The sequence below is a fragment of the Amblyomma maculatum genome, unplaced genomic scaffold (genome assembly GCF_055883805.1).
Source record: "Amblyomma maculatum isolate TAMU_Amacu unplaced genomic scaffold, ASM5588380v1 scaffold_13, whole genome shotgun sequence".
NCBI lineage: Eukaryota > Metazoa > Arthropoda > Arachnida > Ixodida > Ixodidae > Amblyomma > Amblyomma maculatum.
Window position 1 is genome coordinate 20,409,827 of NW_028146738.1, and position 72,089 is coordinate 20,481,915.

The 72,089-nt window shown below is 45.8% G+C and overlaps 10 non-coding genes across 10 annotated transcripts; all 10 read right to left on the bottom strand.

The window, feature by feature from the left end:
• Nucleotides 1-18,768: 18,768 nt before the first annotated feature.
• Nucleotides 18,769-18,841, bottom strand: TRNAR-ACG (transfer RNA arginine (anticodon ACG)). Its single transcript has one exon. It is a non-coding gene; the product is annotated as a tRNA-Arg (tRNA).
• A 5,599-nt stretch (nucleotides 18,842-24,440) lies between these two features.
• Nucleotides 24,441-24,513, bottom strand: TRNAR-ACG (transfer RNA arginine (anticodon ACG)). The gene has a single exon. It is a non-coding gene; the product is annotated as a tRNA-Arg (tRNA).
• Nucleotides 24,514-24,776: 263 nt separating this feature from the next.
• Nucleotides 24,777-24,849, bottom strand: TRNAR-ACG (transfer RNA arginine (anticodon ACG)). Its single transcript has one exon. It is a non-coding gene; the product is annotated as a tRNA-Arg (tRNA).
• Nucleotides 24,850-32,136: 7,287 nt separating this feature from the next.
• Nucleotides 32,137-32,209, bottom strand: TRNAR-ACG (transfer RNA arginine (anticodon ACG)). The gene has a single exon. It is a non-coding gene; the product is annotated as a tRNA-Arg (tRNA).
• A 263-nt stretch (nucleotides 32,210-32,472) lies between these two features.
• On the bottom strand, nucleotides 32,473-32,545 carry TRNAR-ACG (transfer RNA arginine (anticodon ACG)). Its single transcript has one exon. It is a non-coding gene; the product is annotated as a tRNA-Arg (tRNA).
• Nucleotides 32,546-32,781: 236 nt separating this feature from the next.
• TRNAR-ACG (transfer RNA arginine (anticodon ACG)) lies at nucleotides 32,782-32,854 on the bottom strand. The gene has a single exon. It is a non-coding gene; the product is annotated as a tRNA-Arg (tRNA).
• Nucleotides 32,855-37,951: 5,097 nt separating this feature from the next.
• On the bottom strand, nucleotides 37,952-38,024 carry TRNAR-ACG (transfer RNA arginine (anticodon ACG)). Its single transcript has one exon. It is a non-coding gene; the product is annotated as a tRNA-Arg (tRNA).
• Nucleotides 38,025-38,287: 263 nt separating this feature from the next.
• On the bottom strand, nucleotides 38,288-38,360 carry TRNAR-ACG (transfer RNA arginine (anticodon ACG)). The gene has a single exon. It is a non-coding gene; the product is annotated as a tRNA-Arg (tRNA).
• Nucleotides 38,361-38,625: 265 nt separating this feature from the next.
• On the bottom strand, nucleotides 38,626-38,698 carry TRNAR-ACG (transfer RNA arginine (anticodon ACG)). The gene has a single exon. It is a non-coding gene; the product is annotated as a tRNA-Arg (tRNA).
• A 5,520-nt stretch (nucleotides 38,699-44,218) lies between these two features.
• On the bottom strand, nucleotides 44,219-44,291 carry TRNAR-ACG (transfer RNA arginine (anticodon ACG)). Its single transcript has one exon. It is a non-coding gene; the product is annotated as a tRNA-Arg (tRNA).
• Between the last annotated feature and the right edge of the window lie 27,798 nt (nucleotides 44,292-72,089).

The window sequence follows — 72,089 nt, forward strand, 5'->3', positions numbered from 1 at the left end:
CTCACAGAGAACACGCATGGCGTGCAGGCGCTGAGATATTCGCCGCCCCTTGATTACATATGTCTGTTACGGAATGTTACGGAACCAAAAGCAAGGCCAAGCCTCTAAGCGATAACTTTCGCGAGGATTTGTAGTCAGTTGTTAGGAGGCTAATAGAACGAAAATCGCTTTCAGACGGGACATTGCTTGCGCGTTTCTTGGGTAGCAGGACTTTGAGGCCTTGTCGCATAGGAGGAGGAAGCAGGTCCTGGCGTGGCACTTTTCTCGGCTTAAGTTTACGTATAGCCCATTCTATCTCACTCTCCGTGATCTGTTTGTCTGCTCGCTCCCTAAGTTCATCACTTATCTTATTTAGTAATGCGGCGTATTCCGAGATCTTTTCTGCACTGCGATTTTTTTTTTTCAAACAGCTCTTGATAGGCTTTTGTGACGGCGTTTATAATATCAGTTTTCATATTAAGAAGCTGTTGCCATCTTGACCGTTGTCTTTCTTTCGTTTTTAATATTTTAAGGTGCTCTTCGTCTCGCTGATGGAGTTCTGTTATACACCTTATCATAGCACCTTCATATTCCTTTTTCCAAATTGATGAGAGCTGTCCTTTGCATTCTTTTATTTCTTCACAGAACAATCCTGGCTGCTAGGTTTCCACTTCGATAAGGCTCCGAAGCGTGCGCATCAACCCAAGGTTTTGCCTCTTTTTACTTGCAGTTTTCCTGTCCATTCGTGAACAGAAAAATTTTGCACTCTTCTTTTAACTCTTCCCATGCTACCGAATGCTACCGCTTTTTGCTTTGTTCTCAATGATATTCTGAATACTCAAGCTAACTTCATCGTCGTCAAGCTTCATTGAGCTTCCACAGATTCGATGAATTGCGTTTTTTTTTTTCAGTTTCCCATTTAAGTTAAAAACCACCGTGATAAAGCCATGATCTGAAAACGCGACGGGTGTCACGGTGTAGCGTACACCCGGTCAATGCTTTAACAGTACCGCGCGAGCGCCGACTGCCCGGCGTTGCTAAGCCGGAAGATGCAGTAGATGACAAAAAGCAAGCGAGGGCGAGGGCATGCCCGAAATTCCAGCTGCAGTGAACCTCGTCTGTTACGCTGCTTTGATTACTGCGAAGCAACCCCTGCCACAATCGTCTGGTACGCATATCGGCTGACAGGCATATCGGTGCCCGAAGAAGCTGTCACTGATTGTTTTTATGCGCAATACTGCACATCGTGCGAATAATACATTCAAAGTAAACGCATTGGCAATAAGAAATATGACATGCCCAATAACTCTTTGACATCTTACTTTTGAAAAAGATTATTGTCGAGAACATTAAATATCGGCACATTCATTAGTTCAAAACAAACAAAAAAACTCCTCGAGACAGTGCCCCGCAAATGGAGCTGGGGACAAGTGTAATATTTGGAACGTTAGAAGTTTGCACCTATTGAAGCCACAAGCCCACAGCAGATACAACATGCGCTTTCTGAACTCGGACATAAAACTTGGTTCAAGGGTCTGCTCCCAAACAACCAAGCAGATGACACTCACTAAGGCAGCACGATTACGCCCTCCAACTCGTTCCCTCTCCGGATTTTCGCTTCGATCCTTCTGATCGGCGCCGCGCTGCACCGGGCAGTCGACGCTCGCGCGGTACTGTTAAAGAATTGGTAGGGTGTACATCATAAGCTGAAAGCTCACTACATACATAGAACCAGCTGTCTAGCCTCGCGTGGCAGTCCCCTTGCCAATGCGCGTGGATCATCGGTCTGCCGCTGACGAAAGCTGATTACGTCTTGCAAATCATAATTCTGTACGAGCTTTCGCAGCTCAACTAGGCTAGAATCTGTTGGCCTTTGACTTTTTTTTAGTTTTTTTTTTAGCAGTGTTTCGTCGCCATCACGCAGTTAAAACCGCCCACAAAGATTGCTCGACAAGGTGTATCTATAGAAACTGCCTGAATTTCGAAAAAAAAATTATTTCGGTCAACCATATCATTTGGTGCATGAATAGCAACTAGCTTATATTGCTCGTTATGAAAGAACACGTCAACACTACACACGCATCCGCTGTGGTCGGCGTCCCACTCTGAAAATACAAAGAAAGCATTACACTTTTTAACCAGAACCGCTGTATGTATCAGCGCTATCCCCGCACCCTGGAGAGAAATGAAAGAGAAAATGGTGTCTGAGAAAGTAATTTATCTCCTCTAACTGCATGCTTGAAGAGAGCTTTGTTTCCTGTAGAAAGACTGCACCTATGTTTTCCTGTAGCAAAAGGTTCACAAGCCATTGCTCCCTATTCCCCGTAATCAAGCTTACGAAGGTAAAAATAGTAAGTTTTAGGAAAGCCATTTTGGAAGAAGACGCGACCTTTCAGGCGACTTTTCGTATCGAAGTGTGCTCAAAGGGAACGCTTCCGTCGCCGATCCTCTAATGGAATCCTCGGCGTTGGGTTGAGCATTTACCTTTTTTTCATCACTGAATTCCGTGTCACCTTTCTCGGTGTGTTCCCAGCGATCGCTGCTCGTGGGCGATGCCTTCAACTTCATTCGAGGGCTGTTCTAGCTCCGTCCGAACTTCTAGATTGTCATCCACGTCCTAGTCTGAACTCGACGCCGTAGGCTTCGGCGCTTTTAAAACTTCAGCTGACTGCTTTTTATTTTGCCTCTTTTTGCATTCCCGATGCAGTAGAAGGCATACCCCCTCAGCAGGTACAGGCACCACTTCAGGAGCTATTCCTAGGGGGCTTGGTCTCTCTTCACTCCTTCAGTGACGTCGCTGGTTTCTGTAGAACGGGACCGTCTGGCGTTTTTTTTTTTTTCGATGTTTACTTCAGGTTTACATTGGCGTTGGACGATTTCTCGGCTTCATGCTCGTTCATAGTTGACTGTGTGAAACCTTTCTCTCCCACATTTCGAGTGACTGCAGCGAATGCCTTCGTGCAATCTTCTGCTTCGTGCCCGAACCTCCGGCACTGCGCACATTTTGGTACACGGCAATCCTTTTCTTAAGTGACCAGGCCTCTTGCATCTTAGACACAGCGGCGACCTCCAGGAACTAATACAAGAGCGTTACTACTCTGAATCCGTAACTGATACGGCAGGGATTCGACAGTAACATTGTCTTTCATGATCAACACTACTGACCTGGTCGACGTCTGTGCGCCCTTGAACTTGCTTGCAGGCCAGGTTTCCCTCGCCACACTTTCATCTTTCCCAAACGGCTCCAACGCCTTGCGCATAGCTTCGTCGCTGATATAATAAAGAATCAAGTCAAGCTTGATTCGATTTTCAGTGCCGTTAGAGTCACTAATAATGCATCGTTTATCCGGAGCGTTTATGCAGCAGCTAGCACTTGTTTTGATGTCATTGAAAGCGTCGTAACCGCCAAGGCGTGGTTCATTTGGTAGGCGTCTATCAGCAATCCTTGACCATTTTAAGTAGCTCCATTTCTTCTTCGAAGTCGTCAATGCGACACCGTCGCCCAGTCACGTCACAATGCAAGAACACCGTATTCATTGATGCATTTTCAGTCGGCAGTTGAGGTGAAGTAATCTTATAGACTTCATCTGTACCAGGATAACCCCGACCAGAGGCCGCTATCGTCGCTCCAATGAAGCTCACGCTTCCTACGTCTCCACAGCTTGCCTGCCGGAAGGAGAATGCGTTGCGCCACAGGCCCCAATTAAGGGGAGTGCTGCTGGTAACGCACACAAGAATTCATTTTATAGCACCTCAAGAATAGGCAAAAAAAACGAGCCTGCCAGAATTCGAACTTGGAATCTTCTGATCCGTAGTGAGACGCGTTATATGATGCTTCTTTTTTCTTTATTGTCAATTTCCGAACCTAATTTTACCCACAGAAAATAGTACGCGACAAACACACAGCATGGGTTAAAAAACCACGCCACCTCAGGCTGCGTGCTCCATTAAAATTCTTGCATGTGTGGCAGCGCTTTCATTCTCGGAAGCCACCCAGGCACTACCAGCCGGAGTGGTGCAGTGGTTAGGGCGTTCGACTAGTTTCCCAAGAATAGAATGCGGGATTGAATCCCGGCCGCGGTGACCGCTTTTCGGTGCCGCCAAAAAGCAAAGCTCCCGCGTGTTGTGCGAAGTAAGCGCACATTAAATAATCCCAGGTAGTCAAAATTTCCGGAGCCCTCTACTACTTCGTTTCTCATAGTCTGAGTCGCTTTGGGACGTTAAACTCCACACCAAACCAAACAACTCAAACAAACCAAACCAAACAACACAGGTACAGGGTCTTATTGTGTCTTGAAACCAGCAAAAACACTACCAACGGATTCTCTAAAATACTGTCTTAGTTTCGTCACATCAATGTCTGCAGGCCTGAAAGCCACTCTGGATTGGCAAATTCTCTGCAGACCCAATAACATGATCATCTCGCTTAGACTATCATCATATTCAACTGAAAAAACTTTTCTGAATACATCCACGAGTATGTCTTCTTTCATCTTTCATTTTGTAATGTTCTAGAAGGAAAATGATTCCAAAAAGTCTAAGAAAGCGTATCCGATAGTTGCCGGCTTGCGGAATATCAAGCAGGGGTTTCCCCATGGTCTTCATTACCTTTCCCCCCAAAATACTTAGGGTAACGCACTCAAAAGTTTAATTTAAAGCCCCTCAGAAATTGTAAAAAAAAAAAAGGAAGCAAGCCTGCCAGGATTTGAACCAGGAATCTTTGGATCCGTAGTCAGACCCGTTAACCGTTGCGCCACAGGCCCTTTCTTTATCATTTAATGGTGATATAGACGTTCAAATCAATAGGTTACAAGAAATAAAACATGCTGGCCACGCTTTGGCTAACACGATTTTAAAATGTTTTGAGTGGCATCAGTTCATCAAGTGCAGATAACCATTGTGGTGGATCAGGCAGTGCGCTGTACACGTTTCTCAAGCGCACAACGCCCTCAATGAAATGTTCGCGAACCGGGCGAACAACCAAATCCGCGTGTTCAAACTGCATTCGAGTTTTCCACACAGCGTGGAGGTCCAGGAGCATAATCAGGTCATACGGTATTTCCTCTGAGTTATTAACAGGCAAGAAACGGATGCCGTTTGGATCAAGGGGTAACTGTTGTTTGATGTTCATTGAAGGACATCCCAAAAAAGATTGGGTCCTAGCAGTCTAGGAATACGTGTTCTATTGTTTCCGGTTTCTTGCATAAAGGGCAGTCGGTGTTCCAGGGAATGAAGAATCCTTCATCTTGAAGCCACTTCTTAACTGGGATTAACTGGGAGGGTGTCGCTATGGATTGAGCTTGAAAAACAACGATTTGGCTGATGGTAGTATAGGCATTTTCTTCACTCTCTTTAGGACGTCCTCTCCGGGGCCTCCGCGATGTGTGGAACGGTACAAAGGTACAGGCAACATGGCGTCTACAAGGTCCCTATGTACTTCTTTGCTTGTAACAGTGAACCGGTACTGCTGGGAAAAACGTACATTCAAAAGCCTGTACGACAAAACTACTTCACGCAGGTAACAAGTCACACCTCCGCACATATTCTAAACAGTCGAAACGACGTATCCAGGGAAAAATCTACCCATCCTTACTTGCATAACTGGTTATGTGCGGAGAAAGGTATCATTTTGATCGCGTAAAAAAAACAGAGCGTGACAAGATTTGTCGCAAAAACAAGTGAGCTAAGCCAAGGCCACCTTTCTTCACAGGCAAAAACAAGTTAGTTCGACTGGACCGCTCCCAAGTTGAGACCCAGATAAAGATAGCAAAAGCCCGGTATATCTTTTGAATGCTCACCTTTGCAGCACACAACACATTCATGACGTACCAAATTTTTGATACCAGAAAAAGGTTTCAGACAGTGGCTCTTGAAAACATGAAAAGTTGCTTGCCTTGCCAACCGTCAGCCTATGCCTTTGCTCTCAATGCCTGATCTGCCCGGTATGGTTCAGGCTCGTGGTAATGTCCGAGAGGCACCCCTAGGCACTGTGTTGGTAAGGTTGACCAGGTCCGCCGGCAAAACGTTTCTGGTGTGTCTACCCAATCACCGTGCCAGAAGCCGTGACTCTTATCCCAGTTTATCTGGGCTCCAGTCGTATCCGAAAACTTTTCGATCACATTACTTGTCTCTGTTATACTCGCTTTGTCTGCGCAAAACACCGCGATGTCATCCGCATACGCCAGAATTTTAACTTCTGCTTCCTGCAGCTTATATCCTGTAATGCACGCATTATGTTCAATGACCAAACAGAGTGGTTCATGATAAGCGGCAAGCAGCAGTGGTGATAGCGGGCATCCCCGTCTCACCGACGACAGCACACACAAGCTATCAGTGAGCTCGCCTTTAGCAATAATTCGCATTGTGCATTTTTTGTAAGCCATCTTGACACCTTCCGTAATGACACTGCCCACGTTCGTGTGTTCAAGTATGCAGAGCAATGCCTTGTGCGAGACACGATCAAAGTCTTTTGCAAGGTCAAGCTGTATCATCGCGACGTGACCGCCAAGCGCGTCACAACACTCGAGCACGCTTCGAGCCACGTGAACATTTGTCGTGATACTGCGGCCTTTAATGCCACAAGTCTGGTATGGTCCAACCAACTTTTTAATAACGCTTTGCAGTGTCCTTGAAATAACTTTGGCGAATATTTAATAATCGACATTAGCAAGAGTTATTGGGCGATATGACCCTGGCAACAAACGTTTCTGAGCATCATCGCTCTTTGGGATTAGCACAATATGTAAAGTTGTGAAGGACAAATTCAGTCTTTTCCGGTCATACGCTTCGTTAATGACATGAGAAAGAAATTGGGCTAGCCCAGAGCAGAATGTTTTATAAAAAGGACCCCTAAGCCATGAGGCCCAGATGCTTTCCCGGCAGCTAGGTCATTTATTGCACATTCTATCTCACTTGGTGTAATTGATTGTTCTAGTTGTGTCTTCACTTCGTCAAGCTTTGGCATCAGTGGGAGGAATTCTTTCATTTCATTTCTGTCCGTCGTAATGTTGTCAACTATACGTAGCTGTCGGATTTCCTTTTGACAAGCGTATGTCTTTTCGTCTGAAAGAGCGCGTTTGATTGGCATTTCATCCACCCAAAGCTTCTCTGACCTTGATCTCACTACTACCGCCTTGTATTTCTTCGTATCTATCCTTTCAAGCTCAGTTTTCACTTCCTTTATTTCGTTAACATACAGACCAGGTTCGGCATTATCCATGTTAACAAAAAACTTCAGTTGATGGCGAAGCTTTGTCTCTGCTTCTTGCTGCTCGCGTCGGATGGCACTACTTCTCTCAATAGCCCTTTTTTTAATTTCTGCTTTAGCTCTTCCCAACGAATGGCGTAGCTTACTGGCTCGCCTGTTGTCACATTTTTCAGTTCATTCGTTACTGTGCCGACGAAAGCTTCATCATCCAACAGCTACTCATTCATTTTCCTCAAGTCCCAGCTAAAGGTTCGTTTGCTCTGCGTCTTACCAAAGGTGGCAGTTACCAAGCAGTGATCGCTATATGCGACGGGTTTCACTTCGTACTCACTACACCAGGGCACCAATTCCGCAGATGCATACAATCTTTATAGCTTTGCGTGGCTGTCTCGCTGGAAGTGGGTAAACTGCGGACGAATACCGCTGGCAAAAACGCTACCAATGTCTTCAAGGTCATATTCATGCCCCAACGTGTTCAACAATTCTGCACTCTTGTCACGAACACGCGAACACTTTGCGCGGTCGTCGACATTGCGCACACAGTTAAAATCGCCCAGCAGTATAATCACTTTCTCACAGTTTATATACGCCTCATAGCGTTCAAAGAGGGATCGGTGCTCCATGTCAATATTCGGCGCATATACACAGATAACGCGGCACTCCAATTCGCCAAAGACTACATCAGCCACTAAAAGACGCCCACTGTAACATGAAAACATTGACTGCACGGTGATGCCAAAGCTTTTCCGTATAAATATGGCGCAACCACCCGATCCACCAATCGCGTGAGAAATACACACATCAAAATGAGCTTGCAAATTGGACACCATTCGGTCTGTGAGCTCCTGGCTCTCAATTTTTGTCTCTTAAACTCCCACTATATGCAAGTCATTATCTAACAGAAGGCGACTCAGCTGACGTTGCCGTCTTCTTGCTCCGAGGCCCCGTATGTTTAACATCGCTACCCGTAGCGCTCTTTCGATACTAACCGCCGTGGCTACACGATAGAATGGTGCCCGTTACAACAGCCCGAGGGTGTGTGCTCATGATACTGTAGTGATGAGCACGTCGATGGGCAGCCAAAAAAAAATACATTTTTTTATTTACAAAATACTGCGGACACTGAGTCCAAGCAGGGTGCGTGAACAAGTCAATCAAGGCATGAAAGAAAACGCAACACTTCAAGAAAGACAACACAGTATAGCAACAATTGGTTAAAACTCATGGGACAATGGATAAACTAGCTGATTCCAATCTGTTACTGTGCGTGGAAAGAACGAAAATTTGTGTCTGTTCTAGCGAATATAGGGGTTAGGGAACTGGGATGGTGTTGACGAGTTTGTCTGGTTGGTGCCGGCGTTAACTATGATGACGGATCCAAACCGAGTTTGTTATGCAATAACTGATAAATAAATTCCAATCTAAGCTTTCTTCTTCGATGTTCAAGTAGTTCAATTTTATTTGTCTCCATTAAAGTGGTTGGGGAGTCAGACCTTGCATATTTATTGAAGATAAACCTGACAGCTCTTCTCTGTATTGTTTCCAGATTTTTTACGTTAGATTTAGTATACGGGTCCCACACTATGCATGCATATTCGAGTTTAGGTCTAAATAATGAAGTATAACAAAGTAGCTTAATGTTAGAAGGAGCATTTTTTAGTTTATGTCTTAAGCAGCACAATTTTCTAAATGCAGCAGAGCAGATATTGTTTATGTGCAAGTTCCACGATAGATTGCTACTTATGGTTACTCCTAGGTATTTGTAGTTGGATACTTGTTGAAGAGGGAGAGAGCCTAATTTATATGTGTAGCTATGACGTATGGTTTTTCGGGTTATCGGCATATAAACACTTTTATCAGCATTCACAATCATGCCCCATCGGTCGCACCATTCGAAAACGTTGTTCAAGGCACTGTCCAGGTCACATTGATCTTCTCTATTTGTAACTTCTCTGTATAGAATACAATCGTCAGCAAACAATCGAATTTGCACTGGTGGGTTAACAACTTCAACAATATCATTGACATACAAAAGGAAAAGCAGAGGGCCCAGAACGCTTCCTTGGGGAACACCGGATGAAACTGGGAGAGAGCCCGAACGTTGTCCCCCCACTTCAACAAACTGTTTGCGGTCTTTTAAGTATGCATTATTCCATGCTACTAAAATATCAGGAATGGCAATTTCTTTCATTTTAAAAATTAGTTTATCACGAAGAACTTTGTCAAATTATTATCTATATTATCTGTTATTATCTATATAGGAAGCAAATGAATTTATTACTGTAATTAGCTGTGTTACCGTCGATGGTCCTTTTCTGAACCCGTGCTGGAATTTAGTTAGCACGCGATTTGTTTTTAAAACTTCGTTCATACAATGTGCAACTATATGTTCTAATAGTTTACAGCATGGGGACGTAAATGATATGGGACGGTAGTTCTGCAAGAGAAGATGGTCTTCTTTTTTATAAACGGGAACAATTCGGGCTGTCTTCCAGTCATCGGGTATTTTACCTAATGACATTGAAGCGCGAAAAATTATTACAAGCAATTGAGCCAGAGTTTCGGCATAGCGTCGCAGAAATGCGTTTGGAATGTTGTCAGGGCCACATGACGTTTTGGTTTTCAAGTTCAGCAACATGGAAAGGACACCAGGATAAGTAATAAAATTCACTTCGGCGGGATAATACACTCGGCTATTGTTGGTACCTGTGCTCGGGGCAGAAAATACACTTTGAAAATAACTATTAAAACGTTCAGTAATAGCCTTTGGATCACATAACGTAGTGTTTCCACCAAAATTTGTGTGACTGCTTTCTTTTTTTCACTAAAGTAATTCCAAAACTTACTTGGCTCGGTTTTTATAAAGTTTTGAAGAGATGTGTTGAAGAAATTATCTTTTGAATCACGTAAGGCACGTGCTAGATTGTCCAGTAATTCCTTTAGCACATCAGGATCTGCGCGTTTTTTCTTGTGCCGTTTTACCCTTCGCCTGATTTGAATTATACTGCGTGTCGTCCATGGGGTTTCCTTTCTTTCTTTTTTGTGCCTGTTAGGTACGAAAGTATTGATACAATACAAACAGATTTTTTTGAAACTGTCCCAGAGTGCGCAGACATCGGCGTCATCGAAATCAACAAGGGAAGTTTCGAGATGTTCAATGATAGACGCGTCATTGGCACGCGAATAATCTTTAAAGTAACGTGCAGATAAGTGTTTAATAAGTGTTAGGAGATAAGTGTTAAACAAACCCGACCGTAGAAAAACGACAATCAAAGTAACCTTGGCGCCTCTTTCCTAGTCCAAATACAAACAACGAACCGCTTAGGGTGACGGCCATGGCGTTTACAGAAGCCCCCCAACCACCTAAACTATACAGAACACGTTTACGGAGGCGGTTTGCCCGCCTGCCGAGCATCGACCGGTATGTGCGGTCGCGGCTCCAAGGTACGCCACCGCATCCCTGTGGTTTTGGTCGGTGACTCGTCTTCGCTCCCACCGTCCTCCTGCGTCTCCACGCTGAGGGTCTTGTCGTGTGGTCGTTTCCTCACAGGCCGGCAGGCTGAACTGGTAAGGGTTTCCATAACCTCAGGTTCTGTGCCGGGAGGCGGCTCAGAATCAACTGAGGTTTTCAACTCGGCACTCGGAACGGTCGAAGAGTCCTGTGAAGGAGATCGTTGGTGCTCTGCCGCGACCGCTTCAGCTCCGGGCGGCTCCTGCTGCGGCAGTGGTACCGCCGCCTTTACGGCGACCCCTGCTGTTACACTTGCCGCCGATGCTGCCTGCTCCATGTCCACCTCGTCCATGAGCAGGTTTGAGGCGTCTTCGCTGGTTGTCGCTTCTGTTACATGGGCATATGTCAGCTCGCACTGGCTGCTCTCATGACCAAATCGTCGGCACGCAGAATGCAACAGTCACAACGAATGTGGCCCGTGCCATGGCACCGAAAGCAAAGCGGAGCCCTGCCTGGCACTGCCACGAGGGCCAACTCGCCGGCGACGCTCACCTGCTTTGCAGGTCGTCGAGCTTTACGCCCGGCTTCAACTTCAAGGTGACCAGTCTTGTAGTCGAACCCCTGTCAACCAGGCCATGCACACGCCAACACTCTCGGCCGACGTCTGTGACCTTCTCCAATGGCGCGAAGGCAAGCCGTACATAGTCGTCGGGAATGCTGTGCAGCAGCCAATGCCCTTTCATGCGAACGTCCTGGTTGTTAGGATCAACTACAATACATCGGCACTTTTTCACTAGAAGCTCACCCTTGCCGACTATCTTTTTCACCGCTTCTTCGTCCTTGAAAGTCAACGTCCACACATGGCTCATGCGGTAGGCTCCGAGGGTAATCACATCCGACAGAAGCGATAACTCGGCGAGCGCGTCGCAGAATTCTTGCGCCCTGTACGGGCGGGCCCCAACATCGCAGTGTAGAAAAACTGTATTCAAAACTATACGCCCTGTTGACAAACTAGGCAAAGCAACTTGGTACTCGTTGTCCGAGGCAATATTCCTGTTACCACGGCCCTGCTAGACCGCTGAAGCCGCTAGTGAGGAGCCCTACATCCTGCGTCCGTTCACTAGCGTGGCCGGAAGCAGAATGCCGTTGCACCACAGGCCCGAGACAGTGGGAGTGCTTTTGGTAACGCATCCAACCATTGATTTTATAGCCCCTCAGAAACGCACAGAAAATAAAGTGATCCTCTCAGGATGTGAACCTGGAATGTTCAGATTCGTAGTCAGACCGGTTAATCTTTCCGTCACATGAGTCAGACGAAGGGAGTGCTTTTTTGGTGTCTTCATTACCTTTTTCTCACAAACACTTACCGCAACGCACTGAAACGTTTAATTTAAAGCCCTTCAGAAATGGTAAAAAAGAAAATAGCGAGCCTGCCAAGATTCGAACCTGGAATCTTCTGATCCGTAGTGAGACGCGTTATCCGTTGCGCCACAGACCTTTTTTTTTTTTTTTTTTCTTTATTCCCTGGCGTTGACACAATACACCGCACTGGAACTCAAAACAACAGGAAAAAAGGAATAATATATGTACACAAAGGTAGCTAGCGTTGCCTAACGCCCACTGAGGGGCAGGCATTGTCATGTTAAAATTCCTTGAGCACCGTCAAAGGTTCCAGCTTTGACAGCCACTCGGGAGCACATGGTTGCAATTTAAGCACGTCGAGCCATCGCTGCACACTTTCACGGAAATACATGCGGGCTGGCCGTGCACCTGGATCGCAGTGATAACCAGCCATTCGTGCGCGCCATATACTGTGGAGGCACATTAACATAACCTGGTCTAACGGCATATCATCGTGGTTATCCAATGGCAAATACCTAATGCCATGGGAATCAAGTGGCAACTGTTTTTTTATTGTCCTTTGCAGAACATCCCACAAATATACCCCCTCCCAGCAATGCAAAAACACGTGATCTATTGTCTCTGGCTGTTTGCAGATGAGACATTGGGCCCCCCACGGTAGGAACATACCCTTCTCCTCCATAAATGATTTTACACTCAAAGTACCGGTATGTAGCATAAAGAAAAACGTTTTAGCTCCCGGAGCAACTTGCATTTTCTTTATGCGTTTTAATACATTACTTCCTGTGCCTCCATAGTATAAAGCTCGGTACAAGGGCACCGGGAACACCACTTCACAAACATCCTTGTATAATGTTCTCCTGTTAGCATTACTTAAATACTCTTTCGAAAAACGTGCACTTAAGAATTTCACGCTCAAAACAATTTCCCTAAAGAATCCAAACAGAGAACCAGGCATACATTGAGTATAAACTACGAAAACAGGCAACGCTCGACCAAGTCTTTGTTGACACACTGTGCGCAGGAATGGATCGCTGGCATCCCTAAAAAACATAAATCGGTTGACAATCTGTCGCACAAACAAATGACCCAGACCAAGCCCCCCATGCTTCACCTGCCGGAACAAATTTGTCCGACTGCACCTCTCCCAACTCGAGGCCCAAACAAACACCGCAAAAACTCGATGCAATTTTTGCACATTTACACGGGAGCAATGCAACACTTGCATTACATACCATAGCTTACTAATTAAAAACAGGTTGCAAACTGCGGCTCTTGCAAATATTGATAATTGAGCGCTTTTCCATTTCTCCGCTTTTTCACGGGTTTCTTTGACCTTCTCTAGCCAGTATGGCTCACTTTCCTTGTAAAATTTCAAGGGCACACCCAAGTACTTTGCAGGCGTTGTAACCCACGACACATTAGCGAAAGTGTCGGGGGTCAGCTGCCATTCACCGTGCCAAAATCCCAAGCACTTACCCCAGTTAACTTTACTCCCTGTGACTTTGCTAAAATGTTTTACCACATCCACTGTCCTCTTTATGCTCTCTTTATTCACACAAAAAACCGCAACGTCATCTGCGTAAGCCAACAGTTTGACTTCTGACTCCTGCAGTCGAAAGCCATCAATGTCATTGTTTTGTAGGATGCTTAAACACAATGTTTCAATATAAATGCCGAACAAAAGAGGGCTGAGGGGGCAACCTTGGCGCACCGAACGTCGTACGTTGATGGGGGCCCCCAGTGACTTATTGGCAATTAATCTCGTAGTGCAGTTACGGTACGCCAAGGCCACTCCCTCTCGAATAACAGAGCCGACATTAACATAGTCTAATATACTGAACAGAATAGTATGTGCCACACAATCAAAAGCTTTCTCCAAGTCCAACTGCAGTAACGCAACACATGCATGAGTTGCATCGCAGCATTCGAGCACACTCCGCGCTTTGTGAATGTTCTGAAAGATAGATCACCCTTTGATACCGCACGTTTGGTGAGGGCCCACTAGTTCGCATATAACCGTTTGTAGTCTGCCAGCAAGCACCTTCATATAAATCTTGTAATCAACGTTTGTCAGAGCAATGGGCCTGTAAGACGACAACTGCCTAAGCTTATCTGGTTGGTCAGTTTTCGGAATAAGTACTGTGTGCGACGATCCGAAAGACGCAGGCAGTGCCTTCAGTTCATACGCTTCATTAAATAAGGCACACAACAAAGGAGATAGCTGTTCCTTGAACCCTTTATAAAAAGCCGCACTCAGGCCATCAGGCCCGGGTGATTTCCCTGGGTTTAAATTTTCTATTGCCTGCTGCACTTCTTTTTCGCTTATTGGCCGCTCCAGTCTTTCTTTTTGTTCCTCGTCAATTTTTGGCATCGCGCCAAGAAAGGATTCTTTAAAACGGTCCAAATAAACCTCTCGGGACGAAAATAGATCTTCATAATACTCCCGGAAAGCTTTCGCGACTCCTTCGTTATCGGTTTCTGTGCGTCCTGCCCAATCTACCTCTGCCACGTGATTTCGCCTTGCATTTGCTTTTTCTATTCCCAACGATCTTTTTGTCGGCGTCTCATCCATGGCCAATTTTTCCGCTCTTGCACGCACTAACGCTCTTTGGTATCTGTCTTCTTCTATCAAGTTAATTTGTTCTTTTATTTTTCGAATATCCTCTATCCATCTGCCGGGTGCCTTACATTCCTGTTCGTGTAGTTTTGCAAGCAAAGCCTTAAGCTGGGTTTCTGTAATTTTCTTCTCGTACACCAGGCAACTTGATCTGTCAATGGCTTTAATTTTAATCTGTTCCTTGCACAACTCCCACTGTTTCCAGATTTCGAGCAAAGTCCCTGGCCTCACTTTAATCAATTCATTCAATACCACGTGTCTAAAGGCATCATCATTAAGCAATTTATTGTTCAATTTCCATAACTCCCAGCTAAATGCATTGCTTCGTTTTTTGGTGCCGAATAAGCATTGCACCAAACAGTGATCCGTGAATGTCATAGGCACAACTCGGTATTCATTGCATGAAGGAATCAAATCCAGCGACGCGTAAATTCTGTCCAGACGCGCGTGGCTAGAACCTTGGAAGTGCGTGTACTGAACGGCACGCGGTCCTTCCAAGCAATCAGCCACATCCTCCATATTCCATTCGCTTGTTAACTGGCATAGCATTTCAGTGCTCTTGTCTCTGAATCCGCGTGTGCTGGTTTTGTCTCGAGCATTCAGCACACAGTTAAAATCGCCCAGCAATACTACCTGCCTTTCCGTACTTAACTGCTGCATAACATTCTCGAAAAACACTGTTCTTTCCTCCACACAGTTAGGAGCGTACACACAAATAATGCGCCACTCAACACCGCTGTATCCACAATCAGCCACAACCCACCGTCCAGAAGAGCATGAGGAGTAGCCCTTTACAATCAGACCAGGCAGCTTTTTGGCAAACAATACACACCCGGCCGATGTCCCAACTGCGTGGCTAACAATGGCGTAAAATCTAGCCCTGAAACGTCGCACCATGCTCCCGGTCTCTTCATCCCCATCAACCTTAGTTTCTTGCACGGCAAGCACGTCAATATCGTGGTCAGTTAAGAGCCGGTGCACCTGCCTCTGCTTCTTTTTGCCTGCCAATCCTCTGACATTTAACGTGGCTACTCTTAAGGTGGTTTCAGGCGCCATTTTCATCAAGGGTGAAGAGACCGAAAGCATGGTGCTTACCTTTCCCGTCTAGCGCGTTGCTAGACGCCGTCATTGGATCCATCCCCGTCCGGTGCGAGTGGCTGACCCGGCAGCGGGGGCACTTTATCCGCTGCCCGTCTCTCTGATGAAATGTTTGGCCTCGGACGTAGCGTGGACCGCCGGGATTGCCCCGTTTTTGCTGGTGGCTCGTCGACGCTGGGGGCTGACGCCTGGTTACCTTCGGGTTCGGACTGCGTGTGGGATCGCTTGGCTGGGGCTGGTACGCCTGGCTTACGAACACCGCTGGTGTCCGAGTGCTCATCCGCATTATCCTGTTCCATACCGTTCGCCGGCTCCAGTGACGTGCCTTCCTCATTGCTAGGGAGCTCAGGTTTCGAGTCTGCTCTCCCCACCTCTCTCGCAGCATTGCGGTTTTCTGCCGAGTCCACCGACGAATCTGTCTCCCGTGTCTGCGTTCTCACTTCTCCAGCACCTTTCGCCGCCTCCTCCGCCTCGACTACGTCCATGGTGAGCTCCGCCGACCGTTCCGTAGTTCCATGTCCCGCGGCCGAAGCGTACGAAAGCACACAGGCAGCCTCGTCATGTCCGTAGCGTCTACACTTTGGACAACGCGGTACCTTACATTCTCGTCGAACATGACCGGTACCGCGGCAGCGCAGGCACTGCATCGCTCGCCCAGGCACCACGACAAGGGCTAGCTCTCCGGCTACTCGCAGATGGTGAGGTAAGTCGTCGACCTTAATGCCGGGTTTCAATTTCAGGAGCACAGTCCTCGTGGTGGACCCCTTCTCCTTGACGCCTTGAACTCTCCACCTCTCCCGGGTCACCTCGGTCACATTCCCAAAAGCAGCAAAAGCCGTCCGGATGTCGTCGTCTGCCACACCGTGCAACATCCAGTGAAGTCGCAGCTTCACCTGTTGGTCTTCGGGATCAATAATAAGGCAACGGCGTCCCTTAACTTCGAGTTCCTTGAAAGCCGCCAATTTCTTCGTTGCTTCTGTGCTGCTTAACGTGACCGCCCAAACATGGTTGATCTGATACGCCCCCAACGCCACAACGTCGGAGAGCGCACCAGCCTTGACCAGGGCGTCGCGGAAATCCTCGACCCTGTATGGCCTGACTCGCACATCACCGTGCAAAAAAAGCGTGTTAAAAACAAAGCGTCCGGTAGGCAAAGTTGGCAGAATAATCTGATACTCGCTATCTTCCATGTCGTCGATCCTGTTTCCGCGGCTGGAAAGGGCCGCTATCGCCGCTCCGCTGGAGCACATGACTCTGCGACCGTTCACTACGGTGGCCGGAAGTAGAATGCCACAGACCTTTTTTTTTTATTATCTTTATTGCCGACTTTGACATTTGATAGTGAAATCAGCAATACAGTGCATAAAACGCGTAAGCCAGGCTTCGGCAAACACGGATTAAAATTCTCTCAGCGACACCAAAACATCAAGCAAAGTAATCCATTCTGGTGGATCAGGGAGTGCTCGGCAACAATCTCTTAGTGCAACGACACTTTCAACAAAATGCTCGCGAACAGGACGCACTACAAGATCAGCATGTTCAAATTGCATCCTCGTTTTCCATATTGAGTGCAGGCCCTGAAGCATAATCAAATCATATGGTATATCCTGTGATGTTTCTATCGGCAAGAACCTTATTCCATATGGATCGAGTGGTAACTGTTTCCTAAGCGTGCGCTGTAAAACATCCCAGTGAAATATTGGGTCCCAGCAGTCAAGAAAAACATGCTCTATTGTTTCAGGCTTTTTGCATAAAAAACAATTGGTAGTCCAGGGTACGAAGATGCCTTTGCTATGAAGCCATGTCTTAACGGGTAGCGTGTTAGTGTGCAATTTAAAGAAAAAAAGTTTTGACTGAAGATATTACCGGCATTCTTTTCACTGTTTTAAGGACGTCTTGTCCGGGGCCTCCACGGTATGGCAAACGGTACAATGGCTGGGGAAGCATGATGTCAGTGAGGTCTCTATAGAGTTTCTTCTTGGTGACATTGCACAGATATTCATGAGAGAAACGCACATTTAACAACCTATAAGCAAGCATAACTTCACGCAGATATCCAGTCACGGCACCGCACATATTTTGACATGACGACACCACGAACCCTGGAAGGAGTCTGCTGAGCCTGACTTGAATCACTGTCCGGAGAAATGGATTGTTTTGGTCGCGTATATAAATAAAGCGCGATACAACCTGGCGCAGAAATAAATGCACAAGCCCTAGTCCTCCCTTATTGGCAAAAAGGAAAAGATTGGTTCGACTTGTTCTCTCCCATGTCGAAGCCCAAATGAACACAGCCAAAACACGATGAATTATTGTACACTGGTCCTCATGGCACCCAACACATTCATTGCATACCAGATCTTAGATACAAGGAAGAGATTGCAGATTGTGGCTCGGGACAACATCGACAATTGCCTTCCTTGCCACGCGTCAGCCTTTTCTTTTGCAGACAACGCTTGGTTAGCCAAATATGGCTCTGGGTCGCGATAGGCGTCAAGCGGTACACGAAGATAACGTTTTTGAACAGGTGCCCAATTGAGCCGACAAAAATTGTCCGACGTGGCTTCCCAATCTCCATGCCAAAAGCCATGACTCTTTTCGCAGTTTATCTGGGCCCCGGTGCACTCACAAAATTGTTGTACAACAGTTGTGGCATGCTGAATACTGTCTCTGTCGGAGCAAAAAATGGCGATATCATCGGCGTGAGCCAAGATTTTAACATGGGCCTCCTGCAGTCTATAACCTGTTATAAGTTGGCTATTTGCAATGGCGCCACAGGCCCCAGACAGCGGGAATGCTTTTGGTAACGTGTCCAACCGTTGATTTTATAGCCCCTCAGGAACGGACAACAAAAAAAGTGATCCTCTCAGGATGTGAACCTGGAATGTTCAGATTCGTAGTCAGACCGGGTATTCTTTGCGTCACATGCATGAGTCAGACGAAGGGAGTGCTTTTTTGGTGTCTTCATTACCTTTTTTGTCACAAACACTTACCTCAACGCACTGAAACGTTCAATTTAAAGCCCCTCCGAAATGGTAAAAAAGCAGAAAGCGAGCCTGCCAGGATTCGAACCTGGAATCTTCTGATCCGTAGACAGACGCGTTATCCGCTGTGCCACAGGCCCGAGACACGAGGAGTGCTTTTGGTAACCCATCCAAGCGTTGATTTTATAGCACCTCACGAACGAACAGAAAAAAAGTGATCCTCTCAGGATGTGAACCTCGAATGTTCAAATTCGTAGTCAGACCGGTTATTCTTTGCGTCACATGAGTCAGACGAAGGGAGTGCAATTTTAGTGTCTTCATTACCTTTTTGTCACAAACACTTGCCGCAACGCACTGAAACGTTAAATTTAAAGCCCCTCCGAAATGGTAAAAAAGCAGAAAGCGAGCCTGCCAGGATTCGAACCTGGAATCTTCTGATCCGTAGTCAGACGCGTTATCCGTTGCGCCACTTTTTTTTTTTTTTTTTATTGCAGTGAAACAGAAAACAAAAATACACATGATAAAACACGTCAACTACACTTGAGCTAACGCGTACGCGGCTAAAATCTTTTCAGGTTCACCAACTCATCAAATAGACATTGCCAATGTGGTGGATCCTGCTGCATCCTGAAAGTTTCGCGTATATACCCCGCACTTTCAATGAAGTTTTCACGCGCAGATCGTGTATTTATATCTGCGTGACGCACCTGCATTCGTGTTTTCCACAAACTATGGAGACCAAGAAGCATAATTAAATCATAAGGTGCATCATCGTTCTGCACTGGTAGGAATCTGATTCCGTACGGAGTTAGGGGAAGTTCCTTTTTAATTGTCCTTTGGAGGACGTCCCACAGAAAAACAGCATCCCAACACTGTAAGAAGACGTGTTCAATTGTCTCCGGTTTTTTGCACAACAGGCAATTTATTGTCCATGGGACGAAGATACCTTTTTCATTCAGCCAGGTTTTAACAGGGAGCGTATTAGAGTGAAGTTTGAAAAGGAACGTTTTGGCAGATGGCCTCACGGGCATCTTCTTTACTCTTTTCAAAACATCCTGCCCTGGGCCTCCACAGTGTATTTCCCTGTAAAAAGTCACCGGCAGCATCACGTCAATGAGATCTTTATACAGTTTTTTTCTGGGAACATTGAAAAGGTAATCAAAAGAAAACCGCACTTCCAGCAACTTGCACGAAAAAACAACTTCGCGCAGGTAGCCAGTCACAGTACCAGGCATGCTTTCACATGACACAATCCATTCAGGGAGCAGCCTCTGCAATCGCACTTGCATCACAGTTCTTAGAAAGGTATCTTTTTGATCACGCAGGAATATAAATCGCGAAACCACTTGTCGCAAGAACAAATGAGCAAGGCCAAGCCCGCCCCTTTTAACAGAAATAAACAAGTTCGTCCGGGCGGTTTTTTCCCATGTGGATGCCCAAATAAAAACAGCAAAAACGCGGTGCATTTTCTGAATTGAGGTTCGTGAGACACACAACACATTCATGAGGTACCACAGCCTTGAAATAAGAAAAATATTGCAAATGGAAGCGCGCGAAAACATTGAGAGTTGCCTTCCTTGCCACGCATCCGCTTTTTCTTTCGCTCTGGATGTTTCTTCCATCCAGTGCATGTTGGCATCTCGATAACAATCTAAAGGCACGCCTAGATATCGCGTTGGGAGAGCAGACCATCGCAGCTTACAGAAGAAATCAGGTGTCACGTCCCAATCACCGTGCCAAAACCCAGAGCTTTTCTCCCAGTTGATCTTACATCCGGTTTGATCACAAAATGTTTGGACGACACCCGTAACTTCACAGATGCTCTTTCTAGTTGCACAAAACACTGCTATGTCATCAGCATATGCCAGCATTTTCACGTGTGCTGATTGCAGCTTGAACCCTAAAATGCGATCGCTATCAATGATAGCCAAGCAAAGTGGCTCTAAATACAGTGCAAAAAGCAGGGGTGAGAGTGGGCAGCCCTGCCTTACCGATGAACGTACTGCGATGCTATCAGTCAGTTCACCATTCACTATAATACGGGTCGTGCAGTTCGCGTAAACCATTTTAACACCCTCCACTATGACTTTTCCAAGGTTAGAATGCTCCAAAATGGAAAAAAGAATTTCGTGAGAAACACGGTCAAAGGCTTTCGCCAAATCTAACTGCATCATGGCTATCTGACCACCGAGTGCATCAACACATTCTAGTACGGTTCTTGCGACATGTATATTCGTGGCAATGGATCGACCCTTGATGCCGCACGTTTGATGAGACCCAACCAGTTTTTTTATTGCGCTTTGCAGTCTTTTTGCTAAAACCTTCATATACACCTTGTAGTCAACATTGGTGAGGCTAATCGGTCGATATGACCCCACCAGCAGTCGTTTTTCCGGATCATCTGTCTTGGGTATTAGCACAATGTGCGATGTAGCGAAAGACAATGGAACAGTATTACGTTCATAAGCTTCAGTGATTACATCGAGCATAAACTGAGCCGCATACTGCTGAAAAGTTTTAAAGAAGGCAGCGCTTAGACCGTCCGGCCCAGGGGCCTTCCCAGGTGTCAGGTCATCTATTGCAGATTCTATCTCCTGCAACGTTATCGGTGTTTCTAGGCGCGCTTTACTTTCGTCATCCAGTGCAGGCATCAGTCTTAGAAAGTCTGTTTGAAAGCCGCCTACAGTCTCAAGCTTAGCGCTAAGCAGTTCTTCGAAGTGCTCTGCTACCGCATGCTGAATATCTTTAGCATCTTCTGTGATATGGCCGCCATACCTTATACTCCTAATTTCTTTCTGGCAGGCGTATCTTTTCTCGTCTGCTAGGGCTCGTTTTGTCGGCACTTCTCCAGCCCAAAGTTTTTCAGCCCTTGCACGTATGACAGCCGCTGTTTATCTTTCGCTGTCGATTGTTTCCAGCTCACTTTTAAGCTCTCGTATTTTACTGGCGAAATGCATTGGCACAGTACTTTCCATGCTCAAAAAAAGAGCAAGTTGTTCATTCAGTTCTTTTTCTTTTTCTTTCTCTTTGTATCGCAGCTTACTACTCTTTTCTATTGCTTTCAATTTGACCCACTCTTTGAAGCTGTCCCATTCCGCTGCAAAACTTACTGGTCGCATAGCAAGACGATTTTCAAACTCTGTCTTAACTTCAGTAAGGAACTCTTCATCGGCAAGAAGTTTGGCATTCAGTTTCCATAGGTACCAGTTAAAGCGCGATTTCTTTCCTTTGCGACCAAACACTGCACTCACGAGACAATGATCGCTGAAAGACACAGGTTTGACATCATATGCAGTACATAGGGAAACAAGATCTACCAAGGCATACACCCTGTCCAATCTGGCATGGCTATCTCGCTGAAAGTGCGTGAACTCTGGCTGGTTTCCAGTGGAGAACACACTACCAACATCCTCAAGGCTATACTCATGCACAAGTGCATTCAACAGCTCGGAGCTTCTTTCTCTTCGAGGTTTACACTTGGCCGCTCGGTCCACAGCTGCGCACACACAGTTGTAGTCACCAAGTACAAGCAAGATTTTGTCGACCTTCAACCACAACTCAATAGACTGAAAAAACAATTCACGCTCACGCCCTGAATTGGGAGCATACACACACACAACACGCCAGCATAAATTAGAGTAGGTAAAATCGGTAACCAAAAGCCGACCACTTGGACAGGCAAAAACGGACTCTACGCTTACTCCCAGCGTGTTACGTATAAATAAAAGGCATCCACCCGATACACCAACAGAATGGCATACACACACATAAAAGTTTGTTTGAAAAGAAGCCACCATACGGTCAGTGCTTTCTTGGCTCTCAATCTTTGACTCTTGCACAGCTGCTATATCTATATCATTATCCGCAAGGAGGCGACTGAGCTGGCATTGTCGCCTTCTCGCTCCCAGTCCTCTAACATTCAAAGTAGCTACGTGTAACGGCGAATTAAGCTTGAGAGTCATGTACTAGAGAGAGACGCCAGTACCGGCATGGTGCCTACCTTCATGTTTGCGTGGCCTCCGCTTCTGACAAACAGCGGCGTATGCATGCATGTAATGTCCTGCCAGCAGAATGTCGGGATGCATTCAAACGAAGTCCAAGCCCATTGTTTCATTTTTGCTAACACACGCACCACTTGGCTGTAGAAGGTTCGTGACGCTGGTCGGTAGGCAGCCGACCCACAAATCGTTCAGGTCTCCACAAAAACTACGGAGGCGGTTTCCCCGCCTGCCGCGTGTCAGCCGAGAAGTTCGGCTTCGGTCTTAACGTGGCTCTTCGGATGCCAGAAGTTTTCGGCGGCGGCTCACCACAAACACCGCCTGGCAGCTGAGTCTCCTCGACGCTTTCCTCATGCGGACGTTTCGCGGCAATTAAGGCTGCTGTTTCCGGCCCAACCTCCATGGCATCAGTACAGGAAGGCTCAGTACTGAGATGATCCTCAGCGTCAGAAAATTTGGTTAAGTCTTCTGACCCTTCCTTTGACTCGCTTTCATGGTCCTGGGATGGAACGTTCAAGACATGCCGAGGTTCATTCTTTTCATTTGAGACCGTCACCTTATCCTTTGTTAAAACCGTCATGGAAGGCGCGTCCTGTTTCGTTGACTGACCTCTAATGTCAGCAGCCTCCTCCGCATCCGCCTCGTCCATAATTAACTCGGACGAGTCTTCGCTGGTCGCAGGTCCGGCAATGCTAGCGTAGGTTCGTGCACACTGGTTGTCTTCATGCCCGAACCGTCGGCAGGTTCCGCAGCGAGGAACCCGGCACTCTTTGCGGATGTGACCCGTACTCCGGCAGCGTAGGCACAACGGGGGTCTGCCTGGCACAATGACGAGCGCGAGCTCACCGCTAACATTGAGCTGATGCGGCAGGTCGTCGAGCTTCATGCCAGCTTTCAGCTTCAGCGTGACGAGTCTAGTTGTAGAGCCCTTTTCCAGCATACCTTTAACACGCCAGCGCTCCCGGGAAACGTCTGACACCTTTCCGTACGGCGCAAATGCAGCACGAACATCTTCATCTGGCACGTTGTGAAGTAGCCAGTGAAGCTTGAGTCGCACGTCCTGGTTCGCCGGGTCAATCACCAAGCAGCGACCGTTTTTCACAGACAGCTCACCTACGCTGACAATCTTGTTGACGGCTTCAGTATCCTTGAGAGTGACGGCCCAGACGTGGCTCATCCGATACGCCCCCATAGCGATAACATCGGGGATTAGCGAGTGTTGTGCTAAAGCATCCCGGAAATCTTCCACCCGGTACGGGCGGGCCCTGATATCGGCGTGCAAAAAAACGGTATTCAAAACAAACCGACCTGTTGGAAGTGCAGGCAAAACGACCTGGTAAGTGTTGTCCTTTTCAGCAGTCCTGTTACCGCGGCCTGACATGGCCGCTGAAGCCGCTCCTGAGGAGCCCTGCATCCTGCATCCTGCGTCCGTTCACTGGCGTGGCCGGAAGCAGAATCTCCGTTGCGCCACAGGCCCGAGACACGAGGAGTGCTTTTGGTAACCCATCCAAGCGTTGATTTTATAGCACCTCAGGAACGGACAGGAAAAAAAAGTGATCCTCTAAGGATGTGAACCTGAAATGTTGAGATTAATAGTCACAACGGTTATTCTTTGCGTCACATGAGTCAGACGAAGGGAGTGCAATTTTGGTGTCTTCATTACATTTTGTCACAAACACTTGCCGCAACGCACTGAAACGTTCAATTTAAAGCCCCTCCGAAATGGTAAAAAAGCAGAAAGCGAGCCTGCCAGGATTCGAACCTGGAATCTTCTGATCCGTAGTCAGACGCGTTATCCGTTGCGCCACAGGCCCGAGACACGAGGAGTGCTTTTGGTAACCCATCCAAGCGTTGATTTTATAGCACCTCAGGAACGGACAGAAAAAAAGTGATCCTCTCAGGATGTGAACCTGGAATGTTCAAATTCGTAGTCAGACCGGTTATTCTTTGCGTCACATGAGTCAGACGAAGGGAGTGCAATTTTGGTGTCTTCATTACCTTTTTGTCACAAACACTTGCCGCAACGCACTGAAACGTTCAATTTAAAGCCCCTCCGAAATGGTAAAAAAGCAGAAAGCGAGCCTGCCAGGATTCGAACCTGGAATCTTCTGATCCGTAGTCAGACGCGTTATCCGTTGCGCCACAGGCCCGAGACACGAGGAGTGCTTTTGGTAACCCATCCAAGCGTTGATTTTATAGCACCTCAGGAACGGACCGAAAAAAAGTGATCCTCTCAGGATGTGAACCTGGAATGTTCAAATTCGTAGTCAGACCGGTTATTCTTTGCGTCACATGAGTCAGACGAAGGGAGTGCTTTTTTGGTGTCTTCATTACCTTTTTTGTCACAAACACTTACCTCAACGCACTGAAACGTTCAATTTAAAGCCCCTCCGAAATGGTAAAAAAGCAGAAAGCGAGCCTGCCAGGATTCGAGCCTGGAATCTTCTGATCCGTAGTCAGGCGCGTTATCCGCTGTGCCACAGGCCCGAGACACGAGGAGCGCTTTTGGTAACCCATCCAAGCGTTGATTTTATAGCACCTCACGAACGGACAGAAAAAAAGTGATCCTCTCAGGATGTGAACCTGGAATGTTCAAATTCGTAGTCAGACCGATTATTCTTTGCGTCACATGAGTCAGACGAAGGGAGTGCAATTTTGGTGTCTTCATTACCTTTTTGTCACAAACACCGCAACGCACTGAAACGTTAAATTTAAAGCCCTTCAGAAATGGTAAAAAATAAAATAGCGAGCCTGCCAAGATTCGAACCTGGAATCTTCTGATCCGTAGTGAGACGCGTTATCCGTTGCGCCACAGACCTTTTTTTTTTTTTTTTTCTTTATTCCCTGGCGTTGACACAATACACCGCACTGGAACTCAAAACAACAGGAAAAAAGGAATAATATATGTACACAAAGGTAGCTAGCGTTGCCTAACGCCCACTGAGGGGCAGGCATTGTCATGTTAAAATTCCTTGAGCACCGTCAAAGGTTCCAGCTTTGACAGCCACTCGGGAGCACATGGTTGCAATTTAAGCACGTCGAGCCATCGCTGCACACTTTCACGGAAATACATGCGGGCTGGCCGTGCATCTGGATCGCAGTGATAACCAGCCATTCGTGCGCGCCATATACTGTGGAGGCACATTAACATAACCTGGTCTAACGGCATATCATCGTGGTTATCCAATGGCAAATACCTAATGCCATGGGAATCAAGTGGCAACTGTTTTTTTATTGTCCTTTGCAGCACATCCCACAAATATACCCCCTCTCAGCAATGCAAAAACACGTGATCTATTGTCTCTGGCTGTTTGCAGATGAGACATTGGGCCCCCCACGGTAGGAACATACCCTTCTCCTCCATAAATGATTTTACACTCAAAGTACCGGTATGTAGCATAAAGAAAAACGTTTTAGCTCCCGGGGCAACTTGCATTTTCTTTACGCGTTTTAATACATTACTTCCTGTGCCTCCATAGTATAAAGCTCGGTACAAGGGCACCGGGAACACCACTTCACAAACATCCTTGTATAATGTTCTCCTGTTAGCATTACTTAAATACTCTTTCGAAAAACGTGCACTTAAGAATTTCACGCTCAAAACAATTTCCCTAAAGAATCCAAACAGAGAACCAGGCATACATTGAGTATAAACTACGAAAACAGGCAACGCTCGACCAAGTCTTTGTTGACACACTGTGCGCAGGAATGGATCGCTGGCATCCCTAAAAAACATAAATCGGTTGACAATCTGTCGCACAAACAAATGACCCAGACCAAGCCCCCCATGCTTCACCTGCCGGAACAAATTTGTCCGACTGCACCTCTCCCAACTCGAGGCCCAAACAAACACCGCAAAAACTCGATGCAATTTTTGCACATTTACACGGGAGCAATGCAACACTTGCATTACATACCATAGCTTACTAATTAAAAACAGGTTGCAAACTGCGGCTCTTGCAAATATTGATAATTGAGCGCTTTTCCATTTCTCCGCTTTTTCACGGGTTTCTTTGACCTTCTCTAGCCAGTATGACTCACTTTCCTTGTAAAATTTCAAGGGCACACCCAAGTACTTTGCAGGCGTTGTAACCCACGACACATTAGCGAAAGTGTCGGGGGTCAGCTGCCATTCACCATGCCAAAATCCCAAGCACTTACCCCAGTTAACTTTACTCCCTGTGACTTTGCTAAAATGTTTTACCACATCCACTGTCCTCTGTATACTCTCTTTATTCACACAAAAAACCGCAACGTCATCTGCGTAAGCCAGCAATTTGACTTCTGACTCCTGCAGTCGAAAACCATCAATTTCATTGTTTTGTAGGATGCTTAAACACAATGTTTCAATATAAATGCCGAACAAAAGAGGGCTGAGGGGGCAACCTTGGCGCACCGAACGTCGTACGTTGATGGGGGCCCCCAGTGACTTATTGACAATTAATCTCGTAGTGCAGTTACGGTACGCCAAGGCCACTCCCTCTCGAATAACAGAGCCGACATTAACATAGTCTAATATACTGAACATAATAGTATGTGCCACACAATCAAAAGCTTTCTCCAAGTCCAACTGCAGTAACGCAACACATGCATGAGTTGCATCGCAGCATTCGAGCACACACCGCGCTTTGTGAATGTTCTGAAAGATAGATCGCCCTTTGATACCGCACGTTTGGTGAGGGCCCACTAGTTCGCATATAACGTTTGTAGTCTGCCAGCAAGCACCTTCATATAAATCTTGTAATCAACGTTTGTCAGAGCAATGGGCCTGTAAGACGACAACTGCCTAAGCTTATCTGGTTGGTCAGTTTTCGGAATAAGTACTGTGTGCGACGATCCGAAAGACGCAGGCAGTGCCTTCAGTTCATACGCTTCATTAAATAAGGCACACAACAAAGGAGATAGCTGTTCCTTGAACGCTTTATAGAAAGCCGCACTCAGGCCATCAGGCCCGGGGGATTTCCCTGGGTTTAAATTTTCTATTGCCTGCTGCACTTCTTTTTCGCTTATTGGCCGCTCCAGTCTTTCTTTTTGTTCCTCGTCAATTTTTGGCATCGCGTCAAGAAAGGATTCTTTAAAACGGTCCAAATAAACCTCTCGGGACGAAAATAGATCTTCATAATACTCCCGGAAAGCTTTCGCGATTCCTTCGTTATCGGTTTCTGTGCGTCCTGCCCAATCTACCTCTGCCACGTGATTTCGCCTTGCATTTGCTTTTTCTATACCCAACGATCTTTTTGTCAGCGTCTCATCCATGGCCAATTTTTCCGCTCTTGCACGCACTAATGCTCCTTAGTATCTGTCTTCTTCTATCAAGTTAATTTGTTCTTTTATTTTTCGAATATCCTCTATCCATCTGCCGGGTGCCTTACATTCCTGTTCGTGTAGTTTTGCAAGCAAAGCCTTAAGCTGGGTTTCTGTAATTTTCTTCTCGTACACCAGGCAACTTGATCTGTTTTAATCTGTTCCTTGCACAACTCCCACTGTTTCCAGATTTCGAGCAAAGTCCCTGGCCTCACTTTAATCAATTCATTCAATACCACGCGTCTAAAGGCATCATCATTAAGCAATTTATTGTTCAATTTCCATAACTCCCAGCTAAATGCATTGCATCGTTTTTTGGTGCCGAATAAGCATTGCACCAAACAGTGATCCGTGAATGTGATAGGCACAACTCGGTATTCATTGCATGAATGAATCAAATCCAGCGACGCGTAAATTCTGTCCAGACGCGCGTGGCTAGAACCTTGGAAGTGCGTGTACTGAACGGCACGCGGTCCTTCCAAGCAATCAGCCACATCCTCCATATTCCATTCGCTTGTTAACTGGCATAACATTTCAGTGCTCTTGTCTCTGAATCCGCGTGTGCTGATTTTGTCTCGAGCATTCAGCACACAGTTAAAATCGCCCAGCAATACTACCTGCCTTTCCGTACTTAACTGCTGCATAAGATTCTCGAAAAACACTGTTCTTTCTTCCACACAGTTAGGAGCGTACACACAAATAATGCGCCACGTAACACCGCTGTATCTACAATCAGCCACAACCCACCGTCCAGAAGAGCATGAGGAGTAGCCTTTTACAACCAGACCAGGCAGCTTTTTGACAAACAATACACACCCGGCCGATGTCCCAACTGCGTGGCTAACAATGGCGTAAAATCTAGCCGTGAAACGTCGCACCATGCTCCCGGTCTCTTCATCCCCATCAACCTTAGTTTCTTGCACGGCAAGCACGTCAATATCGTGGTCAGTTTAGAGCCGGTGCACCTGGCTCTGCTTCTTTTTGCCTGCCAATCCTCTGACATTTAACGTGGCTACTCTTAAGGTGGTTTCAGGCGCCATTTTCATCAAGGGTGAAGAGACCGAAAGCATGGTGCTTACCTTTCCCGTCTAGCGCGTTGCTAGACGCCGTCATTGGATCCATCCCCGTCCGGTGCGAGTGGCTGACCCGGCAGCGGGGGCTCTTTATCCGCTGCCCGTCTCTCTGATGATATGTTTGGTCGCGGACGTAGCGTGGACCGCCGGGATTGCCCCGTTTTTGCTGGTGGCTCGTCGACGCTGGGGGCTGACGCCTGGTTACCTTCGGGTTCGGACTGTGTGTGGGATCGCTTGGCTGGGGCTGGGACGCCTGGCTTACGAACACCGCTGGTGTCCGACTGCTCCTCCCCATCATCCTGTTCCATAACGTTTCCCGGCTCAGGTGACGTGCCTTCCTCATTGCTAGGGAGCTCAGGTGCAGAGACCGCTCTCCCCACATCCCTCGCAGCATTGCCGCTTTCTGCCGAGTCCACCGACGAATCCGTCTCCCGTGTCTGCGTTCGCACCTCTCCGGAACCCTTCGCCGCCTCCTCCGCCTCGACCACGTCCATGGTGAGCTCCGCCGACCGTTCCGCAGTTCCATGTCCCGCGGCCGAAGCGTACGAAAGCACACAGGCAGCCTCGTCATGACCGTAGCGTCTACACTTTGGACAACGCGGCACCTTACATTCTCGTCGAACGTGACCGGTACCGCGGCAGCGCAGGCACTGCATCGCTCGTCCAGGCACCACGACAAGGGCCAGCTCTCCGGCCACTCGCAGCTGGTGAGGTAAGTCATCGACCTTAATGCCGGGTTTCAATTTCAGGCGCACAGTCCTCGTAGTGGACCCCTTCTCCCTGACGCCTTGAACTCTCCACCTCTCCCGGGTCACCTCGGTCACCTTCCCAAAAGCCGCAAAAGCCGTCCGGATGTCGTCGTCTGCCACACCGTACAACATCCAGTGAAGTCGCAGCTTCACCTGTTGGTCCTCGGGATCGATAATTAGGCAACGGCGTCCCTTAACCTCGAGCTCCTTGAAAGCCGCCAATTTCTTCGTTGCTTCTGTGCTGCTTAACGTGACCGCCCAAACATGGTTGATCTGATACGCCCCCAACGCCACAACGTCGGGGAGCGCACCAGCGTTGGCAAGGGCGTCGCGGAAATCCTCGACCCTGTATGGCCTGACTCGCACATCACCGTGCAAAAAAAGCGTGTTAAAAACAAAGCGTCCGGTAGGCAAAGTTGGCAGAATAATCTGATACTCGCTATCTTCCATGTCGTCGATCCTGTTTCCGCGGCTGGAAAGGGCCGCTATCGCCGCTCCGCTGGAGCACATGACTCTGCGACCGTTCACTACGGTGGCCGGAAGTAGAATGCCACAGACCTTTTTTTTTTATTATCTTTATTGCCGACTTTGACATTTGATAGTGAAATCAGCAATACAGTGCATAAAACGCGTAAGCCAGGCTTCGGCAAACACGGATTAAAATTCTCTCAGCGACACCAAAACATCAAGCAAAGTAATCCATTCTGGTGGATCAGGGAGTGCTCGGCAACAATCTCTTAGTGCAACGACACTTTCAACAAAATGCTCGCGAACAGGACGCACTACAAGATCAGCATGTTCAAATTGCATCCTCGTTTTCCATATTGAGTGCAGGCCCTGAAGCATAATCAAATCATATGGTATATCCTGTGATGTTTCTATCGGCAAGAACCTTATTCCATATGGATCGAGTGGTAACTGTTTCCTAAGCGTGCGCTGTAAAACATCCCAGTGAAATATTGGGTCCCAGCAGTCAAGAAAAACATGCTCTATTGTTTCAGGCTTTTTGCATAAAAAACAATTGGTAGTCCAGGGTACGAAGATGCCTTTGCTATGAAGCCATGTCTTAACGGGTAGCGTGTTAGTGTGCAATTTAAAGAAAAAAAGTTTTGACTGAAGATATTACCGGCATTCTTTTCACTGTTTTAAGGACGTCTTGTCCGGGGCCTCCACGGTATGGCAAACGGTACAATGGCTGGGGAAGCATGATGTCAGTGAGGTCTCTATAGAGTTTCTTCTTGGTGACATTGCACAGATATTCATGAGAGAAACGCACATTTAACAACCTATAAGCAAGCATAACTTCACGCAGATATCCAGTCACGGCACCGCACATATTTTGACATGACGACACCACGAACCCTGGAAGGAGTCTGCTGAGCCTGACTTGAATCACTGTCCGGAGAAATGGATTGTTTTGGTCGCGTATATAAATAAAGCGCGATACAACCTGGCGCAGAAATAAATGCACAAGCCCTAGTCCTCCCTTATTGGCAAAAAGGAAAAGATTGGTTCGACTTGTTCTCTCCCATGTCGAAGCCCAAATGAACACAGCCAAAACACGATGAATTATTGTACACTGGTCCTCATGGCACCCAACACATTCATTGCATACCAGATCTTAGATACAAGGAAGAGATTGCAGATTGTGGCTCGGGACAACATCGACAATTGCCTTCCTTGCCACGCGTCAGCCTTTTCTTTTGCAGACAACGCTTGGTTAGCCAAATATGGCTCTGGGTCGCGATAGGCGTCAAGCGGTACACGAAGATAACGTTTTTGAACAGGTGCCCAATTGAGCCGACAAAAATTGTCCGACGTGGCTTCCCAATCTCCATGCCAAAAGCCATGACTCTTTTCGCAGTTTATCTGGGCCCCGGTGCACTCACAAAATTGTTGTACAACAGTTGTGGCATGCTGAATACTGTCTCTGTCGGAGCAAAAAATGGCGATATCATCGGCGTGAGCCAAGATTTTAACATGGGCCTCCTGCAGTCTATAACCTGTTATAAGTTGGCTATTTGCAATGGCGCCACAGGCCCCAGACAGCGGGAATGCTTTTGGTAACGTGTCCAACCGTTGATTTTATAGCCCCTCAGGAACGGACAACAAAAAAAGTGATCCTCTCAGGATGTGAACCTGGAATGTTCAGATTCGTAGTCAGACCGGGTATTCTTTGCGTCACATGCATGAGTCAGACGAAGGGAGTGCTTTTTTGGTGTCTTCATTACCTTTTTTGTCACAAACACTTACCTCAACGCACTGAAACGTTCAATTTAAAGCCCCTCCGAAATGGTAAAAAAGCAGAAAGCGAGCCTGCCAGGATTCGAACCTGGAATCTTCTGATCCGTAGACAGACGCGTTATCCGCTGTGCCACAGGCCCGAGACACGAGGAGCGCTTTTGGTAACCCATCCAAGTGTTGATTTTATAGCACCTCACGAACGAACAGAAAAAAAGTGATCCTCTCAGGATGTGAACCTGGAATGTTCAAATTCGTAGTCAGACCGGTTATTCTTTGCGTCACATGAGTCAGACGAAGGGAGTGCAATTTTAGTGTCTTCATTACCTTTTTGTCACAAACACTTGCCGCAACGCACTGAAACGTTAAATTTAAAGCCCCTCCGAAATGGTAAAAAAGCAGAAAGCGAGCCTGCCAGGATTCGAACCTGGAATCTTCTGATCCGTAGTCAGACGCGTTATCCGTTGCGCCACAGACCCGAGACACGAGGAGTGCTTTTGGTAACCCATCTAAGCGTTGATTTTATAGCACCTCAGGAACGGACAGAAAAAAAGTGATCCTCTCAGGATGTGAACCTGGAAGGTTCAAATTCGTAGTCAAACCGGTTATTCTTTGCGTCACATGAGTCAGACGAAGGGAGTGCAATTTTGGTGTCTTCATTACCTTTTTGTAACAAACACTTACCGCAACGCACTAATGGTAAAAAAGCAGAAAGCGAGCCTGCCAGGATTCGAACCTGGAATCTTCTGATCCGTAGTCAGACGCGTTATCCGTTGCGCCACAGGCTTTTTTTTTTCTTTATTGCCGTGAAACACAAAACAAAAATAAACATGATAAAACACGTCAACTACACTTGAGCTAACGCGTACGCGGCTAAAATCTTTTCAAGTTCACCAACTCATCAAATAGACATTGCCAATGTGGTGGATCCTGCTGCATCCTGGAAGTTTCGCGTATATACACCGCACTTTCAATAAAGTTTTCACGCGCAGATCGTGTATTTATATCTGCGTGACGCACCTGCATTCGTGTTTTCCACAAACTATGGAGGCCAAGAAGCATAATTAAATCATAAGGTGCATCATCGTTCTGCACTGGAAGGAATCTGATACCGTACGGAGTTAGGGGAAGTTCCTTTTTAATTGTCCTTTGGAGGACGTCCCATAGAAAGACAGCATCCCAACACTGTAAGAAGACGTGTTCAATTGTCTCCGGTTTTTTGCACAACAGGCAATTTGTTGTCCATGGGACGAAGATACCTTTTTCATTCAGCCAGGTTTTAACAGGGAGCGTATTAGAGTGAAGTTTGAAAAGGAACGTTTTAGCAGATGGCCTCACGGGCATCATCTTAACTCTTTTCAAAACGTCCTGCCCTGGGCCTCCACAGTGTAATGCCCGGTAAAAAGGCACCGGCAGCATCACGTCAATGAGATCTTTATACAGTTTTTTTCAGGTAACATTGAAAAGGTAATCAAAAGAAAACCGCACTTCCAGCAACTTGCACGAAAAAACCACCTCGCGCAGGTAGCCAGTCACAGTACCAGGCATGCTTTCACATGACACAATCCATTCATGGAGCAGCCTCTGCAATCGCACTTGCATCACAGTTCTCAGGAAGGTATCTTTTTGATCACGCAGGAATATAAATCGCGAAACCACTTGACGCAAGAACAAATGGGCAAGGCCAAGCCCGCCCCTTTTAACAGAAATAAACAAATTCGTCCGGGCGGTTTTTTCCTATGTGGATGCCCAAATAAAAACAGCAAAAACGCGGTGCATTTTCTGAATTGAGGTTCGTGAGACACACAACACATTCATGAGGTACCACAGCCTCGAAATAAGAAAAACATTGCAAATAGAAGCGCGCGAAAACATTGAGAGTTGCCTTCCTTGCCACGCATCCGCTTTTTCTTTCGCTCTGGATGTTTCTTCCATCCAGTCCACGTTGGGATCTCGATAACAATCTAAAGGCACGCCTAGATATCGCGTTGGGAGAGCAGACCATCGCAGCTTACAGAAGAAATCAGGTGTCACGTCCCAATCACCGTGCCAAAACCCAGAGCTTTTCTCCCAATTGATCTTACATCCGGTTTGATCACAAAATGTTTGGACGACACCCGTAACTTCACAGATGCTCTTTCTAGTTGCACAAAACACTGCTATGTCATCAGCATATGCTAGCATTTTCACGTGTGCTGATTGCAGCTTGAACCCTAAAATGCGATCGCTATCAATAGCCAAGCAAAGTGGCTCTAAATACAGTGCAAAAAGCAGGGATGAGAGCGGGCAGCCCTGCCTTACCGATGAACGTACTGCGATGCTGTCAGTCAGTTCACCATTCAATATAATACGGGTCGTGCAGTTCGCGTAAGCCATTTTAACACTCTCCACTATGACTTTTCCAAGGTTAGAATGCTCCAAAATGGAAAAAAGAATTTCGTGAGAAACACGGTCAAAGGCTTTCGCCAAATCTAACTGCATCATGGCTATCTGACCACCGAGTGCATCAACACATTCTAGTACGGTTCTTGCGACATGTATATTCGTGGCAATGGATCGACCCTTGATGCCGCACGTTTGATGAGACCCAACCAGTTTTTTTTTATTACGCTTTGCAGTCTTTTTGCTAAAACCTTCATATACACCTTGTAGTCAACATTGGTGAGGCTAATCGGTCGATATGACCCCACCAACAGTCGTTTCTCTGGATCATCTGTCTTGGGTATTAGCACAATGTGCGATGTAGCGAAAGACAATGGAACAGTATTACGTTCATAAGCTTTAGTGATTACATCGAGCATAAACTGAGCCGCATGCTGCTGAAAGGTTTTAAAGAAGGCAGCGCTTAGACCATCCGGCCCAGGTGCTTTCCCAGGTGTCAGGTCATCTATTGCAGATTCTATCTCCTGCAACGTTATCGGTGTTTCTAGGCGCGCTTTACTTTCGTCATCCAGTGCAGGCATCAGTCTTAGAAAATCTGTTTGAAAGCCGCCTACAGTCTGAAACTTAGCGCTAAGCAGTTCTTCGAAGTGCTCTGCTACCGCACGCTGAATATCTTTAGCATCTTCAGTGATATGGCCGGCATACCTTATACTCCTTATTTCTTTCTGGCAGGCGTATCTTTTCTCGTCTGCTAGCGCTCGTTTTGTCGGTACTTCTCCAGCACAAAGTTTTTCAGCCCTTGCACGTATAACAGCCGCTGTGTATCTTTCACTGTCGATTGTTTCCAACTCACATTTTATCTCTCGTATTTTACTGGCGAAATGCCCCGGCACAGAATTTCCATGCTAAAAAAAAACTGGAGTTGTTCATTCAGTTCTCTTTCTTTTTCTTTCTCTTTATGCCGCACCTTACTGCTCTTTTCTATGGATTTCAATTTGACCCACTATTTGAAGCTGTCCCATTCCTCTGCAAAACTTACTGGTCGCATAGCAAGACGATTTTCAAACTCAGTCTTAACTTCCGTAAGGAACTCTTCATCGGCAAGAAGCTTGGCATTCAGTTTCCATAGGTGCCAGTTAAAGCGCGATTTCTTTCCTTTGCGACCAAACACTGCACTCACGAGACAATGATCGCCGAAAGACACAGGTTTGACCTCATATGCAGTACATAGGGAAACAAGATCAACCGAGGCATACACCCTGTCCAATCTAGCATGGCTATCTCGCTGAAAGTGCGTGAACTCTGGCTGGTTTCCAGTGGAGAACACACTACCAACATCCTCAAGGCCATACTCATGCACAAGTGCATTCAACAGCTCGGAGCTTCTGTCTCTTCGAGGTTTACACTTCGCCGCTCGGTCCACAGCTGCGCACACACAGTTGTAGTCACCAAGTACAAGCAAGATTTTGTCGACCTTGAACCACACCTCAATAGACTCAAAAAACAATTCACGCTCACATCCTGAATTGGGAGCATACACACACACAACACGCCAGCATAAATTAGAGTAGGTAAAATCGGTAACCAAAAGCCGACCGCTTGGACAGGCAAAAACGGACTCTACGCTTACTCCCAGCGTGTTACGTATAAATAAAAGGCATCCACCCGATACACCAACAGAATGGCATACACACACATGAAAGTTTGCTTGAAAAGAAGCCACCATACGTTCAGTGCTTTCTTGGCTCTCAATCTTTGACTCTTGTACAGCTGCTATATCTATATCATTATCCAAAAGGAGGCGACTGAGCTGGCATTGTCGCCTTCTCGCTCCCAGCCCTCTGGCATTCAAAGTAGCTACATGTAACGGCGAATTAAGAGTCATGTATTAGAAAGAGACGCCCGTACCCGCATGGTGCCTACCTTCATGGTTACGTGGCCTCCGCTTCTGAAGAACAGCGGCGTATGTGTGCATGTAATGTCCTCCCAGCAAAATATCGGGCTGCTTTCAAACGAAGTCCAAGCACAGCCTTTCATTTTTTTTTTTTTTTCCACACGCACTTCTTGATTGCAGAATGTTCCTGACGCTGGTCGGTAGGCAGCCGACCCACAAATCGTTCACGACACCACAAAACTACGGAGGCGGTTTCCCCGCCTGCCGCGTGTCGGCCGAGAAGTTCGGCTTCGGTCGCAAAGTTGCTCTTCGGATGCCCGCAGTTTTCGGCGGCGGCTCACCACAAACACCGCCTGGCAGCTGAGTCTCCTCGACGCTATCCTAGTGCGGACGTTTCGCGGCAATTAAGGCTGCTGTCTCCGGCCCAACCTCCATGGCATCAGTACAGGGAGGCTCAGTACTGAGCTGCTCCTGAGCGTCAGAAAAATCGTTTACAACTTCTGAAGCTTTCTTTGACGCGCCTTCATGGTCCTGTGATGAAAATTGCAAGGCTCGAGCTTCATTCTCTTGACTGAGGACCGTCACCTTTTTCTTTGTTAAAAGAGTCATGGAAGGCGCGTCCAGTTTTTTTGACTGACCTCTAATGTCAGCAGCCTTCTTCGCATCCGCCTCGTCCATAATTAACTCGGACGAGTCTTCGCTGGTCCCAGGCCCGGCAATGCTAGCGTAGGTTCGTGCACATTGGCTGTCTTCATGCCCGAACCGTCGACAGGTTCCGCAGCGAGGAACCCGGCACTCTTTGTGAATGTGACCCGTACTCCGGCAGCGTAGGCACAACGGGGGTCTGCCTGGCACAATGACAAGCGCCAGCTCGCCGCTAACATTCAACTGATGCGGCAGATCGTCGAGCCTCATGCCAGCTTTCAGCTTCAGAGTGACGAGTCTAGTTGTAGAGCCCTTTTCTAGCATACCTTTAACCCGCCAGCGCTCTCGGGAAACCTCCGACACCTTTCCGTACGGCGCAAATGCAGCACGAACATCCTCGTCTGGCACGTTGTGTAGCAGCCAGTGAAGTTTGAGTCGCACGTCCTGGTTCGCCGGGTCAATCACCAAGCAGCGACCGTTTTTTACACACAGCTCACCTACACTTACAATCTTGTTCACCGCTTCAGTATCTTTGAGAGTGACGGCCCAGACGTGGCTCATCCGATACGCCCCCATTGCGATAACGTCGGGGATTAGCGAGTGTTGCGCCAAAGCATCCCGGAAATCTTCCACCCGGTACGGGCGGGCCCTGATATCGGCATGCAAAAAAACGGTATTCAAAACAAACCGACCTGTTGGCAGTGCAGGCAAAACAACCTGGTAAGTTCCTGTTCAGCAGTCCTGTTACCGCGGCCTGACATGGCCGCTGAAGCCGCTCCTGAGCAGCTCTGCATCCTGCGTCCGTTCACTGGCGTGGCCGGAAGCAGAATCCCTTTGCGTCACATGAGTCAGACGAAGGGAGTGCAATTTTGGTGTCTTCATTACCTTTTTGTCACAAACACTTACCGCAACGCACTGAAACGTTAAATTTAAAGCCCCTCCGAAATGGTAAAAAAGCAGAAAGCGAGCCTGCCAGGATTCGAACCTGGAATCTTCTGATCCGTAGTCAGACGCGTTATCCGTTGCGCCACAGGCCCGAGACACGAGGAGGGCTTTTGGTAACCCATCCAAGCGTTGATTTTATAGCACCTCACGAACGGACAGAAAAAAAGTGATCCTCTCAGGATGTGAACCTGGAATGTTCAAATTCGTAGTCAGACCGGTTATTCTTTGCGTCACAAGAGTCAGACGAAGGGAGTGCAATTTTGGTGTCTTCATTACCTTTTTGTCACAAACACTTGCCGCAACGCACTGAAACGTTAAATTTAAAGCCCCTCCGAAATGGTAAAAAAGCAGAAAGCGAGCCTGCCAGGATTCGAACCTGGAATCTTCTGATCCGTAGTCAGACGCGTTATCCGTTGCGCCACAGGCCCGAGACACGAGGAGTGCTTTTGGTAACCCATCCAAGCGTTGATTTTATAGCACCTCAGGAACGGACAGAAAAAAAGTGATCCTCTCTGGATGTGAACCTGGAATGTTCAAATTCGTAGTCAGACCGGTTATTCTTTGCGTCACATGAGTCAGACGAAGGGAGTGCAATTTTGGTGTCTTCATTACCTTTTTTTTTCACAAACACTTGCCGCAACGCACTGAAACGTTAAATTTAAAGCCCCTCCGAAATGGTAAAAAAGCAGAAAGCGAGCCTGCCAGGATTCGAACCTGGAATCTTCTGATCCGTAGTCAGACGCGTTATCCGTTGCGCCACAGGCCCGAGACACGAGGAGTGCTTTTGGTAACCCATCCAAGCGTTGATTTTATAGCACCTCAGGAACAGACAGAAAAAAAGTGATCCTCTCAGGATGTGAACCTGGAATGTTCAAATTCGTAGTCAGACCGCTTATTCTTTGCGTCACATGAGTCAGACGAAGGGAGTGCAATTTTGGTGTCTTCATTACCTTTTTGTCACAAACACTTGCCGCAACGCACTGAAACGTTAAATTTAAAGCCCCTCCGAAATGGTAAAAATGCAGAAAGCGAGCCTGCCAGGATTCGAACCTGGAATCTTCTGATCCGTAGTCAGACGCGTTATCCGTTGCGCCACATGCCTTTTTTTTTTCTTTATTACCGACTTGGCAACTACAAAGAACGATGAAAAGTCGCATGGAATTAAAAACACAAGTCACTTTCTTACAGGTTTCTTGTGATAGAATGGATAAGGTGACATGAGCTTGTCCAAGACTGGGAGCCATTCCGGGGATTCAGTCTGCCCTCCGAAAACATCACGCGTGTACATTACACTTTCAACAAAATACTGATGGGCTGGGTGTATGACAACATGCTCATGGCGAACATCCATCCACGTTCTCCATATGCTGTGCATACACAAGACCATTAATAAATCACTGGGCACTTCTCCTGGCTGGGCGCATGCAAGGTAGCGTATGCCAAACGGAGTTATTGGTAAGTCCTTTTTAATAGTACGCTGTAGCACGTCCCATAAAAAAACGCATCGTGACAATCAGGGAAAATATGCTCTATGGATTGCAGCTTTTTGCAAATTAAACAGTCAGCAGACCAAGGCACAAAAAGGCCTTTGCTTTCCAACCATGGTTTCACCGGAAGAGTACCGGTATGCAATTGAAAAAAGAAAGATTTAGCTGACGATCTGATGGGCATTCTTTTCACTCTTTTCAACACGTCCCGCTCCGGACCCAAAGCATATACAGCGCGATAAAGAGGCACAGGTAAAAAGGTTTCCAATAAATCTTTGTAAAGCCGTTTTCGCGTAAAAGTACACATATACTCATTTGAAAATCTCGCCTTCACTATTTGGAAAGACGCGACAACTTCGCGAAGAAAAGCACTTAGAGCCATTGGCCCTGTAGACATAGTCGAAACTACATATTCCGGCAGTGAATCCCGCAATCGCACCTGGATTACCGTTCTAAGAAAAACATAGCTTTGTTCGTGCAAAAAAAAGAACCTAGTTACAATCTGCTTTAAGTATAAATGTGACAATCCCAGTCCACCATTATGCACCGTATGAAAAAGATTGCATCGACTGGTACGCTCCCATGTTGAAGCCCACACAAACGTGGCAAATACCCTATGCAGTTTTTGAACAGAAATTCTTGACATAGATAACACTTGCAGCATGTAAAAAATTTTTGCAACTAGGAACATATTGCAAACGGCAGCTCTTGCGAACATAGAAAAGTTATGTCCTCCCCATTTGTTTGTTTGGGTTTTCACTTGTTCAACTTCACCGGCCCAACATTCCTTGCTTACACGGTAATGCTTTAGCGGCACACCAAGGTAATTGCCTGGCGTTATTGTCCATTGCATACTGGAGAACAGTTCAGGCGCGTATTGCCAGTTTCCATGCCAAAATCCTAAACACTTTGTCCAACTAATTTCACTTCCACTTGCAGTGCAAAAAGCAGTGGCTTCTTTTACAACTTCTTGCACGCTCTCTGGTCAGTACAAAAAACCGCAATATCGTCCGCGTGTGCCAAAACCCGAACTTCACTTTGAAAAAATCTATAACCGCGTATGTTTGGCCTTGTAAGCAATCTTAAACAGGAAGGCTCCAGATAAAGCGCAAACAAAAGGGGAGACAGAGGACAGCCCTGCCTTACTGACGACTGAACAGGTATACAATCGGTTAAATGCTTATTCACGATCAGTCTCGCTGAACAGCACTCGTAAACCATTTTCACGCCCTTTGTAATCCCGCAACCAGCATTGACATACTCTAAAACAGAGAACAAAATTTTATGTACCACTTTATCAAATGCTTTGTGGAGGTCTAATTGCATCATGGCTACGTGGTCATGCATCGCGTCACAACATTCGAGTACACTCCTTGCTGCGTGTATGTTAGTAAAAATGGTCCTTCCTTTTATACCGCATGTCTGATGTGGGCCTACAAGAGAAGTAATTACACGTTGGAGTCGTCGCCGTAATACTTTCATGTAAATTTTATAGTCAACATTCGTTAAACTTATAGGACGGTAAGACGCTACAGACTGAAGCTTAACTGGGTCATCTGTTTTCGGGATTAGTACAACGTGTGACATTCGAAAAGACGGAGGAGGTACGTTCTTTTCGTAGCATTCACTAATAACTCTTTCCAGTAAAACAGCCATTTCAGTTGGAAAGGCCTTGTATATGGCAGCACCAAGACCATCTGGTCCGGGTGACTTATTGGAATTTAATTCCCCGATAACGTCCTCAATTTCCTCGGAAGTAATACTTGCTTCAAGTGTCTGCGCAACTTCGTCTTCCGCTCTTGGCATCAGCGACAGAAAGTCTTTTCTGAAGCGTTCAATGTCCGGTGTTTTCAGGCTAAACAATTCCCTGTAAAATTCTACAAACGCCCGTTCAATCGTTTTCTTTTCCGAGGTAACTAGGTTTTGATAGCAGATTTCTTTTATCTCTTTTGACACTGCGTACCTTTTTTTATCACTAAGTGCCCTTTTCGTGGGCGTCTCTCCAAGCCACAATTTTTCGCTGCGTGCCCTTATCACCGCACCGCGATACTTCTCTTCGTCTATCACCTCAAGTTTGGTTTTTATCTTTTTTTATATCTTGGGCGAACAAGCCAGGCTGAACGCTCTCCATGCTAAGCATGTATTCAAGTGTGCTTCGATGTTCTTTTTCTTGTTCTCTTTCTTTACGTCGGAGAGTGCATGCTCGGTCAATAGCAGCTATCTTTATATCGCACTTAAACTGCTCCCATGCTTGCATAAAATTAGAGTCATTTTGTAACATATGCGTAATATATTCTTTCACTTTAGTGGTAAACTCTTCATCCAGCAGCAGTTTTTCATTATATTTCCATAGCTCCCAATTGAACTTTGTTGCCTCACTTTTCATGCCTAGAGTAATCATTACGAGGGAGTGGTCACTAAAGCTCATGGGAAGTGTTTGATAATCCGAGCACAAGGGCACACAATCAATGGGAACATATATTCGGTCCAACCTTGCATGATAGCTACCTTGAAAGTGCGTGAACTTTGCTTGGCCTTCATGCGTCAGTATACAGCCAGCATCTTCAAGCTCTGCCTCATTAACAATGTCATTAAGTAACTCTGCAGTCTTGTCACAAAGGACACGGTCTGTTGTTCTATCTTCCGGTCTACAGACACAATTGAAGTCTCCAAGCAGGAGAACACGCCTCTCATGTATTAGGAAGGATTTCATATAGTGAAAAAACTCTTCGCGCTCAAACGTTCTAGTCGGCGCATAAACGCAGATCAGTCTCCAGTCCAATCCAGAAAAACTGAAATCACATAGCAATAGCCGTCCACTCTCACACGAGAACACAGACTGTACACACTCTATGCAATTTCGGATGGAAATGACACATCCCCCCGATCTTCCAACAGCATGACAAACGCAAACACTATATCTAGAACGATATATTTCAGCCATTTTATCTGTTTGTTGTTCGCTTTCCATTTTGCTCTTTTGAACTGCTAGCACATCAATTTCATTTTCCAGCAGAATGCGGTTCAGTTGCTGTTGTCTCCGACGCGTTGTAAGCCCCCTCACATTTAGCGTGGCTACGCGCAAGCTAGTGGATAAATTGGTCGCCATCTCAAGAAATTATAAATCGCGAAACATATATCACTCCCATCTCTTTTGCAGAAAGACAGCATTGCGGTTGATCTGTTGCACGGGATGACCATTCTTCCGTTTTGGCGAGTCCGTCCGTCGTTCCAAGCGCTGCTCCCGATCATGGACCGGGCTTGTAGCGTCTCGACCGAAAAGGGTACCCCCGCTATGGCGGAGGCACAGGTGACACAGTTCTCCGGTATGGGGGCACGTTTGGCCTTGGCTTGAAGGACGCCCGGCGAAGGGGGGCCGCCTTCAGTGGAGGCTGTCCGCTTTCCGCTCCTCCTTGGGTTGATTCCTCGTTGACACTGTCTTCGTGCACCCGCTTCACAGGCAAGGTAGAAGCAGCTGGCATCTCAGCTTCAGTGTCCCCCTGTTCCTCACTGTTTTGCGTAGCCGAAGCTGGGCTTGCAGCACATGCATTGCCGTCTTCTTTCGTGGGTGTCTCGGACCCAGCAACATTCGGCAACGGAACAATCACATCTGATTCAGAGTGTTCTTTAAGGGCAGGGGTCTTCTCAGAGGATTGGTCTTTCTGTTCTGCCTCCTCAGTGATTCCACTGCTCGCTTCCTCGGCGTCCACTGCGTCCATCAAGTGCTCGCCTGCCACTTCACTCGGCACGGGGCCTGCAGCGTTGGCATACGTGCGCACAGACTGGGACTCGTCATGGCCGTAGCGACGACACAGCCCGCAGCGCTGCACACGACAATCACGACGTATATGTCCTTTCCCCCGGCACCGGAGGCAAAGCGGGGCTCGGCCTGGCCCGTGGACGAGTGCGACGTCCTCGGCGACCCGAAGCTGATGCGGCAGGTCCTCAATGGTCACGCCCACTTTTAGCTTCAGCGCGACCGTTCGAGTCGTTGAAGCCTTGTCGATACACCCTTGCACTTTCCACTTTTCTCTTGATATTTCGGTCACTTTTCCAAAAGCCGCCAACGCCGCTCGCACATCATCGTCGTGCACGCCGTGAAGCAGCCAGAAAAGTTTTAACCTGATGCCTTGGTTACAGGGGTCAATGACCACGCATCGGTGCTCCTTCACTTCAAAAGCTTCGGCTTGCAAAATCTTCGCTTTCGCCTCTTCCCCTTTAAACGTTACCGCCCACACATGATTCATTTGATATGCCCCGAGGGCAACCACTTCCGGCAAAAGTGAAAGACGAGCGAGGGAGTCTCGAAAGTGCTCCACCCGGTACGGCCTGGCTTTTATGTCGCCATGCAAAAAAAACAGTATGCAAAACACTCGAACCTGTAGGCAGATTCGGCAGAACCAGTTCATAAACCTTGGCAGGCCTTTCCGTACTCCTGATACCACGACCCAGCTGGGCCGCTGAATCCGCTCCTTGGGGGCCCATGATAAACACGTCCGTCACGCTCGGTGGCCGGAAGTGGAGCCACAGGCCCGAGACACGAGGAGTGCTTTTGGTAAACCATCCAAGCGTTGATTTTATAGCACCTCAGGAACGGACAGAAAACAATAGTGATCCTCTCAGGATGTGAACCTGGAATGTTCAGATTCGTAGTCACACCGGTTATTCTTTGCGTCACATGAGTCAGACGAAGGGAGTGCATTTTTGGTGTCTTCATTACCTTGTTGCCACAAACACTTACCGCAATGCACTGAAACGTTTAATTTAAAGCCCCTCCGAAATGGTAAAAAGGAAGAAAACGAGCCTGCCAGGATTCGAATCTGGAATCTTATGATCCGTAGTCAGACGCGTTATCCGTTGCGCCACAGGCCCAAGACACAAGGAGTGCATTTGGTACCCATCCAAGCGTTGATTTTATAGCACCTGAGGAAGGGACAGAAAAAAAAAGTGAACCTCTCAGGATGTGAACCTGGAATGTTCGGATTAATAGTCACAACGGTTACTCTGTGTCACATGAGTGAGATGAAGGGAGTGCATTTTTGGTGTCTTCATTACTTTTTTTTTCTTTCTTGCCGACCTCGACATTTGAAAGTGAAATTAGAAATACAGTGCATAAAACGCGTAAGCCATGCTTCGGCAAACACGGATTAAAATTGTCTCAGCGACACTAAAACATCAAGCAAGGTAATCCATTCTGGTGGATCAGCGAGTGCTCGGCAACAATCTCTTAGTGCAACGACACTTTCAACAAAATGCTCGCTAACAGGACGTACAACAAGGTCAGCATGTTCAAATTGCATCCTCGTTTTCCATGTTGAGTGCAGGCCCAGAAGCATAATCAAATCATATGGTATATCCTGTGAAGTTTCTATCGTCAAGAACCTTATTCCATATGGATCGAGTGGTAACTGTTTCTTAAGCGTGCGCTGTAAAACATCCCAGTGAAATATTGGGTTCCAGCAGTCAAAAAAAAAACATGCTCTATTGATTCAGGTTTTTTGCATAAAAAGCAATTGGTAGCCCAGGGTATGAAAATGCCTTTGCTATGAAGCCATGTCCTAATGGGTAGCTTTTAACTCTTTTAAGGACGTCTTGTCCGGGGCCTCCACGGTATGGCAAACGGTACAATGGCTGGGGAAGCATGATGTCAGTGAGGTCTCTATAGAGTTTCTTCTTGGTGGCATTGCACAGATACTCATGAGAGAAACGCACATTTAACAACCTATAAGCAAGCATAACTTCACGCAGATATCCAGTCACGGCACCGCACATATTTTGACATGACACCGCGAACCCTGGAAGGAATCTGCTGAGCCTGACTTGAATCACTGTCCGGAGAAATGGATTGTTTTGGTCGCGTAGATAAATAAAGCGCGACACAACCTGGCGCAGAAATAAATGCACAAGCCCTAGTCCTCCCTTATTGGCAAAAAGGAAAAAATTGGTTCGACTTGTTCTCTCCCATGTCGAAGCCCAAATGAACACAGCCAAAACACGATGAACTTTTGTACACTGATCCTCATGGCACCCAACACATTCATTACATACCAGATCTTAGGTACAAGGAAGAGATTGCAGAAAGTGGCTCGGGAAAACACCGACAATTGCCTTCCTTGCCACGCGTCAGCCTTTTCTTTTGCAAACAACGCTTGGTTAGCCCAATATGGCTCTGGGTCGCGATAGGAATCAAGCGGTACACCAAGATACCGTTTTGGAACAGATGACCAATTGAGCCGACAAAAATTGTCCGACGTGGCTTCCCAATCTCCATGCCAAAAGCCATGACTCTTTTCCCAGTTTATCTGGGCCCCGGTGCACTCACAAAATTGTTGTACAACAGTTGTGGCATGCTGAATACTGTCTCAAGTGATAGAAAAATGTTCGGAATATAACCAGCCCTTATACATAGCATTCATTGACTACGAAAAAGCATTTCACTCAGTTGAAACCTCGGCGGTGATGCAGGCATTGCGAAATTAGGGAGTAGACGAGCCATACGTGAAAGTGCTGGAAGATATATATAGTGGCTGCACAGCAACCATAGTTCTGCATAAAGAAAGTAACAAAATTTCCATGAAGAAAGGTGTTAGGCAAGGAGGCACAATCTCCCCAGTACTATTCACAGCTTGCTTAGAGGAAGTATTCAGAGACTTGGAATGGGAGCAGTAAGGGATAAGAGTAGGTGGAGAATACCTCAGTAATCTGCGATTTGCTGATGACATTGCCTTGCTACGCAACTCGGGGGATGAACTGCAAATAATGATTGATGACCTAGACAGGAAAAGTAGAAAGGTAGGCTTGAAAATTAACATGCAGAAGACTAAGGTAATGTTCAACAGTCTCGGGAAAGAACAGCAGTTTACATTAGGTAGCGAAGTACTGGAAGTAGTAGGCGAATATGTCTACTTAGGACAGGTAGTAACCGCAGATCCGGATCATGAAAAGGAAATAACAAGAAGAATAAGTTTGGGATGGAGCGCATTTGGCAAGCACTCGCAGCAACTTACCGGTATCGCTCAAGAGGAAAGTATACAGCAGTTGCATCTTACCTGTACTCATCTATGGGGCTGAAACGTGGAGGCTAACCAAGAGAGTTCTCCTTAAGTTGAGTACAACACAGAGGGCTATGGAACGAAAAATGGACGGGGTAACATTAAGAGATAGGAAGCGTGCAGAGTGGATCAGAGAAATAGCTTAAGTTACCGACATTCTAGTGGAAATTAAGAAGAAGAAATGGACATGGGCAGGAGATGTAGTGCGAAGAGAGGATAACCGATAGTCGCTTGAACCTTGAGCATTCATTCAGTTTTAATACAGTAGCTTCGGGATATTCGAGGCAGTTCTAGAGGGGTCGGAAACTTGTGCTGATAACTTTCAGTTCTTTAAAAACAACCTTTGTCTTGGGACTGCACTAAGATGAGGAGCCCAAAAGAGAGACCAGGTATTTCTCCAGCTAGCCCTCCATGCTTGCCCTCAACTTTATGTCATTGCAGTGTCTCAGCTCTTGTCATTTCTGTCTGTATGTATTCCTGGTGCGCTGTTCTTTATCTCATCCCATCTGCCTATTCTAACATAACAGCAATGACCTTCAATGAGGACCCTTGGGTGGCCGGTGCAGTACATCTATAGCCTCCTGTCTCACTTTTTCCATGAAAGGGTATTACAGAATGGCTAGTGCTACCTCCTACAAAATATGTTTTTGCCATATTATATGAAGCATCCTTGAATGTCCGAAGTGTGCACTGCAGTCTTCTCCAAATGTTTGATAACTGCCTTTGACATCGCAGTGTTCCAAGTTTCGAAAAAAAAGACACAAGATAAGTTCAGCTAATTTTACAGCAGTGTATTTACTATCAGGATGGAAGGATTGTGGCAACTGGCTCATAAGGTGCATTGGGTGCCTACTTTATGCAGAAGTTGGGATTGAGTTACGCGGTGGGCACTTTTTTTTTTTTTGAAGATGTCAGGGTCGACTCCTGTGAATCGCAATTGTAGGGTCTCGTTTTACCTGGCCTGATAAGATGAGAGCTCGAGATCAAGCACTGCACTAAGGAGACTGATGTCAAGCACAACTTCCATAAAAAGAAGGCACCCAATGCATCCAGTAACACAGCAGCTGCTCCCTCCTCACATTAAAAAAAAAAAAAACATGAACTCATTTTCTCTTTTTCTCTAGACCTCAGCACTACACCATGAGAAAGACTGTTTTGAGGCGCTTGAAATTGGTCACAGTGCAATTTTTCAGCCCTCCAGGGCTATCCATAGCACGAACTAAGAGAGATCTGCTTAGTTGCAAGTTCCAATGGGCTGCTTAGCAAGTTGAATAATCAAAAGGAGCAAAAGAAAATAGAGCTAATGAAGCACAAGCTTTCATAGATTAACTTCTGTTTTTCTTTTTCCCACTGTGTTCTATTTCCTCTGGCCTCTGTGCCTTTTATATTGACAATATTATGTACAAACATTAAAAGCTTCATGCAAGGATTTATTGTTTGCACATGCCATGCAGAAACGTTGGATTGCATAGTCACACTGGAGTGAAAAATAATGTTTTAGTCTTCCCTTTCATTCAACTTACCTTACTTGCATCCCACCATCCGAGTATGCACTTGATTTGGGAGCCAATCTGATGACCAAGTTGTTAAAAGATTCAAGGGAAGATGTTTGGGCTTTGGGAGACAGTTGTCGAGTGTCATTCCAAAACCAGGAGTTCTTCAGAATGGAGTTCAGCTTCTTGAAAGCACATGAATCTGTTAAAAATATATACATAAATATATATATATACATCTATATATATATATATATATCTATATAATTATTTGGCTGATGAGTTGCAGTGTTGGTGTGTATTCTAGTCAATCATGGATATATATATATATATATATATATATATATATATATATATATATATATATATATATATATATATATATATATATATAATTATTTGGCTGATGAGTTGCAGTGTTGGTGTGTATTCTAGTCAATCATGGATGCTGAACCTGTTTACAGCTGCTGCATTGCAACTGAAAACAGTTTAGCATCCTATTCATAAAGAGACCTCAGGTCTTGTACTACTATGTTACTGTGAAAAGAAATCTAAGAGATGTTGTCGCATAAGCATGCTGCACTTTGTCTTCTTTACAATTGTCAGTATAGGACAGTATGGAAAATCCCATTGTATTTGTGTTCCATGCTGACATGTATAACCAAGCTGCCTCAGTATTAAAATATCTCGCACTCTCAGCACTCACATTTGCATTATTTTGTTTCTTCACTTCATTATGGGTTTCTTTCTCGGCTATGTCATATTGTGCGGATGTGTAGAAATTTTTTTCTGTGAAGTTCTATTTGCATTACCTATCCCTCAAATTTATCATTGGTTGACAAATGCCACAAATGTGGGCCGTGCACCTGCCAAACAACAGCAAAGTGAAAACTTTACAAAAAAAGCTACACAAAACAGTTTCCCTCGGCTCATCCATTGCCTGTTTGCAAGGAGCTCATGCAGGCATTTGCTGTATGGTCCATCATGGCCATCATGCTTATCGCATATGTGGTTTAACAGGCTATACCGAATGCTGATGATCAGGTAACTACACCCTGGCTCAGGGCAGCAACATAGTAAATATGACTTGTGATTGTCTGGATCTATGTTCTTCACAGCCCTTCGACCTGCTCACAGCTTTCAACTTCTTAAATCGAGTTCAGAATAATGTTATGGCCATGTGCTCGCCCCAATTACTAAAGCAAGCAACTGCAAGCCTCCTTAGTAATGGGCCAGGCATCAAAGTAGTGCTGTATGTGCAATTTGCTGTTCTTACAATATGTCCGGATAGCAGGGTGGCGGTCTGTAGATAGACGAAATGAAAAACTCATTACATAATAATATATGTCAGCAAATGTACCTCTTCCCCAATGGTTTGCAACAATGAAATATTTTGTAATTCAATTGTTTGTATTGTATAATGATTAATTTGATTCTTGTTATATGTAGACATGCAAGCAGCACTTGCCAAGGGCACTCTTGGTGAGGTTGAAAAAATTTTATCTTAATAGTATGCAGAAATTGTCGCCTTTTGTTAAAGACTGCACTGAGACTCGTTAAGTTGATGCCAGGCCCCATGCTCGCGCTATTGGGCACTGCAGCTGACATACACAGTTATTATGAATTGCAGCTTGCCAATTTTTGTATTGCAGCATTGCCTTACCTCTCCTATTCTTACCTGTTCCCATTGTAGAATATGGTCAGTCTGAATGATAACAACGTTGTACGTGCAGTACTTGGCGCTGCAGCCCGGGGAGTCGCAACGCCCATCTCCTGCGAGGTCCACTTCCATTCCATCCAGCTGGCTGATGATCTGCACCCGCTGTTTCTAGAAAGGCTGGGAAATAATAAATGTGCATTTGTGAGCCACTTGTAACATTGCGCCGAACTGTATCCCTCGATCGTTGCACGGCTGCATTCGCGAGCGCTATTTTTTTTTTTTTTTTTTTTAACGCAAGCTTGCCATAAGGCATATTACAAAAACCCGTGTCAACGATTTTCCGTCAGGAACCGGAGAAGGCTCCTGCTCTTATTGTTGACGGTGAGCACTTGGAGAAGTTCTCTTCCCTTGTTGCGGTTTATTTCCCCCTCTCCCCCTTTCCGCAGGAATAATCTAGCTGTGTATAACTCCTGTCTACGCTCCTGTAAACCAACACTTACACTTCCGATTGGCAGCTGATCGCTTATTGATTAAGAGGCACAACTTTGAGCGGCGACTAAGCCAGTTCACACGAGTGATAACGTTTCATTCGCGACCCCCCCCCCCCCCCCCCCTCTCCTGCTGAAGGATAAAGCCCATTGGCACTTCTTTTTTTTTCTGTTTCCATCTCTTCATTCCTGGCCAGTGTCTTTCCCTTTTTCTTCTTCGTTCTTTTATCCACCGCCCATCTCGGTTTTCACGTGTTTCTTTCCTGGCCGCCTCGGTTGGTGAACTTAGACGCGGCTCCATCCGCATGACATTTCAGGGTGCGCTCTGTACAAACACCACACGGCGTAAAAAAAAAAAAAAAAAAAAAAAGCTAGAGGGCGGGAGTCATGCTGCGATCATAATAGGGCACCGTACAGAGTTTGTTTACTTCCTGTCGGCGCTCGCGTTCGCCGTTTTCCCTCAGTCAGCTGACAAACTACACCACTGCGCACTCCTTCTCCTTCTCCCTTTTCTTTTTTTTTTCTTTGTATCGATCGTTATCTTTCACGAAGGGGCATCCTAAACGCAAGAGGAGCCTAAACACGAAGGTTTGAAGGTTCGGGCAAGGTGCACGAGAGAGTTTCCCTCAGCAACGCCCGGAAGACCGCTCTCTGCGATCTCGATTCGGATTTTCTAGTCTTTCAATAACATCTCATGCCCTTGCTGTGGTACGGATATTATGGACCCCGAGCTCGAAAAGCGACTTCGGCGAATGACTGCCGAGATGGAACTCGACCCCCATAAGTACACGCCGTTAAAGAATTTGGTGCTGAACTCCGACGACGATAGTATACGGCTTATATGGGTGCGTTGGTGCGTTGGGTCGACTAGCATAACAGTAAAAAATATCAAAATTACATCGTAAGCTCGCCTCTGGTTTATTTTGAACAGTGTAATTCACAGTGATCATAACAAATCTCGCTTATGCACGCCACAACGCCGAGCAAGATTGCCTGAGTTTAAAAAAAAAAAAAAATCCACACGGTACTGTGACAACGCGTCTAAAGCTAATATTATCACAATATTTTCATTTTACACTTGCCGGCAGTGTTGGAAGAAACAGCGTTGGTACCGCTCCTTCACGCAGACGAAGTCTTGTTGGGATTCCCAAATCGCGAACCACATCCGGGTAAACATTATACGCATTGGGAGAGAAATGCCGTCCACAAAAACGCTTTCTTCACCGAAGCTGGCTATCCGATGAGCTGTAGCCGCTGCTTCCGGAAGTTGGCGTCTTGAGGCACTTTATGCAGGATGTTTTTCCTGCCGTCACTAGCAATACCTTCGCAGCCAGGGACTGCACACTGCAGCAACCTCCCGCTCATGTCACGTCAAAACAACAATTCAGCGCTTCGATAACTGCCTTCGCGAACTCAAGAGAGAGGCCAGTCTAGCCCAGATCTGTCCTGCACCCGTCGCGCGCACGACGTAACACAAAATCGAGGGTGAGGTCAACGGCAGGGATGTATAGCGTGGCAACAAAACTTCCGAGTTGCGCCGAAGGGCGATGACGATGAAGCAAACGACGAGAGGCCCCCGGCGGCGCGTCGGCAAGCAAGCGCGCCAAAACGGAAGTGGCGGCGTGCGGCGCTCGGCAAAAAAGTAAAAGCGCAAATGCGTCAGTTGTGACGTGTCAGTGGGCGATGCCCGTGGAGGAGGGCCAGCCTTTGCGCGCGCTAAAAAGTTGGAAGGAGGAGGAAAGCCGCGAATTACGCTGATATTCAAATTTTGATTGCAAATAACCCTGCTTCCAAATGCCACATTTCAAAAATTCTTGCGGGAAGGTTATCTTACATCGACATTCTTTCACATACTAGGCATAGGGAAACTGTATCACAAGGCTGTTTTGAGCCCCTACACTCTTCGGGTCCTTCTTTTATTTCCTGAAACGGCCGGAAAACCCCAGTCAGTTTGGAAGAAATTGAACAATTGTGGCCCCCAAAATTACCTGAAGCTCCTTAAAAAAAAAACTCCTTTTACAAGATGTTACCACTCATCTTCTCTGGACAAGGGCTGATTCCCTGAACCTTACGTCACCTGCCTTCGGGGATTACGTCACCTGGTTTGAGAATTACGGCCGAAGGTCATCGAATAACTTTGGTCCTGCGACAAGCTGAAAGAGGGGGATACTAAGTTAGGCTCGACTGTGAGGTGAGCGTCATGTGATTGCAAATATGCGCTTTTTACCTAAAACTGCGCTTTACTATAGTAAAGACAGAACATTGCGTAAACACCTAGCACGCGTGGCGCCATCACTTGCGGATTCGTGTAAAAGCGGGTTGATGACGTACCTATATGCCCAACCTCAAAGAACGCTATTTCGTTGTCAATATGCAATAGCCGCCGAATCGCGACAATACTAACCCGGCGAGCGTAGCCAAGAATGGAAATGGTCTCGTAATTAAAATGGCACAAAACAGACGATAGAAGTGAAATTCCCGTCCCGAAAACGAGTGCTGGGTCATTTGCCGCTTCCAAGCTCCGTGTGGCCAGTGCAGCAATTTTCAGAATCGCAAGCTCTCAACGGCATTCATGCTCTGTTACACTTGCTAGACATCTAGTGAAGAGGTTTCGATCTCACGTACTTCAGTCGTCAAAACGGCTACTTTCTGCAAACAGCGTTAGTATTAACAATGTAGTCTATTTCTCTTTCATTCTTTGAGTACGCACTCACGCAGAGAAATGCATGTGTGCATTCCATCAAAATGTGAAGCGGGATGCGAGCGCGTGGTTTCCCACATTTCCTGGGCAATGGAAAGGCGGGCACGTTCTTAGGTATGCTGAGAAATGTCTGCGAAGTACCACATGCATACAACATCGGATCTCATTCCGATCATTAAATAAAAAGTTGCCCAGTACGGGTCATTATTAAGGGTGTGCGAATAATTGAGATTTCGAATACGAATCGAATATATTTGTTTTTGAATTCTTATTTTAAAAACTAATATTCAAAATTTCCGAAGATTAGAAAATTGCCGAATACACCGAAAATTTTCGAATTCACCGCACTTTCCCTGCACTGCGCGCTCCACCGCAATGTTTGGCCACATGGGCTGTGCAGTGAAGCACTCTCAAGCCGCGACGGGATCGTTTTATGAAGAGGTATCCACCCTATTGTGAAGAGGGCCTTCCAATAGAGTGCACAAATAGAAGCACTTGACGAAACCGGGAAAAATGTTGTTCGCACTTAATGCAGGTATTCAAAGTACAGGTGTTCATCTGATGCAAACAGTTTTTGGCACTCATTTTAGAGAAGCCTGAAGCGAAGAAAAGACAGGGACGTGAGAAAGACAGAGACGTGTCTCTCTCTCTCTCTCTTGCGTACCTGTCTTTCTTGCGCGTCACGTTTCGTCAAAATGAATAAACTCCACCAACCAGATAGTTCTGCTGAGTTGTTGGCAGTTTCTTCAGGCTCGTTCGATAATTCGAAGTTTAAGTGAATACGGACATTTTTTTCTTCTCCCTTGAAGGCAGAATCGACGCCACTTTAGCGCATTCAGAATCTCTAAGACAGCGCCACCCGATTTCATGCATGTCCTTCCTTTATAAAAGACTGGTGTATGGAACCTTGTATAAAATGTTTACTGGATTAGAGAAGTGTAATTCTAGTTTAATTTTATTTCCAAATGCTATGTGATTTCTGAAATAAAAAGGACGAACAGTGTGTGCTGTTTTTTAATATATCATTTTTGTTCACTGCCCATGTGTTCGATATTCGAAGGCATTTTTTACCATCTTTCTATTCGATTAATATTAAAAAAAAAAAAAACAAGTTCGCACTCCTCTAGTTATCACGCATGCAGTACATGAGGCGCCAGCACGCAAGTTCGTATTTTAGAGATTTCATTCTGTTCCCTCTCCTTTATGACAAGACTATCTCATAGCCTGAGTTGCTCTGGGACGTTAAACCCACAAACCTTTACGGCAAAACTAAATAGCATACAGATGCGATATGTAGCTAAACTGGCATTAACGACAAACTGGCGTTAATGAAAACATTCAATCAGCTGATGTGTTCGGGAAGATTAGGTGTGCATTCTGGAACTGACTTAGCCCTATTCTTTTTCGCTTAAAACCCAGCTGACTCATTCCACTAACATAGAAGCCCCGAAGGCCACGGCAGAGACAAATATAAGGCTAGTCCGCATGCGACAATTGTCAGTTAGTGAACAAATACGCAATAATCGTGAAAGCGCGCCGTTTTGTGAGAAATGCGCGAGCGATTTTCCCTCGGATTGTATGTTGAATGAAATATGTTAGAGCGTGAATGCTGCTCGCATGCTTTTGAGGACCCCTCTCGTAGTTACTTGAACACTTCACGACGAACAACGCACTTCTGAAAGCCACAAGTTAGGGTCGTCTTCGCAGGTGCGTATTTGCGGGAGCGCAATAGGCAGTTTTCTGCGCTCTGCCCTCGATAACTTCATTTAGTTTGTTTCGCACCCATCGAGCCTATCTCCATACATCTGCGTCGAAGCCGCACTACGAAAGGGACACGCGATGAAGGGTGAGGCGGTTCAAAACGTCTGCGTTTTCACTTAAGCACCGTTACCAATTATTTGTTAGCTTTAGGTTTTCACTATTCGGCCGCATCCAGGCTGCTTTTCGATGGAGGCGAAAAGCAAGGCGCCCGTGTGCTGTGCGATACCAGTGCACGCTAAAGAAACCCAGGTGGTTAAAATTTCCGGAGCCCTCCTCTAGTGTCCCAAACAGCTTGCGTAGCTTTGGAAGGTTAAACCCCGTCAACCAAACTAAACTGTTCGGCCTCATTTCAGGCATTTGAAAGTCGCGCCTACGCTTGGTATATAGGAGAGCTTCATTGCAAATGCTTCATAGAAATGACGCATCTCTGCTCACTTTAAGCAGGTGACTTAAACACAAAATGGCTCCGAGGCTTTCATTTCCCATTTCCTCAGCAACGCAGTCACTTTTCCGCGGAGGGAAAGCGTCGATAGCATCCCCGAGCAATACCATGGCCATCTGGCATTGTTATTTTTCTTTACTGTCTCTTCAAGCTTCGGTATGCCGTGCTGCGACGTGACAACGACACCTTGGGCAATGAATTCGTCGACACAAATGATGTCACTTGCATCGAAATGTGTTTCACATGTTGTGTGTGTGCGTGTTTTAAAATGTGCAGTCACCAAGTCGCCCAGCAACGCATACATTGATGTTTTTTACGGGTGGAGAGGCGAACACGATACCTCCAATATATCGCCGCGACCTGGTCTCCAGTTCCTTTTTTTTACACCGTGCGATGTTGACGAGGAAATGAGGACATATTTGCTACCAGGTACACAGTAGGTTAGCGCGTGCTTAGGACATATGCAGTCAACACAGTTATTTATTTTATTACTGGGAAAGCATTACTTCGCTATGTTCACAGATTTCTGTCCGCATGTCCGCAAAATCGTGTCCGCAGCCGTTGTGAGTAACTGAGAAGTGATAGAGAATAATGAGTGGTGTGAATAGATAAAGGCTGATGTAGTGTTGTGTCCAAAAAAATAATTAGGCCAATACGTTAATTAGGTAATTATTTAGAAGCAAAAAAAATTAAAAGTAAAGGCGAAAATGATCTCATTAGCCAATGTCTTGGAGCCACATTTTAAAGTATCAAATACTAAAATAGTTAATTAAATCAGTCAATTAAGGTGACTCAAGGATATAGCATCACGCAACCTGAAGTAGAGCCAAAAAAGGGCATAGGAAGAAATTGGAGCACAATTTTAAAGTACCAAAGACTGAAATGGGTAAACAAGAAGGGAATTAATGTGACGTCAAGGATGTGACGTCACGCAACCGGAAGCAGAGCCGAAAAAGGGCATAGGAAGAGACTGGCACGCAATTTGAAAGTACCAAAGACTAAATTGAGTAAACAATAATTAAAATGATGTGACACAGAGGATGTGACGTCACGCAACCGGAAATAGAGCCGAAGAAGAGCATAGGAAGGGATTGGCGCGCAATTTAAAAGTACCAAAGGCTAAACTGAGTAAACAAGAAGTCAATTAAGCAACCAGAAGCAACCAACATCAGCATCCGTGCTTACGCATTACCCCAATGCAGATTCTGCAGTGCTCTTTAAATTTATTTCTGGAATATTGTAGATTCCTTTTTGGGTTATTACATGAGGGGACAAAGAAAGCGTACAAATATAGGTTTACTGCCTAAGCTTTGAAGCTCAACCACAACAAAATAAACAAATCGAAACATACAGCACACATGTCATTAAAAATAATCATGTAAAAAAAAACTTAGAATGATACTTGTGTATAACATGCACTCAGATAAACACGGTATTAGAAAATTATTTACATGGTTATACCGAGAGTAATGTAAGCACAGAACTCTCAGCCAACCCGACAAATTTTTTTTTATGGTTGGCTGGGTTTTAATTGATGAATGGTCGAAAAAAAAACTACAGAACTTTGTCAAAAATACGACAAAATATCCTGTAGTTATGTCGTAACCATCAGATTTTTCTGTAGTTCTGTAGTTTTTTTCTGTAGTATGTTTCTGTTGTCTGTAGTTCTGTAGTACTTTTTCTGTTGTAACTACAGAAATTTCTGATGTTACTACAGAATGTTTTGTTGTCACAAAAGGTTTTCCGTCAGAAACCGCACAGAAATTCTGTTGTAACATCCAAACATTTTATATAGTTTTTTTTTCGACTGATTAGAGTCTCGGACAACTTGTGGAAAATATGAATATCGCTACATGTTACTGCAAGAATATAAATCGCAACACGCAGGATGAATGACAAAGAAATCAGTGGTGATCGATTATATTGATAATGAGGAAGTGCCAAAGCATACTACTTTCCTAATCTGCTTCTGTAGTATTTAGGCGCCGATTAGAAGTAGTTTTGGAAACATTATCTGACTTTGCTGTCGCTGCCTGCATCATCGTATACACGTGACCCCATCTACTAACAGTGCATCTAGCTAACGTGTCTGATGATTCTTAATCATCTTCAATATACATGAGTCATTCTTAGTCATCTTCAATTTTGCTGCGTTATTTATAGTCAGCTTTAATTTTGGTGACTATGAATGGCTTGGTGATCGTTACTTTAGTTAGTCATACTTAGTCATAATATCATGAGTCATTTCTGACTTAAGTCTTCATGAATATACTCATCTACGTCATTTTAATTTGTTGCGTCATTCTTAGATATCTATATTATGCCCAGTCATTCTCAGACATATTGTCTTGAGTCATTGTTAGCTTTAGAAATCATTAACATACTTATTTACTGCCAGTCATCTACTGCTACTCATATCACAAGGATTCTCTCAGTCACCTCAGGCATAAAAATTCTAGAGGGCACTTGGAACACTAAAATGCGATGAGGCGACAGCCTCTATCGCGCGGTGGTCCGAAGCCCTCCACTACGGCCCCTCTTTCTGTCTGTTTTCACCCCCTATGTTCGCGATGACGCGATAGCGTAAGCTAATAGGCAAAATATAAATCCCTGCTTTAACCAAGCCCTATGAACGTGCCTGCATGGCCTATGGATAACGGGAATGCAAGGGTCTTGGCAGGCTGATACTGATATCGCCCTTCCATATGAAAGGAGAAGCCCTAGTTGGAAGCTCTTGCCAAACTTAATAACTTAATATCAGGAAGCCCTACGTCCAGTTAGTGCTCGGCCATGTCGTCTGCCAGCAACCGCCTCCCACGTAACGAAAGCTTTACAGAAGGACGGACGGATGGACGGACGGACACGATCCGTGAGCAGGAGCCATCGCCTTAGTATGCACACATTGCCTACCAAGGCTTCAGACAGACCCCTTCGGGCAGTTTTCGCTTATATGATACTCTGAATATTTTCGTGTTAAAACACGTGACCCTCACCCATGACGTCCCTAAATGCCATTACTTTCCCTATTCCCTATTGTCTCCACGAGTGCCTTTACTCTTAGACGGCACCGATAATGTCACGGCGCTGTCTTGCCTAGAAGCGTACGAAGGTCTCCCACGGCGTTTTGGCGAAATTTCACGATCAATAAAACGAAAGATGGGCGACTAGCACTTTTATTGCGAAATTAATACTACAACAGTCAAAGCGAGACCTCGGGTGCCCGCAGCTACGCCGTGAAGAGGCGTAGCTATGGCATCCTCATAAAAAAAAATCAGCCTGCCATGGCATGTGAATTCACGTTACCCCTATGCCACGGGCAGGAGCTGCATTCCAACTCGGGTCGCTCCTTTCATATAAGAGGATGATATCAGAATCAGCCTGCCAGAACCGTTTGCCTCCTCGTTACTCCTGCGACACGCAGGCACGTCCATACTGCTTGGTTGAAGCGTGGCTTTATATGTGGGCTGGTAGCTAGCTCACGCCCTCGCGTCATAACCTATAAGCATGAGCTTAAGTGTCCCCAATAATGTAGCACCTTACACTGATAGGGCGTGATAGAGGACTAATATAGCAGACAAAAGAAGCTTCCGCCGTTGCTCTCGCAATTCAACTAGGGTTAACCAGAGCTAAACCACAGCTTATTTTCTAAACTGGACTGAATACAAAAATGTTGCCACAAACCGAAAGGAACGTGAATCGAACAGAGTTAGAACCTAGCAAAACGGATACAAACTGATTTTTTTTTTTTTTAAGAATATTCACCACTTGGCATATTATTTGTACAGAACGACTGATGGCACGAAAGAGCTAAGCGCGACTATGCGGTGCGACCGCTCTAGCTTGTGGAGATCTATCTATAGCTGTCAAAAGACGCGACGCAGGTTTTCAGCAAGAACGACATAATACGATATCAGTATAATACATATACGAGTATGCCCGTCATCTCGTATGTGTAAGAAAATTACCTTTTCGTAATTCAAAGGAGAGCGAATCAGCCACTGCCAGAATGACCATTATATTAGAGGGGCGAGAGCTGGGTGTGACCAGCTAAGCTTCCTTGGACATCACTTTTAATTCTAAGGCATCTGTAAATTTATTGTACGATATGTTATGAACGTACCGATGGCAATGATCTCTCCTTCCTACGCATTGCACTGCGTTTATTTTTGTCCTGCGCCCATTGAATACTACTTAGTTTCATACAAAAGCAATGGGGTGCGTTTCTGACGCCACCTACGATGCAGCATTGGAATATTATAAGATGCTGCTGTGAACTGTGTTGATGTGATGATTCATCCTTCATCTCATAACCTACTGATGCCCTGAGGCAATAAATATCGATTTAAAAAAAAACTGTTGATGGGGAAGGTACAACCTTCAGGTGCTTAGCAGAAACTTGCTTTTTCGTCCTACACTTTCACCGAGTAGAGAAATCTGCCATAGAAATCCAACAGTGTGCACTTTGGACAATACGTAGCAAAAAACTGCAAGCCTTCCGAGGGGAATCTGCAGATATTGTTACGGTGCAGTCTCGATATATATCTGGAAAAATTACATTCGTAAACAACTTCCCAAAATTTCTCCAGAATTTATGGGCACGTATTGCTAGAAAGGTTAAGGTGCCTGCTGGAAAATTACTAAAATCCAAAAATAACCTGAGGAAATAATAATTCGAGAATGGCTTCCTTCGCCTTGCATGAAACCGGATGCCTATTTACTTCTGGGTCGGCACAAGCGCTTATTATGACGAATTACACCGCTGCTTCGATTGAAGGAAAGGGGGGGGGGGGGGGGGGGGGGGGGGGGCGGCTGAGACCTTACCGTCATGTAAAGTCGGACGAGAATCAGGTTTGGCTTGTGGGGTATAACGTCCCAAAGCAATGAAGGCTATGAGAGAGCCACAGCTACGAAATTTCGACCAACTCGGGGCTCCTTAACGAGTTCGGACATCGCACCGGACCAGAATAAAACGCCAGCAGCACCCGTTAACAAAAATAATCTACCTGTGTACGTACTGTACGTACAGCTGCAGCTTACTGCTGACCTGATCCATATTTTGGGGCAAAAGGCTTGCCAATACATTTTGATAAATCGGGTTTCTGGGCCTATAGGTTTTCTAGGGTTTAGTAAGAAAAAGTGCATTATGGGTATTCGCGCTTCATTTCGGTCTGAATGTAGCTGTCCTGCTTTAAAAAAAAATGTACATCTATTTCAGTTTTCTCTACTAAAATAAAATGACCCAGAATTCGACCCTCTTGGCCGTACACAGATTTATGAACAGTTGTCCGCACACGCTTTTTTGCGGTGCATTCAGCTGGGCGCTATTTTACGCACTCTGTTTCACTCTATAGCTGCACCGGTGCGATCCTGCAATGCTCTCACCGCTGCTCGCTGGGTGGCGCTAGCTTGCTAGGCGATCGCGGTGGTTCCTAGCCGATGCCCGTTGCCTGTGCTCTATAATCATCGGGGAAGTGAGTCACCCCCCCCCCCCCCCCCCCCGACTCTCGAAAACTGTTTTAACACAGTTGGTGGCACACATAACAAGCACTTTACCACCGGATACTGGTGCACTTATTATGCTCCACGTAGAAAATATTTGCATGCACACCTTTTGTTGCCCAAGTTACAAAGGAATCGCAGAAAAAAATCATTACCTCCACATTTTTACAGCTTATGTACCCACATTCAAACGTCTTTGTGAAAATATTGCTAGCGTCGTTGAAATTTGAACAATAAACACGTCGAAAAATTGGCAGCAATTAGCATTTGATTCATTTTGTGTAGTTAGCCCGAGTTGTATAAGAGACAAATTCAAAGACCTCGAATCAACTCGAGGGCTCAGAGAGAGAGTAAACATTTGTTTATTCAACAAATATCCCCCTATTTTCTTCGAAACATTTTTCAGATAGTGTTCTAAAGGGAAGGAGAGGGGGGAGGGAGAGGGGAGCGGGAGCGATGGAAGGGCTTTAAGACTATGCCCGTAGTCGCACGTTAGCGCCCTTGGTTTCTTCGCGCAGCTTTCTCGCAATGACGTCAGGCGTTTTGTCCAGGAAACGCTGCCTGCTTAGGACAAACATCAAACTTTGCATCCAAGCATCATGTAGTACTGATTGAATGGCATGCGTGCACCGAGAAGCCACCGCTGCATATGAACGTCGCTAGCGACAGCGAAAGGCTTCTTTGGAGGCTGTCGGTCTATGCTTTCAGGCAATTATATAGGGAGCAAACAAGCAAGGCGAGCAAGAACAGGCAGCGGAATTCCTTAGTCGCGATGTTCCAATCGAGGAATTTTAATTTTTTCAGGACATTTGGATTAAAATTTGGCGTGAAGCGAATTCTAAACAGGTTTATTTTTCGGAGTGTCTTAAGATACGGCCGTTGTATCCAGTCAATTGTCATTAAAGGTGCGGTGGACGTCGCTGTATAGTTTCATGGATAAAGTCACGTCTGAGGTATATGCCCACATAGAGCTCGGCCTTCGCGTCTTTCGAGTAGGTGGAAAGAGAAGTTCGCCCATTCCAATGCGTCCGCATTTCGGTTATGACGCAGACAAACACCTTCACTTCCGACTGCGAGCAGCGAGCACCGTTTTCACTCGCACAGGTTACACATGCAGGTCATGGTCACGGGTAAAGCAACGCACGCTATACCATGAGATAACGCATGCTAGCTCGCCTCCTTCGCTTCGCCCTTAGTGATCAGTCTTGTAATGTGCCACCGGTATTTGTTCTTAGTTTAAGGAAACTGTTGGTAGAATTTTCGCTATCTGCAAATTTGCATGGACTAAGTCCATGCAAATTTGAGGCACCTGTGTACGTATTCCGGGGATCAAGGGTCCGGCCCTAGCTGGCACAACACGCATCTCACAGTGCAGAACAACGTAGTCTGTAAGAAATGTTACAGCTCTCTTTCACCAACAAACCGAAGAAATAAGATGTTGATCACTACATCTTCTCTTCAGATTCTACTTCAGATTTATAAGAACGAGTTGGCGGGCTAGTTGGTTTTGCATGGTGAAGTACGTGCAAGGGACGGGACACAGTGGCATGAGTTGTGCTTGTGCTTATTCGTGTCCCGTCCCTTGCTCTGTTCCTTCACCACCTACCTTGGAAAAAGGCATGTCGAACCTACTTGAGGTCTGTACGCTGCTACAGCGGCGATGACCAGCAGACCGGCGAGCCTGCCGAGGTGAAGATGTGCTGCACCGCAATCCATACGTGTACAGTCAAAAAGCCAGAAGCGTGAACGATGCGAATCCGGGTAAACAGCGACTTAGTTTGAGCAGTTAGGGGAAGATTAAGCAAGCGCTCTGCCTGCTGTTTCAGCTTCTCGTGAAAGTACGCGTACATGGAGTTTAAACCCTCGTAAATTCGAGGTTAGTGTGAGCCTATCGAACGGTCTCCGCTCAGCCGTCGTCATAGGCAGTGCTGCATGGACTTCGGTACGTGGCAGGAGATCATTAATGCCTCATGTTTGAGGGAAAAAGGCAAGATTAATTTTGTTGTTATGTGCTGCTATCCGGTAACGTGTGCTTAACCGGTACACAGATGGAATACAATGAGTACCATGAGGGGGGGGGGGGGGGGGATATACTAAACCTGTCGGACGTGTCAATAGCCGCAGCCTCAAAACACACCAACACACCTTTCGGATCCATAGCACGTATCCCGAAATGGTTTACACGTCCATCCGATATACCTTTGCCACAACATTTAACTTTTCCTCTTTTTCCAAATTTCCAAATTTCCTCAGTTTTTAAACATTTATCTAGGTTTCAAGCAAATGCAAGGGGGGGGGGGGGGGGGGGGCTGGAATAAGAATTTACGATCTAAGGGAGGGAATTTTTGCTTGCAACACAGAACACCAGTGTCTCAGTGAATTGCAAAGCGGAGCTTAAATATTAAGCAGCTTTATCCCTTTGTACTACTTTGGTTTGAGTTTTGACTGTTTCTTTCATATCGCACCGCCTTGACGGGCAAACCCCATTAGTTGCTTCACGCAGGAGATGAACCGTGATGCTCATCTGTCTCTGGCCCCTTCACGAACAAAGATTACTTATAGGAGGCTAGTTGCATTCGTGCAATGATATGCTTATGTCCGTTGCTTGCATGTCTTCCCCTTTCTTTTTTAAAGTCGAAGTACTCCTAGTGCCGAGCGAGGCCAAGCTGATGTAATTAAATTTCATGCCGAAGGAAACGTGGTTTGAGTGTCGTACTATTTCAGGAATAGAGTTCTTTGGTCACTTTTTCGCGACAGTAGTGGGAACCGGCCATTTCCAGACGTTATATACCTCAGGAGTACATTGCCACGTTTCGGTGTAACCAGCACTACCCAGACGTTGTCTGAAGACAACGTCTGGCGCAAAACTCGCCTTGTTTTTTTGGACTAGCCTGAGCCAACAAATTGGTGGCTGCGATAGCAGCAAATGTACTCGGCGGCCGTCAGAGATCGGAGCACCTGGCACGCTCAGCCGCACTCAATTTAAAGGCGGTGAAGAACTCACGAGATGACTAACGGAAAGCATCTACTTCATAAATCTGGTCACTTCTTGTGCCACAAACAAAGGCTTAATGCCGAATTCCACGGACCTCCAATATGAACAAACATGAGCTTTGAGGCAATACACTCAAATCAAAAACGGGGCATTTCGAGGAGGACTTAATGAATGTTAAAAAAAAAACGCACACTCAACTGTTACCTCTGAATGTAATTTGAGTGCGAAGTAACCAGCAGCAGAGTCTTTCAATACTCCTATCACAATAGTTAAACCAGAAGCAGCCTATATGCCTGTACCGCTGAGGGAATCGGTGGACTCAAGATCATCTTTACAGGGGGCGCCTCTCAAATGTGAAGGAAATATGAGATATTGTCAGATACTCATATGCACATGGTAATGGAAATGTCCTACGCTTCCGATGCATGGCAAAATTCATTTTTAATTTTCTCCAGAGCTTGCAGCGAATAATTTAACTGGCAGAGGGGCTGCATTTCTGAAGGTATTTTTGAGGCACAAGTGGAATATTATAAGATACTTTCAAGAATATATTCAAAGGAGTTTCTGTTGCATATGAAAATTTTGCTTCTGAAGTTTGTCCTACGCTCACATCGTGTAATCAGGACTGCTACAAAAAGCGTGCTTTTCTTTTTCTTTAAATAAACAGCAAACAACGACCAGGCCGCCACAGAACTGAGATCGTATTCATTATTATGGTGCTGTTAGACACCACATAAAAAAAATCGCTTGCAAATATTTTGTCGGATACAACCTGCCAAAGAGCCCCTCAGAGGTCAAAGGTTGAGGATTCAGACATGCCTTCTGTTTTTCGTACCCCGTGTATGTGTCTCTAGCATAAAAAAAAAAATAAAAAATAAAAAAACTTCTCAGCCCATGTTTCAAAATAGAAAAAAACGCGTGAGATCACTGCGGCACCTGCATTGGGGGAATGCGTAAGCATTATTTGTGGAAGAAAGAGACACTGAAGAGAAGAAGAGGCGAAGAGGCTACCGGTTTGTGACGGCACACTATGACGTCATCGATCATCATCATCATCATCAGCCTGATTATACCCACTGCAGGGCGAAGGCCTCTCCCATATTTCTCCACTTAACCCGGTTCTGTGCTAGCTGCATCCACTTGACCCCTGCGAACTTAGTAATCTCATCCGCCCACCTAACTTTCTGCCGCCCCTTGCTACGCTTTCCTTCCCTTGGAATCCAGTTCGTTACCCTCAGCGACCATCGGTTATCCTCTCTTCATACTACATGTCCTGCCCATGTCCATTTCTTCTTCTTAATTTCCACTAGAACGTCGGTAACTTGAGTTATTTCTCTGACCCACTCTGCGCGCTTTCTATCTCTTAATGTTACCCCTACCATTTTTCGTTCCATAGCCCTCTGGGTTGTCCTCAACTTAAGTAGAACTCTCTTGGTTAGCCTCCACGTTTCAGCCCCATAGGTGAGCACAGGCAAGATGCAACTGTTGTATACTTTCCTCTTGAGCGATACCGGTAAGCTGCTAGTCATAATCTGCGAGTGCTCGCCAAATGCGCACCATCCCAATCTTATTCTTCTTGTTATTTCCTTTTCATGGTCCGGATCTGCGATTACTACCTGTCCTAATTAGACATATTCGCCTACTACCAGTATTTCGCTACCTAATGTAAACTGCTGTTCCTTCCCGAGGCTGTTGAACATTACCTTAGTCTTCTGCATATTCATTTTCAAGCCTACCTTTCTACTTTTCCTGTCTAGGTCATCAATCATTATTTGCAGTTCATCCCCTGCGTTGCTTAGCAAGGCAATGTCATCAGCAAATCGCAGATTACTGAGGTATTCTCCATCTACCCTTATCCCTAACTGCTCCCATTCCAAGTCTCTGAATACTTCCTCTAAACAAGCTGTGAATAGTACTGGGGAGATTGTGTCCCCTTGCCTAACACCTTTCTTTATGGGAATTTTGTTACTTTCTCTATGCAGAACTATGGTTGCTGTGCAGCCACTATATATATCTTCCAGCACTTTCACGTACGTCTCGTCTACCCCCTGATTTCGCAATGCCTGCATCACTGCCAAGGTTTCAACTGAGTCAAATGCTTTTTCGTAATCAATGAATGCTATGCATAAGGGCTGGTTATATTCCGAGCATTTTTCTATCACCTGATTGATGGTTTGGATATGATCGATAGTAGAGTACCGTTTCCGAAACCCTGCTTGATCCTTTGCTTGTTTGCACTATGACGTAACAGTCTTTAGAAGTTGGGCACCACATGACTTCTCTTGGACGTCGAAATTACCTCCCTTGGCTATTTCGACGTCTGATTGTCATCAGTTCAGTTCAGTCGTTCAGTCGTGTCCGACTCTTCGTGACCCTATGGACCATATCACGGCACGATTTCCGGTCTCTCACTATCTTCCTAACATCACATAACTTCATCTGCAGTGCCTCGAGGATGCCATCTAACCATCGCGTTCGCTGCCTACCCCTTCTCCGGCGACCCTCAACCTCTCCCAACATCAAATCTTTCTCCAGCGACTCCTCTCTTCTCATCAGGCGACCAAAGTAGCTGAGCTTTAACTTTAGAATTTGACCCTCCAATGAGCAGTCAGGGTTTATGATCGACAATATAGACTGATCTGATCTTCTGGCAGTCCAAGGAACTCTCAAGAGTCACCACCAGCACCACAATTCAAACGCGTTAATTCTTCGGCGGTCAGCCTTCTTCACAGTCCAACTCTCGCATCCATACATCACAACTGGAAAGACCATAGCACGAGTTATACGGGTCTCTAATTATTTACTTATTACTCCGCATGCACCAAATTTTACCCCGGCGAGAATTTTTGATCCTCTATCTAGTGCAACCATTCGTTTTCTTATAACCCGCTTCGTTCGAGCGTAATCCTGTCGACAAACTTCTGCTGACACTACATACCCAACGTCTGATTGACTGAATTGTCTCTAATTAATTAACTAGTCAGTCTGCACACACCAAATTTTTCCTCGGAGATAATTTTTCATCTTCTATCTAGTGTAGCCATTCGTTTTCTTATCGCTCGTTTCGTTCGAGCGTAATCCTACCGCTGGTGGCACTACATACCCGTCGTCTGATTTACTTAATTTTCTCTAATTAATTAACCAATTACTCTGCATGCACCACTTTTTCCCCAACGATATTTTTTCATCCTCTATCTAGTGTAGCTGTTCGTTTTCTTATCACTTGTTTCGTTCGAACCTAATTTGGCCGACAAACTTCTGGTGACACGACCTTGAAAACCCACCCACTTAATGCTTACGCATTCAAGCAAGTGTTTCGAATGCCTTCAGAACAACAAAAATCTTTGCAATAAGGATTTACAAAGTATTATTTGGAATAACCCTGAAAAATTGTGGAAAATCCTTCTACCGGGCTTTAAGACGCCGCAAAAGCATTATTTTGTAATGCCAATAGCGCAGACGTCACTCTTGATGTCTTGAATGCTTACTTTCGCAAACTCGCCGGTTTGTCCTGGGTACGTGTTCCTCCGCGCTCTGACCTCGTTTCGCTACACGATGCTGAAACTAATGAAAAACCAAGTAGCGCCACAGCTTGTCCTCTCCGATTAAGAGGCAACAATAGTTTCCTCTTCCTCCACCCCGCCCCTTTTGTGGCTAGTATCACTCCAAGGGCCACGTGGGTACCACATTATTACGCATGTACTCATGACGCAATGCAATAGTTTCCACTATCCAGCCCATTTGAATAACATTCTCATTATCTAAGAAGAAAACGAGCCTGTTCGTCTTATCATATACTGAAAAGATGAATGTTTAGCGAACCTGGAGGCGATGACTACAATGATGATAATTGCGCCATTTGTTTAGCCCGAGAAAAAAAAAAAAGAAAACTTAAGATTGTCAAGTGTTTTCAGTTAATTGTACATTATCTAGTGAGCGAAGAAATTAAAACATAGACAACAAAAAACAGGAATACCTTCAGAAAATTTTGCAGAAGGATGCTGTGTATGTTGCAGGCCCCAACAGATCAATTCCCTTCCCCGTTTTCGCGGATTCCCTCCATAACGGCGGTGGCAGTGACTTCGAAACCCTGGGTGACCTTCGGTAACTCTGCGATCCCATGGCGCATTGCAAGAAATGGGTAAACTATGCCTTCGAACGTCATGCCTTTATTTTAAAAAAAGAAAAGTGGTAACAACAGCTGAGCCAGAGGGTCAATAAACGTGAAACACTTTGCTGTCGCGAACACACCGGCTCGCCCGTCGAATTTCACCTGAGCGAAATCTTTGTTCGAGTGCCATCCGGGCATAATACAATACATAAAAAAGACGCTATAAATACCCGTATAATGAACAGAATGCTGGGTATCATTTCGCCAACCAGTCTGTGGCAAACTTCCTTAAGGCATTCACTTCTTTTCCTTCAAAACTGAACAAGTGAATCGCAGGCCGCTGTCTTTGAAGCTGCTCAGCCGCATACACCGCATGTGCATTTTTCGAGGTCGTTTTCCCCGTTAGGGTCATGTAGTTACTGCACACACACGTAAAAAAAAAAAAAAAAAAAAGGCAGGAGTAATGAAAAGACGGCTAGCACTCAACCCGGAGGGACCGCGCTCCCGTTTTGGACGCGCTCCTTCCTTCGTACTCTGTCGCTTTTGCTGATAAGGTGCACTACCGAACTCTCGCCAATGCACCCCAAAAGGTTGTGGCGTCCGTGTGTAAGCTTTGCGCTCAGGGGCTACACTGAGGTTTGCATTGCTTGCTAAAAAAAGAACTAAATAATCGTGCCGGTGCATGGAGAGAGGGATTGAACTAAGACCTACGGGGCTCTGTAAATGTGCCAAATAAAGTCCAACTGTTAGATACGTGGCCTGTCGTCTGCTGGGCAGTACGCAAGCGTAACTGATGCTATGCAAAAAAGAGAAAGACCATGTTGACGAGCGCACAAACATATGTCGCACACCGGAAACAGAAGAGGACAAATGCGCTCCCCACAGCTCATGATTAGAAGGCTTGAGACATCGACACAGTACTGCATTCCACCGCGCTAGCACGTAGTCAATTCCATTCACTCATCTTGATTTAAAATAGGAATAAGCCTATATATTTTCGCGTCTGGACACAAAATGTAGCACCAGAAAACATTTCCAAGATCATGTTTTGCTCACAAAAGGAATGCTACACAGCATCCCGAATCTCAATTTTTCTACGTCTATATAAAAGGCCCCCAGTCAAATAGGTGCCAAGAGACCAAACCTTACGAAATTGCCGAATCACTTACCCTTCTTTCTCCTGCGTTGCTCTGTTTCACTCGTATTCAGGAGCTGAACAATAGGCCTTAGCGGAGCAAGGTTTTATTTTTATTTTTTGGGGGGGCTTTACCGTACAAGACTCAAATCAGTTTTTTGCCTCTAGGTAAACGCTTGTCAAATGTTAACATGCAAGCTGCTTTCCTTCATTCCAGCTGCGTCTTATAAGCTGCACCGTCTGTCTCATCCTTTCGCATCTTTTACCGCTATACAGGGCATGTAAGGAACGCTAGTACGTTCATCCTGTGTTGCAGTGTTTCGGCGTTGAAGTTGCTCGAGACCACTTGTGAATATGTGAAAAGGAACAAGGAGCACGAGACCAAAGAGAAGAACCTCACAAGGTTTCCCACCTTCTCCGACATCAATGTCTCAAGGTTAAATGTTAATTGCCTTAAGCCCCTCAACACTGCAAGGATTTTCTCTTCTCCTCAGACTGCGTTCTGCTCACTACTATGAGCAATCATTGCTCCAAGACTTCAAACCTTTTCATGTGTATCTCAAGGCTCCCTCCTTGGATCAGTTTTATCATGTATTTTTCAGTGGCCTTCCCACGGGCATTTCATCTATACTATTCGCCACTTCGCAGACTATTGCATACTGTATTCGAACTTCCTAGGACACCTGTTAATTGTGAGGAAACTGTGGGATAGCGTATAAAGTACCGGGCATAATCGCTTCCTATGCTAGTCGAAAATTTGCTTTTAATTTCTTTCTGTGCTCACGCCGAGTAGTTAGCACAAACGGTGTGGAGTATATAAAATAATTACGAGGCAAATGTGGAAGATTGTAACATACTTCTGTGAACACACCAATAGAAATGGTCTGAGATTCCGATGCGCAGCAAAATTTTGTTTTGAAGTTTCTTCTGCGCTCACAACAAGTAATTTAGACTGCCGAAAAAACAGATAAGTTGCGTTTTTAGAAATAAATAGTACAGCAGTGCATGCCTAACGAGGCAGGCCTCCGCAGGTATGTGTATTACTATTGTGCAGCTATACCAACATGTGAAAAAAAAAACGTTCAGAAACACTTTCCGAGAATTTTTCCAATGTTTCTAGGCATGCACCGACTACTTCTGACCAGTGACTCCATCAGGAAGACCTCAATTTAATAGACACTAGGGGCTTCACCTGGCTGATGAAACTGAATGTGACTAAATGCACTAGTATGCAATTAAAACGAAAGCATTCTGCCCTTCATTATTCATACCCATTAAACTTCATCCTCATTTCACGTCTTGAACCATACCGATACCTAGGCGCTATTGCCACGGACAAACGGGGCTGGTCGGAACATATCGCCAAACTAGCTGCGGATACATCGAAAAAACTTGGCTTCATTCAATGCTTCTTTTCTTCATTCCCAAGTTCCGTTAGCGAATTTTCCTATGAGTTACGTCAGCCCAAAACTAGAATATTACCACGTAGTGGTGACAATGTCGTTGTCAACAAATGAAGGGCCTTGAACTTCACTTGAATAAACTTCTTATTGGGCTGACTTGCGCCCGCAAAAGAATTCAGCAATCGGCAGCGGTGATAGCAACGATCGTGCTCGGTGGTCGTCAAAATGAGAATGGCGTCACACCGACAAACGCTCAATTTAAAGGCGGCGAGGAAACATCCTGATAAAGCCGCAAACGGTGAATATCACAACCTATACATTGCAAAGCAAACACGAGTGGTAGGAATCCTCGAGAGGCATCTCGTCGCATCTTGCGCATCCAAAAAAAAAAAAAGAAATGATAAAGTTGCGCATCGCGACAACAAGAATGAACAAACAAGGAATACAAAATTGACCCGCGTGCAAGCATCAGAGCGATAAGGCCGCACGCCGTCGGCTGTCGAAAAAAGAACAAATAAAGATTTGAATGATTAGCGGCAATATGCCTGCGCAATAAGAAGTCCCCTCTGGAATTACGTGATTGAACAGTTTGAAAACATCCATATTCGGATAACTCGCTTTATCTGCTTAAGATATGACACATGGCATGACACATGGCGTTATTGGCATCAAGTCGTCCATTAGTCTCGACTCATTCGCTCATCTGAGAAAGATGTCGCGGCTAGAGCTTTTCACTAACACGCTGGTGTTCGAGCCTCCCTTCTAGTAACACTCGTGCGAACGGCACGTCAGCTTTTCAATTATCTTGGTGTGCAGCGTGTAAATGATTCTACAGATGAATTAAATAAGGTTGAGACATTGAAGAATGAAAATCTGTTCCTGAAGCACTCGTCCATGAACGCGATAACTCTAATTTAGGGCAATTACCAGCCCGTTTTGCTAAATTAAACGCATTATGAAGCAGAGTGCACAGCGTATGCAGCTAGTTGCGCACATACAAACACCCTAATGTCGCACAGAAAAGTAGAACAGCGTAAAGCACATGGCTGCAAGGCGATATGCTGGTGCCGGTAGCGGTCACGAGATCTACGTTCCTATATATAGTGCGTTGTTTCATGTGCCGACACAGCGTGGTGGCAGCAGACAAACATACATGCGCGGCATTTCAGTTGGATCGATCCTTCACATGTTTACAATCCACAAATGCTGGACAGGAGATCACAGAACGAGAAATTACACGATATACGAAATACACAATGGCGACTAAAAGAGAAAAAAAAATGAAGCTCGAATATTTTACGAACATCCTGAAAGCTACCAGATGGTGGTATTCATAGTTAATTTAGGCTGTCTTCATGGCGCGAAGTCATGACGACAGGAAAAATAGCTGTCCAATTAGTCTCGTTCTTCAGATATCCCAATTTTACTTCGTGAAGAGAGCTGGAGTGCAGCAGTGCACCAAAAACCGACTGACCGACAGCATACCTGCACTTTGGTACAGCCATGTCGAGTACCTTAAAAGCAGCAGTTCAGAAGTTCGTTTCAAACAAACTCGCTTGAAACAATGATTTTGAACGTAATTGCTCTACACTTCGTAGCAACTAGTCGCGGTGGCTCACTGGTTAGCGCGCTCGACTGCTGTACCCAAGGACGCAAGATCAAATACCGGCCGCGGCGTCCACTTTTCGATGGAGGCGAGAAGCAAAGCACCCGTGTGCTGTGCGATGTTAGTGCACGTTAAAGAACTCTAGGCGGTCGAAATTACCGAAATCCGTAAGGCGTCCCTAATAGCCTGAGTCGCTCTGGGACGTTAAGCCCTATAAACTAAATAAAACTTTGTAGCGCGCTCACTAAACAGAAGTACTCGCGGCATCTTATAGTTAGCACAATAAAGTGTCCTGATACACAAGGAAGGTTATTACTAGCTACA